Below are 72,089 nucleotides of genomic sequence, written 5' to 3'. Positions count from 1 at the left end.
ATTTTGATTCTAAAATTTTTATGGTTCATAGAGTCATAGAAGCTAACGATTATGGGTGGGTGACTTTCGTTTGTGATTCTGTGGGCTTGGAGAAGCCTTATGTATGCTAAGGAACTTATCTCACCAATTTAAGGTATGACATCGAGTTTTTTTCCAGATCTGTTCGTCAGACGACTTACTTGGGAAGTCGTCTGGCTGTAGACGACTAACCTTTCAGTCGTCTGGCTGTAGACGACTTACCTGGAAGTCGTCTGGTCAACGCAGAGGTTATTTTTGCAATTGACTTTGAAATCTGTAACCTGAGACGACTGAAAGTTAAGTCGTCTACTATTGTTTGGTTTCAAAAAAAATTCCAAAGAACCTAGACGACTTACATTTCAGTCGTCATAGGTTAGTTTTGCATTTGACTGGATAATTTCAGAAGTTTGACTTCCCCAGACGACTTACATTTCAGTCGTCTGGCAAAAATTAAAATAATAATATTTTTTAAAAGTAGACGACTTAAAGTTAAGTCGTCATAGGTTAGTTTTGCAATTGAAAAAAAAAACTTCAAGATTTAATTATACACAGACGACTTATAATTCAGTCGTCCACCAGACGACTTAATTGTAAGTCGTCCAGGACTTTTTTCCGAGATTCTGGTCAAACCTCGTAAATCCTGGACGACTTACATTTCAGTCGTCTCGTGGACGACTGAATTATAAGTCGTCTGTATATAATTAAATCTTGAAGTTTTTTTTTTCAATTGCAAAACTAACCTATGACGACTTAACTTTAAGTCGTCTACTTTTAAAAAAATATTATTATTTTAATTTTCACTAGACGACTGAAATGTAAGTCGTCCAAAAAGTCAAACTTCTGAAATAATCCAGTCAAATGCAAAACTAACCTCTGACGACTGAAATGTAAGTCGTCTAGCTTTTTTGGAGTTTTTTTTTAACCAAACAATAGTAGACGACTTAACTTTCAGTCGTCCGAAATAACAGATTTCAAAGTCAATTGCAAAAATAACCTCTGCGTTGACCAGACGACATATAGTTTAGTCGTCTAGACAACTTAGATTGAAGTCGTCCGCGTCTTCTCCACTAGTTTTTAAGTCTTCTACATTAGTTTTTGAATAACTTGTATTTTTAAGAGTGATAAGTAACTTCAAGATATGTAAAACTCATATTTACAAAATATGTTCTCTTCCTTAGTTTTACTAAATTTGACTAAGTTTTTCAATGCAAACTTATAAAAAATATGATATGCTTTGACTAGTTACTATTGTTTGTTTCCATCTCTTACCAACATTCTTGTTTATTATGATGAGAAAAAGGCCATTGGAGTTTATTATTGCATATGAGAGATCCAAAGATAAGAAAAAGGCTACTGAAGTCTATTATTTCATTGATTTGTAAATGTGTAAACACATTGTTAGCACATTTAATACATCTTGGAAAACATTATTACTGATTTTACAAAAAATTCACAACTAAAAGAGTATACATGCAATTCACAAAACAGACCACAAACAAAACTATTATAGATCATTCATCTACAAAGACAAGCTTGGATTCCACTTGAGTAGACAAGACCAGACAACTTTTAAGAAGTCCAGACGACTTCTAAGAAGTCCAGACGACTTCCAGGAAGTTCAGACGACTTTGCCAGAAGACTTTTAGGAAGTTCAGACGACTTCCAGACGACTTTACAGGAAGTCCAGACGACTTTTAGAAAGTCCAGACGACTTCCAGACGACTTCCAGACGACTAACAAGTAAGTCGTCCCAGAAGTCTTCCAGATCTGAAAAACCTGCATTTTAAATCCAGATCTGAAAAACCTGCATATTCAAAAACGTTCAAATGGCTTAAGAACAGAAAAAATGAATGGAAGATTAGATAAATCTACCTTTACAGAACACACAAAAATACATATCAAAAAATAATTGATCTACCTTTAAATTAGTGGAAGATGAGTACCATCTAATTAAAAACCTGCAAAAAAAAAAATAGATTAGTAACAAAGACATGAGACAAAATTGAAAAATTCATATAAAGTTTGGTGTTTTCAAGTCAAAGAGATTAGAGTGGGTTTGGAGAGTTTTAGTTTGGGAAAAAAGTAAGAACTTTATACAACAAGAAGTTACCAAATGAAGAAAAATCAGACATAAGAACTTACCAAAACGCTCAGAAAAATCCAGACAACTTCCTAGAAGTCCAGACGACTTCCTGGAAGTCCAGACGACTTCCTGGAAGTCCAGACGACTTCCTGGAAGTCCAGACGACTTCCTGGAAGTCCAGACGACTTCGTGGAAGTCCAGACGACTTTGTCAGAAGACTTCCAAGAAGTCCAGACGACTTCCAGACGACTTCCAGACGACTAACAGGTAAGTCGTCCCAGAAGTCTTCCAGATCTGAAAAACCTGCACATCAAATCCAGATCTGAAAAACCTGCATATCCAAAAACGTTCAAATGACTTAAAAATAGAGAAAATGAGTGGAAGATTAGATAAATCTACATTTATAGAACACACAAAAATACATATCTAAAATTAATAGATCTACCTCTAAATTAGTGGAAGATGAGTACCACTTGATTAAAAACCTGCAAAAGAGATAGATTAGTAAGAAATACATGAGACAAAACTGAAAAATTTATATAAAGTTTGGTGTTTTCAAGTCAAAGAGATTAGAGAGAGGTTGGAGAGTTTTAGAATGATGAACATTACATTTTTGTTGCAGCCATTTGAGAGGAGGAGAGAGAATGTGTAAATTTTTCTTTATATAGGGAGACAAAAAATCCAATTAGATTAAATATTTTTGACTCAGACGACTTCCTGGACGACTTACATTTCAGTCGTCTGGTGAAGAAATTAAAACAGACGACTTACATGTAAGTCGTCCAGAAGAGTTTAATATTTTTAGCGGGAAATTAAATATTTTTAGCGGGAAACTAAAATAGAAGACTTTCTAGACGACTTACAAGTAAGTCGTCTGGACGACTGAAATATACGTCCTCCGGGTAAATTATTCAACAGACGACTGAAACTTTCCAGACGACTTACAAGTAAGTCGTCTGGACGACTGAAATATACGTCGTCCGGGTAAATTATTCAACAGACGACTGAAATATAAGTCGTCCACACCCTAAACATAACCCCTAAACTTAATTATCTAATTAAACACTTCATAAAACCAAATCAAACTTGAAAAGTGTTTACTATACACAGAAATAAACACATATAAGTGAAAACTAATTTTTGAAAAAAACATTTTAGTTTTCCAAAATCTAACCCTAACAATACATACAATACTACAACATATGTTTGCCAAACTCCTAAACCAAAGTATTTCATGATTCACTACTTCCACTCATCTATCTTCAAAACAAATCAATTTTATCATATCTTAATTTATATCAGTTAAAACTGTTTATAATTACTTGATTTTTATTTTTTAAGCATCAAAATATTTTTTTACAAGATTTATAAATTATTTTTAAAGTAAACTGGTACCGGACGACTTACACTTCAGTCGTCCAGACGACTTCCAACATCTCAGACGACTCAGACGATTTACTGGGGTTATATTCGTAAAAATGGCTTCTGTTTTTTTGTTTGGTCACAAGGGGCTGAGCTGTAATTTCACTAGGCTTTTAGGTTAGTTTTGCATTTGATTCAAGTTTGAGTATAGGTTTGGGATTAAAATCAAGTTGTGGGTTAGTTTTGGCAAAAACCCCTAATTATAATGGCGATATGATTTCCGGTGAGTATTATGTGCCATTAAAATTGTCTTTAATGCCTTGATTTTTTTTTTACGTTATGGTTTGATTATACTACCTTGGTCTGGATAATATTTTTACCTTCGATTTTTGTGGGCCTATTGTCTCTTTATCGGAATTTAGCGATAATAGACTATGTTCTTGGACCAGGTTTGAAATATCAATATCTTACTTTCAAACCAATTTTGGCGAATACTTGCGTCTGGAGTAGTTTCTGTAATAAGAGTTCTCGCTTAGGGAATGGAAACTTGTCATCAGCAATAAAATATACATTTTAACATATATGGATATATTTAAATACATTGTCAAGATATGGAATATAACCGTGACACAAATAGAAAATAGTTTCATGACACTGACAATAACACGGGACAAGGTGGTCGATTGATACAAGGGAGATATGTAGGATCCCCTTATATATTAAAAGAAAAGTCACTTTAGTGAGGTATGATGACGTATCGTTCATAGGTATGGTGACGTATTGTTATAGGTGGAAGCACCGTAGCCTAGTGGTTATGGTTTAAAGGTTTCTACACCCAGGTCTGGGGTTCAAATCTCAGACTATGCAATTTCTTACAGATTGCACAGGAAATCCAGGTTTCAATTCCCGGAGCAAGCGATTTATTCAACAATTATACGATTACGGAAGAAAGGCTTACAAGAGTTTCTCAACATGGTGCAAGTAAATCCGGTCAGGCGTGATCTTCATAGGACGGCTCAAATGAGGCAGTTAGGCGTAGATCCTCATAAGGCAGGTAGTATTGTCGGTAATCGAATCGTCTTTGTAATCTTTCTCATAATTGTAATATCTAAATAAATCCTCGACAAAAAAAAAGATTGTTTTTAATTTTTATTTATTTAAATTAGATCTAAAAATTTAAGTTAAGTCTAATAAATTTTAACATCACTTACCATATAATCTAAAGAATATTACAAATAATAATTTATGGCAACTAATTCTCGAAATTATAGAAAGATTAATCATGTTTTATTTCTTACTTTTAATATTTATAAACTATAAAATATAATGAACGAATTTTTATATAAGATAATTATAATAGTTTTATATTCTACTTGATGAATTGTATTCGAATATAATTATATAATAACTATTTTAAATATTACAAAATCCAAACATGTTTATTAATATGATTTTAAATTATTTATCGTTGTTTACAGAATAAATTTATCAGAATTTTAAAATTATTTATATAATGTTATAAATTATTTATATAATGTTATAAATTATTTATATAATGTTATAAATTAATTATAAAAATATAAATTGTATTATATATTGATTGAGAAGTCACATAAGTGATTTTTTATTACATGTTGATCATAAATGAACTCTTCAAATTGTTATAATTTGATTGACCGATGATTTTTAATTTTATTTATTATAATTATATCTAAAAGGAAAGGATAATTCAATTAGCACCTTCCAAATAATATACATAATATTATAAATAATTATTTATGGTAACTAATTGTTGAAACTATGAAAGAGTAATAATGCCATCAATTTTTTTTTATATATTTATAATTACATAAAAAAATAAACAAAAATGTTTATTTGAATTGATATAATGATTTTATATTCGTATAGAAAGAATTATATTTGTATATAAAGTATCATAATAACTATTAATGTCTAATAATTCAATGCATGCTTTATAAAACATTCATAAAATTATAAATACATTTATAAAATTGTAAATACATTTATAAAATTATTTATATTGGCTTATCAGATGTTTTAAATTATTATAAGAGGTTCTAAGTCATTTATAGAAGCTTATACATTAATTTATAAAATGTATTTTGAAAATTTATCCTCCTATTACAGTATTTTGATTTTTTTTTTCATTTTTAATGGTAAAATTCCTCAACTATGTTTACTTAGTGTAGAAACTAGGCCTGGGCATTCGGGGTCCCAATCGGGTTTCGGTTTTGTCCAATCGGATCTCGGTTTTTTGGGTTTATCAAAATCAGCCCCATTCGGATTATATAGAAATTTGGTTCGGGACCGGTTCGGGTTTTATCGGGTTCGGATCGGGGTTAGTAAATCTTCAAAGAACCGGTACAATCCGGTGTACTTTCGGGTTTTGGGTTCCAACAGGTTCTTTGGTTTTAAAGTACTTGATTTATACCTATTTTGTAACCAAAACATAAGTAAAATCGGTTCTTCGGGTTTAAAGTATTTGATTTGTACCTATTTTGTAACCAAAAATAAGTAAAATCGATTCAGAAATAAGAAAAAAACATCAAACATGATCATTCAAAGTCAAACGAAAGGTATACATTATTATTGATAGAAAGAAAACCAATAAATGAAATCATAAAACGAAAAAATTAAGTTCTCATGAAATAAAAAAATTATTCAATTAAAATAAAACTAAAATCTAAAAATTTCAAGCCTCAACCGCCACTTTCAACCATCAACCTTCATGTAGTAGATAGTTATTGTAAATGTTTAATAATATCTTAGTGTATTTTGGCTACATATCAGGAATTGAGATCATGTTTGGTACAAGTTCTTTTTTGGCATTTTGAATGTTTTGGGCTCTATCGGATATCCATCTAATTTCGGGTTCGGTTCGGATAATACCCATAACCCGAAATACCATAAAACAAGATCCATTCGGTATTTATGTAGGGTTCGGATCGGTTCGGATTCATTTTTATCGGATTGGATTCGGTTCGGATTTTCGGGTTCGGTTTATTTTCCCAGACCTAGTAGAAATCCCTAAACTAAAGATTTACTCGTAGTAATGGTAATTATGAACTGTTAGAGTTTAATTCATTAAATAAAGTTTGTTTATGGGGTTTTTTTCGTTAAATATCTAGTTTGAGGGTTTTTACTCAAAACAAACTTAGTTGAGGGGTTTTAACGTTAAAATTCATTATTCTTTCCTTATTATCTATTATTTAAATCCTTATAGTGGGATTTGTTTTATGAAAAACCACTTGCAATCAACTGACGAGATATCTTCTTTACTAATATCATGCATTTATTATTTAAATATATATATACAGCAAGATTTGAGTTACCAAAATTATGTATATATTATAACTAAAATATCTTAAAAAATTTATTAGAAGATATTCTATCTCATAGCTGAATTAAAATTTATTGAAGGATATTCTATCTCATAGCTTCTCTTGAAAACTAGGTCATTTAGAAAGTTAAACTAATTTGCTATATAAATATCACGCCACCATTATTAGTTTCACGCATCTCTCTTTTAAGTTTTCATATGTTTTTGATCGTTCTAATTTAAATTCTACTTTTGTGATCTTGCACAAGTGTATGATAATCAATAAGTAACTCATAAACGAGAACAACATTACTGGTAATTTTATGGAGGATTCTTCTTCTCCGTTTATTTTTGTTTTCTTCCTCTCCATGTTGTATCTCTATCTATATTTTTGCATCAGTAGTGATTCAACTAACAAAAAGAGACGACTCTGTTTATCGAGGAACTGATCATTCCTTTCGAAAAAGGTAATTCTTTTTTTATAAAGTAAAATCACTTATCAAGAATATAATATAAGATGTGTATGCTAATCAAGTACAATTTATTTATTATGTGTGATCTTTTTCGGTACGTCTGAGAGCCAAAGGTAATCTCAAAGCTTCTTAAAAACTTTAAAACTCATTGACGTTGTCCTATCAATTATATAATTTGTTATCTTTTGGGAATTGTTTACATCTTTAAATATTTTTGTTAGAATTACCTCTTTTGTGACTCGAAGCTTAGAGAAGGAAACCGTAAATCATCTCTGCTGTTACAATGAAACCAATGATAATAAATCTTAGGTAATTCAAATCTCTCTTTTATATTTCATTGCTGATTTTTTTATTGGGTTTATGCGTGAAATATTTATTTTTTTTCAATTATATTTTTCTGATGTTTTAAGATTAGTGTTAAATGTGATCGTTTGAAGCATAATGCATTCTCAGAACACACTTCCATGATAAACACTTCTATGTAAATTGTGTCAATTATGTTAGTGATTTTGCATCTCAGTATTGTGACTGATGTTGCAAGAGAGAAAGCGTATCGTCTCAAACCGAGATTGTTGGGAAAGGTAATTGGTTTATAGATGTAATTGGATAATTGACATCTAAAAGATACATTTTATTAGATAGTACCAAGCAGTTTTTTTAAACCTTTTGAACTCTAACTTTTTGAACAAACAGAATAATCATGCTTAACCTATAAGCAGTTCAAAGAGTTATGTACCAAACAGTCCTTTTAAACTCAAACAATGCCATGTTTTGAGTTGTACACATTGTATTGACCTTTTTTTTCCTTGGGATGTGTATTTATATAGCAGTAGTGAAGTGCATATATGAAGTAATATCAACCAAAATTAAGAGAAAAGTCTTTTAAAAGCAGAGATAATCACATGGGCCTCTCTTGAACATGGCAAACAACCAGCAGTTTTGCCAGACCCGAATTTCTTAAACAGGTTTTCTACTTTCGTTTTTATTTTTATTTAGTTTCACCTGATGAGAAGTTTGAATCACAGACTCTTGACATTTTAAAATTTATATTATTTGTTTGTGTAATGGTGCATAGGTTTCAATGAGACCGGCTTATCGTTCTTCCAAGAAAGTATTGGTGAATGACAAGCTTGAAGCTGAAGTGAAGAAGAATAGAAGGATGATAAGCTTGAAGGAGACGCTGCTTTGAACAAGTTCTTCCGTGAGATATATTTGAATTCTGATGAGGATATGAGGAGTACTAGAGCAAATCATTTGTTAGTATCTATCTATCTATATTCCTATTTAGTCTTTCTTTTCTCATGGAGATTACAATGTTTTGGCATTTTGATTGACTCTTTTGCAGTTTTGCACAATCAACAGGTAGAATCTAATGGGACAGTGCTTTCAATAGACTGGAAAGATGTTGGTGCTAAGAAAATCTAGAGCACTCTTCATGATGATCTTGCGCTCAAGACATGGGAAATATGATATTATATGATGTGTGGGTTTTACCTTAATCTAGACATAACTCGAAGCCTTAGTCTTAAGGTCTGGTTTTTCTACTTTATGGACTTAAGGTACTTTGTATTTTCCATAACTCATATTGTTTATACGAAACACTGAAATTTTTAATCTAAACGTTCTAATGTATTATTTGTTCATATGAACATAGTATAAATATCAATATGTAACATCGAATCTTTCATATTAACCACATACATGTAGCATAAGTATTATATAGTTGTAAATATGTAATTATCAATTTAATATTAATGTTAATGTCCGCACATATGTGCGGGTGGTCCATCTAGTTACAAGTAGAGCAGACGACATTTTGGCATCCTCATTTTATAAAGATTTGCTTTGGTTAGAGCAACCTAATTCATGAGATACTCTTTGAGGTTTTTATTAATATTTAAGTATAATGTAAGTAAAAAAATTAAAGTTTAATTTTGAAATAAAAATTGGATACATAAATAATTAACAAGTGTTGAATAGGATTCTTACAAAATTCTTATAAAATCTTATTTGCGAACCCATTTCTTGCTTTCTCTTAATTTTTTTTTTAAATACTTAAAGCTCTCAATGAGAATCATGGGTGAATCTAGAATAAATATCTTGTGGGTGAAAAAATTAATAATGTTCTAAGGGGAATCAAACTTGAGCCATAAGAGGGTACAAAACTCTAATAAACTAACTCTTCTAGCTGATTTCTTTTGTATATTTACATTCAAAAAGTTTAATATTTATAAAATTACGGGTGCATACATGCCGCCATAGCACTGGCTCCGTCCCTGATGAAAACCTTCCATTGGAAATGTTCTAAACGTTAGCAAAAATCTCGACCAGCTCTTACTCGACTGTTGATATAAAACTCCACGAATAGTAGAAGTGACTAAACCACATCAGTTCATGGACCATTTCGGTATAAAGTATAAACTATATCTAAGCTTATATGTTGGGTCAAGGGTGAATTGGTGGTGGTTGTTCAGACAATACTGAAACGTGATTAAAGCTCCTATTTAAAATCACGTAGGTTTTGTACATTACTAATCATTTGTTGCAAGGATAGTATTTCTTTTACTTTTTTCATATAAAAAGATCATATTCCACTCTCACCTTAAAATAATACACTTATATAGAAATCATTGCATAATATAATAGTCTTTGAGCAATATTGATGACTGGTTCAGCTTCGGGTTTTTGGTGAGGTAAAAAACAAGCTCTTTATTTATGGGAATAGAACCCAGAGCAAGCAAGTTTATGCCTTACCCTAACCTAATTCCAGGGCCGATCCTGGCAAACCCGGATGAAACATTCGCCTAGAATTTTCAATTTTTTGAAGAAAATTACATAGATATAAACTCCCAAAATTTTTTAAAAAAGACCTTTAAAATTGTAAAAAAAAAAATTCTTATTGAAATATTTATTAAGGGCTTAAAGATCCCAAAATACTAATTTCTACCACAAGGCTGCCACTGCCTGGTTTATTATCTTCAAGGTGAAACGTGTTTGAAAAAAGTATATAAACAAGCTATAGTAGAAACTAAGAAATAGCATCCGTAAAACAAAATGATTTGTAACGTGCAAAACTTGCATGATTTTAAAATTGAAGATGATGCTCCAGTAGGTATATTGGTTTAAATATTTTATATGTAAGGTATAAGAAAAAGAAAAGAAATATTATTCGTGAAAAGTTATCAATAATGTCCAAAACTACGTGAAAAATTATCAGTAATGTCCAAAACTACGTGATTTTAAAAATATGATGCTCTAATATACTGTTAAAGAAAGCGGTAGCGACTTAAAGCAGACAGCGACCCAACGCTTATCGCCTAGAACGATTAAGCGAATGCATTATTAGTTAGGTGACCAATAGATGTTCTTTAGGATTTAAGATTTACTCAAAAGTTTAGAGTTTACCCGAGAGTTTAGAATTTACCCTTAAATTTAGAGTTTAGAGTTTTACTCACTGTTAACAATGTTTTAAAAAAAATTTCTTTGGCAATTACTACTACTTTTTATTCATTTTTTTTTTTTGGAGTTGAACCTATAGGTTCACCAACCAATACTATATTGTTATTTCATATTCAATATTTTTTAAAAAATAATAATAAGAATTTGGAAAGTTTATTATGCTTTAAAAAAAGATAAAATAAAATAAAAATAGTAGTCATTGTCAAAAAAAAATTGAAATATTTTTAACGCCGTCAACAAAACACTAAACCCTAAACACCAAACACTTAACCCTTAACCTTAAACTCTAAACATTTGGATAAATAATAAATCCTAGTGTTTAGTGTATATGATTTAGGGTTATGATTTATCCAAAGGTTTAGGGTTTACCCAAGGGTTTAGGGTTTAGTGTTTAGGATTTAAGGTTAAGTGATTTAGGGTTTAGGATTTATCCAACGGCTTAAGATTTATCGAAGAATTTAGGGTTTAGTATTTAGGATTTAAGATTTAATGTTTAGTGTTTATGATTTAGGGTTTAGGATTTATCCAAAGATTTAGCGTTTACCTAAAAGTTTAGTGTTTTATTGACGGTGCTAACAATGTTAAAAAATAATTCTTTTTTTTGACAAGTACTATTATTTTTTATTTATTTTATCTTTTTATTTTAAAAATATAATATGACTTAGCAAATTATTATTATTTTGTTTTTTTCGAGATAATGAATATAAAATAACAAAATACTATTATTTGGTGAATCTACAAGTTCACCTTATGGAATAAATCCAGGTAAAATTCTTTTTTTTTTATTTGTTTTTACTTTAAAAAAAGATTGATAAATTTTCATTAGTTATTATGTCAACGATGAACCTAATGGATGAACCCAAGAATTATTCTTTTTAATATAAACAAGCTAGAGTATAAATACTAAATAGCATCCGCAAAACAAAATGATTTGTAATGTACAAAACTTACGTGATTTTAAAATTGAAGATGATGCTCAAGTAGGTATATTTAAGGTATAAGAAAAAGAGAAGAAATATTATCCGTAAAATGATTAGTAATGTCCAAACCTACGTGATTATACCAAAGGTGGAACGCAATCAAGTGGTGGTACTCATGTGGTAATATTTTGGGATTATTCACAACTGGTGAAGATGATTTCAGAACCAGAAGAATGATCAGCGTTTGCAAGTTATTTGGAAGATATAAACAATCTGAAAGAGAGTTTTTTCGAGCAGATATCTATGTACCAAGAACGCAGAACAAGAAGGCGGATAGCTTAGCCCGCAGTGCTAAGAAAGAAACGTCTTTTGTAGTTCACATGGATCAAGATCTCCCAGTGTGGTTCACAGAGTCAATATGAGTCTGTAAAGTTGATGACAAAAAAAAAGTGACTAATGAATGATGTAAAATAATGCATTCCTTAACGATCCTATAAAAAATTACCATTCACAAAGAATAATAATTCCCTCTCATTTCCATTTTGTTTTTTTTTATAGAGAATTAAAGGACAAAATTATTCCTTGTTAAATTTAAGAAGGAATAACTATTTTTTGTTTTCATTCTTGCTATTTTATTCCCGTATATTCTTTTTCTGTTCGTTCCTTTTGTTTCCCGAATGGTCACTAGTCAGATCCATAGATCCAGTTTTTTTTCTGGGAACTAAATTATCACTACTTGGCAAGTTGGGCTTGGGATTCGGTCCAAATGGTTTATCAAAAAAAAAATGTGGAACACATGGGTTTTAATATAAGAAAAAGAAAAGAAATATTATTCGTAAAACAAAATGATTAGTAATTTACAAAAATCTACCTGAATATATTAAGTATAAATGCGAGCCAATAATGAAGTAGGAACATCACTGCATAACTAATGACGATGAGCAACCACGGTGGAGATTGCTGCAAGAGCGGGCCAGGTTACGCCACGCCTCTCCTCGCGATGTCTGGTTTGCGCGAGAATATCATCTATGTCGCTGCAATATACACTGGTGACTAATTTGAACTCTAAAAATATAAAATCTTGAATCAAGAGTCTTATATCAAATACGGGTATTAAGTAGTAATCTCCGTAAATATTCAAACTTCTTTGTAACGTTTCTTGTCTAGGAACCGGCCAAGACAAGCCAGATTACTTAGCGACAGTAGATGTTGATCCTAGTTCGTCGACATACTCAAGTGTCATCCACAGATTATCAATGCCTTTTCTTGGAGATGAACTTCATCACTCAGGCTGGAACTCCTGCAGCTCTTGCCATAGTGATCCTTCTTGCGAAAGACGTTATCTCATCTTGCCCTCGCTTCTGTAAGAAACTAAACAACATCCTTTCCTCTGTTGTTTTTTTGGTTCTGAAACCTTATTTGTGGTCTCCTCTGAAACGTGTTGGAAAAGGTCTGGCCGCATCTACGTGGTCGATACAAAAACGAACCCAAAGGAACCATCTCTGCACAGAGTTGTAGAGCCTGCTGAGGTTCTGGAGAAGACGGGATTGGCTTACCCGCATCAGCCACACTGCTTAGCTTCCGGAGATTTGCTTGTATCTTGTCTTGGGGACAAAGATGGAAACGCAGGAGGCAGTGGGTTTCTCTTACTTGATTCTGAGTTTAACGTCAAAAGAAGGTAACTTCAAGAATAGGTTCATACCGTTTCTTGGTGGCAAGTCAAAAAGAGCAAAACCTAATTCTTAATTAGAACTTTTAGTAACAATTTTTTACTTTTTTTTTTTTTAAATAGGTGGGAGAAAGAAGGAAGTAGTCCTTTGTTTGGGTATGATTTCTGGTACCAACCTCGGCATGAGACGATGATCAGTACCTCTTGGGGAGCACCGGCCGCGTTTACCAAAGGGTTTGATCTGAAAGACGTCTCTGATGGCTTGTATGGAAAGCATCTACATGTCTATAGTTGGCCTGAAGGCGAATTGAAACAGATACTTGACCTTGGTGATAACGGGCTTTTACCCTTAGAGGTAAACCATAATCTCCCAATTATTAATCTCAGATTTTCCTTAAAAAAGTAACTAAACCCCTCACACTCCGAGAGCAGATAAGATTCTTGCACGACCCCACCAAGGCTACGGGATTTACAGGATGTGCTCTGTCAAGTACTATTGTGAGATTCTTCAAGAACGAGGATGAAACATGGAGCCACGAGGTAGGTTTACTTAATGATCGATGAATCTTGTTCTTTAATTTCTTTTGATTTATCTTAACAACAAGCTCCAAATTCAAGGTGGCGATTTCTGTGAAACCTTTGAAAGTTGAAAACTGGATTCTCCCGGAGATGCCAGGGCTTATTACTGACTTTCTAATATCTCTTGACGACCGGTTCCTCTATTTTTCCAATTGGCTTCACGGAGATATTCGTCAGTACAACATTGAGGACCCGAAAAATCCTGTTTTGACTGGACAGCTACATGTAGGCGGGCTAGTCCAAAAGGGAAGCCATGCCTTTGCCTTGGGAGAAGAAGACGAAACCTTACAGTTCGATGTCCCTATGATCAAGGTACGCAGCAAAAAAAGTCAATTCATGGTCCTTGTTCTACACGGTATTGCAATTATTAGTGGTTTTATTGTTTTTTTTTGTAGGATCAACGTCTGAGAGGAGGTCCGCAGATGTTTCAGCTGAGCTTAGACGGGAATCGACTGTACGTGACGAACTCGTTGTTTAGTGTTTGGGACAAACAGTTTTATCCAGAACTTGTGGAGAAAGGCTCACACATGTTGCAGATTGATGTTGATACGGACAAAGGTGGTCTCTCCATTAACCCTAATTTCTTTGTGGACTTTGGGTCCGAACCGGATGGTCCTTCTCTCGCTCATGAGATGAGGTATCCTGGCGGCGACTGCACCTCCGATATCTGGGTTTAAATTGGACACTAAACTTACGGTTTCTATGGAAGTTGTCTTTTACTTTTATTAATGGGTTTGTGTGAACACAATAAATGTTGATACTTCATATGCAAAGCACACTTGTGAGTAATGATGCCCAAAGCCGCAATGAAAATTAAGCGAACAAAACCTTGAAGAGTCCAAATGAAAAACTATAGAGCTCGCCTAATTGATTTCCACAATACTAGAAATAAAAAGGATAAAACTGAAACTAAATCTTTGAATATGTTGGTTTAGCAATAAACTATAAATGCTTTATTTTTGTTTAGTAAATGTTAATCTGTATTATCACTAACTTACTATATATACAATTCAAACTATGTTTATCCTTACTATAATTGATATGTTAGCTAATTGAGGCATATATAAATTAGACGGTTCTATCTAGAACTTCACTCTACCAAATATGAATTTATAAATTCTTTTCAAATTCCACAAACAAGATTGTGTACAACTTTGTATTAACAGGTGCTTGTCAGTCCATTCCTCTATATCTAAAATCGAATGGATTGACACACCCTGTGCTTGTCAGTCCATTCCTCTGCTTGTCAGTCCAAAACCAAATATGAACTTTATAAATTCTTGTCAGTCCATTCCTCTGTATCTAAATCGAATCATCTAAATGTTTCATCCAATAGTTGTTCTTTTTGGGGGGACAAACCAAAATTTACAGTTCCTCCACAACAACCAAATTGGGAGATGCCTATGTTTTTGTGAGAGTGGCTGTAAACTATGATGCATAGATAATCAAAAGTCATAACTAGCTAGCTATAACTATTCGCCTATTGCTACTTTAAAATCCTAAAATTCGTCTAAACATCATGCTCTTAATAAAATCATAAACCCTTCATATATAGAAAAATTATCAGTCTCACTCTAATTGCTTCTCTAGAAATCCAGTTAGAATTGATATCTTCAATTAATCTGTTTGTTTTTCTTCTGCTTCTAATACTTATGCTAGTCTAACTCACTTTCAGCTTATTTTTTGTTCTTTCTGAAGAATTTTGGATCCTTGGACTTTTAGTACTTGTTTGGCATAATGTGTGTTTGTATTGGATTCTCTTTTGGGGTGAAATTCTAAATGTTTTTAAATAGTGTGGGACATTTGTAAATAAAGGTGGGCTACATTTACTCTATTTATTTAAATTAATGCAAAGAAAACACTCATATAACAAAATTTACCAGTGTCTGGATTATATACTTATCAGTGGGCCAGTCGCCTTTGTCCGGTTCATATTTGACCCGATTGATCATTGATTTAGCTCAACCATGATTTGAGTTAAAGACTTGACTTTTGGGAACAGATAAGAGAAAAAATAAGTCAGTGAAGCATTGTGAATTGAGTCTACTAAGACTTGACTTCATTTTCTTTTGTTATTTGCATTTATCAACAAAGTAAAAACATAACTTTTTTTGTCACCAAGTTTCGTAGTTTTATCCCAATAAATGATATCATGATTTGATATTTTCCCTATTAAAATAAAATACACTAACTGTGGGCCTGCACCTTGTGAATGCTAATATATATAACCTTAATATTAATTTTTATATTTATTCTAATTTATTTAATTAAATATAAATATTAAATTCTTTTTGTGATTTTTTTTTCCGGTTTTGTTAACCAAATCACAATTACTTATTCTTTTTCTTATTCTTTATACATGACTTTTTATCTAAAATTTAATTTTTTTGCTTGATTGAATCTAAATTCAACAGTTTCTTTTAATTTTAAAGAGCGGTAATATTTGTCTATTTTAACATTTTGGCTCGATAGTGCATCAGTTTTTTAGAGTTTTATTTATTTATATGGAGTTCTGAATAAGAGATAGATGGTAGATCTTTTAAAAAAAAACTTAAAGTTTATTTTTGGTGGTTCATGTGCAAGCGCACTCATCTCACACTGTAAAAAATACGAAGGAAAGAATCTTTAATTTTTTGGTACATGTTCTTGGAGACGTATAACTATGTAGATAATTTGGATAAAATTCAATAATACATATCCCCGGTAATTTTAAGGATCGATTTATAGAAATCTCATTGCATATCTAGATTATAGTGTGCATGATAATGTGTGTCACTAAATATTAAAAATTAAAAATTAGTATCTTGTCATAAAAATAGAATGAAATAAAATAAAATTAAATGCTGAATAAAATCTACGTTGTGTTACGAATAGTTAATTTTAACTTAATTTTTTTTTGCAATGAAATCTTTTAAAGGTCCAACATTCACACATTCACCAGTAATATCTAAAACACACCAATAATGTTTCAAACACAAAATGTTAGAATAAAATATCATACGTTAAAACAAGGGAAAAAGACACCGTTTGAAAGTGTTTGTATTATTGAAGATGAAGTTTTGTATGTATTGCCCATCGAATATATGATGAGAATGTATATGTATTATCATAGAGTTGGAAACTTATTATAATATAATATAAGATGGATACTAAGATAAAGTGGATATCATACTTCTTTGTTTACCACTTACATACTAATATTTTATATAATAAAAGAATGTTTCCTTTATCCTGGTTAGGACACCTAGGATGTCATGTCACAAAGTCATGCATCCATAGGCGCGACAAGTGTTTCATTCAGCAAAACACACATTTTCATTTATTTGCAAATTGTTTGTGCGGGTTTATTATTGTTATGGACCTCATGTTTGGATGAAGAGACCATCTTGATAGCCCGATAGGCCAATAGGAGTCGACCCTAATCGTCTCTTTTTGTCGTCTCATCAGACTTTAGGGTTATTATATGACAAAGACTGCAATAAATATCACTTAGACATTATATATAATATTTTTAAATATAAACTATAACAAAAGATTAATTATGTTTCATATCCACTCCACTAACAAATATGAATTAAAAATATCCAGTAACAGAATAATAAGAATTGATCCTAACTCGTAAAAGTTACAAAATTAAGAAAAATAGTTATATGTCTAATTTAAAAGTTTGAAATAGTTATACTACAGAAATTAGTAAATTAACGATTCAGCTAAAACTAATTATAATCGATAATTTATCTAAAAACTAATAAAATGATAAATAAACAAAATAAACTAAAATTATGGAAAAGATGACAATCAATAATCTATACTATACTAAAAGGGGATATAAGCCCCTCTTAGAGTGTCCACGTAGGCACAAAAAATCGTCCAATCAGAGAATCCGAAGTTGCCATGTCATCTCATTTATTTTTTCGTAAAAAATGAAAAAAACAATGCAAAGGAAAAGATCGAACTCGGGTTAGTATGACATAAATATATGGCATATACCACTAAACTATTGAAACTTTCTTGGACACATATACAAGAATTACTAAATATGTAATCACAAACTCTTATGTACATTTACAATAATATGGATTCAACTTTCAAGACTCCGATACTTTGTTTTGTAAAATAAAAAAAAGTAAGTGACTAAGCTAATATATTATTTGAAAGTGTGAGAACATTGACAAATATGAAAAAACATAGATTTTTGTTTTCGTGACAAAGTTAAGAATTTTGTAAAAGTAAGTTTAACATATAAATTTCCGTGACAAATATGAAAAAGCATAGATTTTGTACAATTTTAACAAAAGAACTCAAAACATAGTTCTCTAATGTCTTAATAAAATATTATTTAAGGGTGCAATAATTAAATATATCAATTCACTAAATTTTGTAATTTATAGACAAAACAATAACACAACAAATTTTGAAACATTTGTTTAACCTATCGATTTATTTTCATGAGAATCCAACTAAACAAGATAAAAAAACAATTAGATTTATTTAATTACAATTTTATTCAATTTTGAATAATTCAAATTGTACTAATGTATCTTTTTGAAGTTACAAAAAAATAATGTTCTTTCTTTATTACACTAGCATTATATATAGATTCCATATACACAAATAAATATAATATAACAACATAAGCTTGCTTTCCCCGATTCATATGAAAACTTTTTAAGTTATCCACCAAACCAAATTAATTAAATCAATCAAATTGTTAGAATACAAAAAATTAATATATAATTTTATTTTAAATTAAATTAATAAAAAGTGTATTTTCATTAAAAAAAAATAATAAATAAGTAAAACTGATTTGATGGTAATTTTTATGACAAATATATATATATATATATATATATATATATATATATATATATATATATATATATATATTATGTGAAAGAAATATAAGCTTAACATGGAAAAAATCTTAAATACAAAAAACTCTAAAATTAACAAAAAAACTAATAAAAATTAAACTATGATATCAATTGAAAGCTTCTTAGACAATATTAATAAAATATTTAAGCGCTAATTAGACAAATTTGATTTTTTTGCCAGCCAAAAGTTTATTATAATTAGCATCAGTTATTTCAAGATATTTAAGAAAGGATAGACTTAAATGATATATGAACTATGAATGGTAGAGCTCACTTAGATAACACATTTGCACATCATTTCCAGTTTTTTTTTATGCATAGATTCAATTTATTCAGAGCAGTTATTCCACAAAGAGATCGTATGAGATATTATTTTGATATTCAGATTTGTTTCTTGACTGTTAAGAAGATTGATAACTGTAAAAATATCACCTTCGAATATTATATGTCTATAACCGAATCCCCAACATGAGACAACTTAGTTTAAAAAGTAAATAATTTCATTTTTCTTATCTATACTATACTAAAAGGGAGATATAAGCTCCCCTTAGAGTGTCCACGTAGGCACAAAAAATCGTCCAATCAGAAAGTTCGAAGTTGCCACGTCATCACATTTATTTTTTGTAAAAAATGAAAAAACAATGCAATGGTAAGGATCGAACCCAGGTTAGTATGACATAAATATATGGCAGATACCACTAAGCCATTGAAACTTTCTTGGACACATATACAAGAATCACTAAATATGTAATCACACTCTTATGTATATTTACAATAATATGGATTCAACTTTCAAGACTCCGATACTTTGTTTTGTAAAAAAAATTGTTAGAATACAACAAATTTATATATAATTTTATTTTAAATTAAATTATTTAAAAAGTATATTTTCATTAAAAACAAAATAATAAATAAGTAAAACAGATTTGATGATAATTTTTATGATATATATATATATATTATGTGAAAGAAATATAAGCTTAATATGGAAAAAAATCTTAAATACAAAAAAACTCTGAAATTAACAAAAAAACTAATAAAGATTAAACTATGATATCAATTGAAAGCTTCTTAGACAATATTAATAAAATATTTAAGCGATGATTAGACAAATTTGATTTTTTTTGTCAGCCAAAAGTTTATTGTTAATTAAGATCAGTTATTTCAAGATGTTTAAGAAATGATAGAATTAAATGATATATGAATTATGAATAGTAGTACTTTGTAAAGCTGACTTAGATAACACATCTGCATATCATTTTCAGTCCTTTTTGATGCCTAAATTCAATTTCTTCAGAGCAGTTATTCCACAAAGAGATCGTATGAGATATTGTTTTGATATTCAGATTTGTTTCTTGACTGTTAAGAAGATTGATAACTGTAAAAATGTCTCCTTCGAATATTATATGTCTATAACCGAGTTCCCAACATGAGACAACTTTGTTTAAAAAGTAAATAATTTCATTTTTTTTATATTATATAATAAATATATATTATTTACTGATAATAAAATATAGTTATTCATCTATCACAAATATCTATGCAAATATGTGAATCAAGTAGAACAATCAAACAACATAATGATTTCCACAAAGAAAATTTAAAAAATTTATTTATGTTATGTAGTCTTATTTTATATTCTTTAAATAATGTAATACAATATTATACATTATTTTTTAGAAATGAGAAATGCATATATATTAGTTAGACAAATTAAGCGATAATTAGACAAATTGATGTTTTTTGCCAGCTAAAAGTTTATTATTAATTAGCATCAGTTATTTCAAGATGTTTAAGAAATGGTGGACAAAAAAATAGGATGGAGATAAATGATATATGAACTATGAATAGTACTTTGTAAAGCTAACTTATTTAACACATCTGCACATCCATTTCCAGTCCTTTTTGATGCATAAATTCAATTTCTTCAGAGCAATTATTCCACAAAGAGATCGTATGAGATATTGTTTTGATATTCAGATTTGTTTCTTGACTGTTAAGAAGATTGATAACTAAAAAATGCCTCATTCGAATATGATATGTCTATAACTGTTAAGGGAGCTTATATCTCCCTTTTAGTATAGTATAGATAACTTTATTTTTCTTATATTATATAATAAATATATATTATTTACTGATAATAAAAATATAGTTATTCATCTATCACAAATAACTATGCAAATATGTGAATCAAGTAGAACAATCAAATAACATAATGATTTCCACAAAGAAAATTTAAAAATATATTTATGCTATGTAGTCTTATTTTATATTTTTTAAATAATGTAATACAATATTATACATTATTTTTTTCAAAATTGAGAAATACGTATAATATCTTATCCGCGCGTAGCGCGGTTAAAAAATCTAGTTTAGCTAAAATCTAATAAACATATGAAAATGAGAAAAATAAACTAATATTATGGAGAAGATGACAAACTATAATAAAAGATTGATTATGTTTCATATCCAATCCAGTAATAAATATGATTTAAAAATATCCAGTAACAAATAGTATGATTTTAAAACAGAATAATAAAAATTGGTCCTAAATCGTGAAAGTTACAAAATTTTGCAAAATAGTTATATGTCTAATTAAAATGTTTGAATAGTTATATTATTTAAATTAATGATTCAACTAAAACTAATTATAAATCAGTAATTTAGCTAAAACCTAATAAAATAATAAATAAACAAAATAAACTAAGATTATGGAAAATATGACAAAACATCAAATTTACTTCTCAAATAATAGTATAGATATAACAAACTGAAAACAATGATACTACATTCAACAATATTATGCATTTACGTTTCTTTGATCTTTTGTTTAAGGCATCTACAAACCTACTCTATTTTTTTCTCCAAAATGGAGTAAAAGAGAATATAGAATAAAAAATGTTCTAACCATACTCCATATCTCACTACATAATGATATTTACGTCATATATAGAGTAATCTATTTTTTTTTGTTCATTACTCCAAAAATGGAGTAGGGTTGGAGAAAAAAATAGAGTTTTACATTGGAGACGTTCTAAATCAATGAGGTGAAACCATTGATGCTTTGGTATGAAGTGAAACAGAGACCTGAGCCAAGTGCAAAAAAAGAAGAAGAAGATCTGAGCCAAGTGGATCAATGAAAACAGCTCAGCAAGATGTAGATGGGATGTTGAACTTATTTGGTGGCAATTAATTATCTCTTTACCCAAAGCCCCACACTAATCATAATGGGTTTTGATGATTCTCAAAATTATTTACTAATTAAAATTTTATACAAATTATAAACCAGTTGGACTCTTGGATTATTTAAGGGAAATTTACCAAAAACAACTTATATATTCATTTTAAACATAAAAGTGTACCATATATTCATTCAAATGTAAAACCAACCTAAATGGTGGTAAAATTACTATTTAAACCTTATGACCAAACAAAAAAACCAGAAAGTTATTTTACGATTTTGCTCGGAATTCTACACGTAATAGAAAGAAGTCTACACATATGTAAACCTACTAAGAAGTCTACTTTGTAGATTTACTCTGTAGTCTACATCGTAATTTAATCTAATAATTTAATTTTAAAAATGTATAAAAATAGTTTTTGTGAAACTTTTAATTAAGCATCAATATAAAAGTTAATATGAAGTATATAAATTAAAATTTTATATAACTGAACAATTTAAAAGAATATATATATTTGGTAACATGTGTTAGATAATGTTTATGGTTTAGCAACAAAATGTTCTAACATGTTATGTCTTTAAGGGTTAGAATCTTAGGGTTAGATTTTAGATAAAAAATTTCTTTTCTTTTATTGACTTAAATTTGCATATTAATGTTGAGTAGTTTATATTTTGTATATGTCAATATTTGATGCAATAATTGAAATTTTTTTATTATCAAGCAAACATTTTGGGTTCAAGATTTGTGGTTTAGGGTATAGTAGAAATACAATAAAGTCTACTTCATTGTAGACGTCTACAAAAAAAATCCTTATTTTAAATTTACTTCTTTATAAATAAAAATGTAAAATAATATATTATAACTATTAAAAAATAAAAAAAGAAATTTAGTAAATCATATATTAAAATTGAAACAATAAAGAAAGAAGAAAACAAGAAAAATCATTGCAGACTTCTAACGAGGTCTACCCTACTCACTGGTAGCAATTTAACCCAACTGGAATTAACCAATTTAATTTTAACCTAACCGAACTTAAACCTATTCTTTTTAACATAATGTGAAATCATATATTAAAATTATTAGAAGACTACGGAACGAAATTAAATTTGTATATTAATTTTTCTAAAACAATAAAGAGCAAAAAAAGTTCTAGTAGACTAAGTTGTAAGTATACCAAATCGGAAACCATTTGAATTTACAAAAATCAAAATAATTTTGATTAATTTTAGTTTCTGTATGAATAAATTAAAATTATAGTCTTCAAATTAATACTCAAAAATTGTAAGATCATATATTAAAATTATTAAAACAATAAAGAATACCCAACAATAATAAAAGTATCATAGTAACCTTCCAAAAAAGTCTTCTACGTAGACTTACAATAAAGTATATTCTAAGATTTCGTAAAATGGCTGCAGAAGTTTTTAAAAATCTTTCACTTCTCGCTAAAACTCTCTCTGTTATCTCTAAAACTCTCTCATTTCTCTGTAAATTCTTTGAATGTGAAGAAAAGTTTTGTTTAAATTGTTAATCTCTTATCATGTCTTTCTCACAATATTATCTTGTTTTTGTTGGTACTATTATTCATGCTTTTCATTTTCTCCTCTAATTTTATATCTATTGATTTTAAATGTTTATTTTTATATTTATATTCAAATAAAGTTATAGATTCAAATTCTATGCATTTACTTTGTTACTATTTTATCTTATAAGTTCTATTTTTGAAGTTTTTTCAGATTTAAAATTATTTTTCACATTTCAAAATGTAAGATCTTATCAGATCTGAAATAAATTGATAGAGTAGACTTATAATAAAGTCTGCTTATAAGTTAAAGTTAGTAGACTTTAAATCTAATAAACCACATTTTTTAAGAAGACTTCATAGCAAGTCTATAAAATATTCTTAATTTTTTTTTAGATCTAAAGTTACTCATCTTATTAAGGGAAATTGCACCCAGTGACTAAGAAAAAAAACAAAATTAACTAAACAACCAAAAACACACTCTCTCTCCTCTTTTATCTTCCTATCTCTCTCTACTCTCTCTCCAGAAAACTAATTTTGTTTATTTTCTTGGTTATTTCACAAATAACCCCTCTTATTAATGTATATACTTTCACATCCAAAAATTAAAATAGAAACACCACTCACGCCGCCGACCAGAGATATCAGATAGCGAAGGGGTAAATATCAAAACTTCTTCTTTAGTTAACAACTAGAGATTAACCCACACATCCACACGGGTATTGTTTCTTACATTCTTATACATTGATATTTGTTTTTCATAATTTGTGTTATATATTTTATATGAGTCGTAATATAAGTAATTGTATTTAAAAGACCTTGACCGAATCAGATAATATAAGTATATTTGATACAAATATCCGAACTCATTTTAGATAAATTTGTTATTTATCTATACATCAGAACCGAACTCATCCAGACCCCGAAGAACCCGAATCAAAACCCACACATAAATTTATAATATTCAAACTGGACATAATTTCAAAACAAAAAAAAACGATACCCTAAAAGAATAACCCGTACTTAAATGGATAGCCAATGTTCATGCCTAACTGATTTTATAAACTAATAAAAAAGATTCTTTCTATGTGTTTGGCTAAATTAAATGAAAAATAATGTGTTTTTTATTTAGTAAAATAATTATATGGACTGAAAAACTAAGTGACAATAAATGTAATACATTTTTATTATTTTGATTTAAGTTATTATTTTATTCATAAAAACATGTATTTGAATTATGTTTTTAGCCACGTAATTTTCTACCGATTGAAACTAAAATTAAAAAAAATTAGTAAAACAAAAAAAAAACAAATGTTTATCCATATGCAAAACCCAACTATTTTATTATATTTGGCACAAAGTTAATGTTGATTAACTAATAAATAAATATATGCACTATTATTATTATTGTAATATAGTTAATAATGTTATGTATTGTTAAGATAATATAGTTAATGAAATTGTTAAAGTAAGTGAAATATGAAAGGAAAATTAATGTAATTATATTATTAAAATTACTAAAAATAACTATACTTCCTTTTTTATATAGCTAACCATGCTTCCAAACAATTCTCATTTATACTGCTATTCATATTTCCAAACAGTAACAAAATGTACTTCAGTTTAATAATATAGATAAAGGGTTGATAGAAACAAACTAACTCATTGTAGTTTTTGTTGCTGATCAAGTTTAGGTAGTATGATGAAGAAGGATTCTTAGGTAGCATGGTATACTATATTTTTTCTGGCACCAGGTGCATAAATATAAATTTTAAATTTTTAAATTATATTTTGTTATTTGCTTACAATATTTAATTTTAAATTTAATAATATGTAATATTTAAGATATATATATTATTTAAATTTAAATATAATAATATATATATAATTATAATCCTGGAAAGATTTTTAATCTATTTCTTTGGGTTAAAATATATTCAATCAAATTTTATAAAAATAAGAAATTTTTTTGTTAGGTATATAACTATCAAAACGTAAAACAAATAATATTTTAAAATTTGTAGATATTAAAAAGAAACTAATGGTATTGAAATTAAGAAAACATGTTTTAAAAAAAGTGCATAAAATTTGGAAGAATTGTTTTAGTAATAAAAATTATATAATTATAAAATATAATTAAATAATATTTCAAAAAATTTAAAATATTATTATATTTCTATGTCTATTATTATATTATTTGTTGTTCTATTAATGATGATCTATGATTGATTACTATATTCTAGAAAACTTACCAAAAATATAAATCAACACTAAATGTAAAATGTCTATGTCACAATTAGCTTGAAACCATGTCACCATTGTTAGTGTGTCTTGTCATCACAAAATCATTATGGTGATGATACATGACAAATTAAGGATATTCATATAGTATATGATCTTTGTATAAAAAGCATTTTTCTTATCTTGAAGTATATATTTAACATTAACATAAATTAAACATAAACTATTTTTTCTTATAAACTGAAATTTTTTTCTCTTAACATGATTTATTTTACCAATTGTAGTTTTTATAAGTAATTTTATCTTATTTGGATGAGTTTAAATTAACACCAATTTTATTTATTTAAATCAGTTCGGAGACTTGGGTTAAATGAATCTTTTTAGATAATTTTATTAATATTGGCAAAAAATATCTTGAACTTTTAAGTTCTCATATATATATACTATATGGTAAAATGTATTACAAAATTTGTTGACCAACCAATTTTCGAAAAAATGGCACAATTGTATCTAAACTCATAAGTGAGTAGTACAACCAATTATCTATTTTGTGTTAGTAGTTTTGTTTTGTAATATTTTTTTTATTTTGTCATTCAATAGTTTTCTTTAATTTCTGGGACTAATATAACCTGCAGAAACAAAAATTAGAAATAATTATATTATCAATATTTTTGTTCGATTTAACATGAAATTAAAACTATAGAAATGCTCACAAACTTTCTATATAAACTTTTTATAAAAAATTTATTTCTTCCTTCCGCGAACTTCCACAGATACCATTTCATATAAAGTTCTGTCTGGGCAAATAAAAAATATAAAATTTATTGGTAAATTTATTGTGTAAACACTAATAATACATATAACATTAGAATATAGACAAAAAGAAGTAGAAACATTAGTACTTAGATGGAGGAGGGGGTCCTCCTGGACCATGAGGAGGATTTGGGCCACCACATTTAATTTTACAACGTTCATAACAGTTACCGTCGTTAGGCTTACAAGGTTTAGAACATTTGCGAAAACATTTAATCCAAGCATTTTGCTTATTTGCTTCTACTGTGACCGTAGCAGCAATCACCACCATCATTATCAACACTAAGGCACTCCATTTTGCCATTCAAGATCTTAACAAGCTTTGTTCTACCCTTTTCTCTCTTTTTTTATCTTATAATTATGATTGTTATATAAATTCCAATAAATCAAACTCTATTTATAATACTTTTGTTTGCATCTTTTTAAATTTGAGTAGATTTTCTTACTAAAGCTTGTTTTTAATTTTAATTTTTTTTTTCATTTCTTTCTATAATTAAAATTGATATGTTTTTATAGCATTAAAATTTATTGATATAAGTAAATATATGTGTTTACATATATATATATATATCAATAAATATGATCTATTTAATTCTGATTTAAAATAACTTTTAATGTAATTATATATATAAGTAGTTGTGTGTGATATAATTTTTTATTTGCATATAATTGAATTCAATTTCGTTTTCAACATTTTTCAAACTGACTTTTTGTAATTTGAGATTTCGTCTTCAATAATAAATAACAATCAATTTTAGATGGAAATATTTATGTTAATAAAATAAATAATAATACATTTTAGATATAATTTAATTCAATTTATTTTTCAAAATTTTTAAAATTGAAATTTTTTAATTTTAATTTTATCTTTGATAATAAATAAATCAATTTTAGATGAAAATATCTCTGTTAATTAAGTAAAGGTTTTTAATTATAAAATTTTCTCTTTAATTTTTTGTTCCGAAAAAGATATCTACTAGCCTTAACTTTTAAGTAGACTTCATTTTAACTCTACTCAAATATGATTTTAGTTTTTATCTTGTACTTTTTTATAATTTTATCTTATTTTGCAAGTATTCTCTTCCAAAGTTTCAAATCATCTTTCCAAAAATGTAAGATTTACATCTATTCATTTTAAATCTGTATTTTTGTGTTTATATTGAACTAAATTAATATATTTAAACTCAATGCTTTTGATTTGCTATTATTTTAGGTTAAAAATATTTTATTTTTTCAAAACAAACTATTTTCAAATTTTGTAAATGAAAATTTTTAGGGGGGCCTATTGGAAATAGAATTTGTGTGGAGTTTGAAAATTTTAAGAGTTAATAAATTTTTAAAAGTTAAGTAGATTTGATGAATTCTTACCCAATGTATTGTATAAATTGTCATTGATTATTATATATTTTTATATATACTTTTCTTTCCAAACTTATCTTTCTATTATTTTTTAAAAAGAAAAAATTCTTTCATAAAATAGAACTACTTGAAAATTAAATAAAATTTTTGGTTTTTTAATATTTTGACATTTTGATTTGTCTTGTTTGATTTTTGTTTTTGAAAGTTTTTAAGATCAACCTATGAATTTTCTCATGATTTTATTTTAATATCAAATAGTTATATTTCATGAAAGATTTTTTTTTTAAATTGTTACTTTTAATAATTTCTTTTATCTTTAGTTTTCTTTTTACAATTATCTTTAACTTGACGGTAAAAATGTAAAAAAATCTTGTTGTGTTTGTGTATTTGTGCTTTTGTGTTTTTGGTACATAGATTTTGAGAATCCTATGACTATATGTGATATTTGTAAAGTTGAGTGTTATGAGTAAAACTAGAGAGAATTTATGTCTCAATAACAAAAGAGTTTAATAGAATTACAAAGTCAATAAAAACTAAACGTTTTGAATAAGATAGGATTTCCATAGAATTTAAAAGTCCACAAACCAATAACAAAGGATTCTAATAATATTTTAAGAATTCATTAACCAATAACAATGAAATCTCTAAATTTTAAAATTCCTTCAAAATTTAACTCCCAATAATAAGCCCCCTTTAGATCTTAAAATTTTTATTAAGTGTACACTTCTGATAAAGTCTACTTATAAATTAAGGCTAGTAGACTTCAACTAAAGTCTACTAAACCATAAACTTTAAGTAGACTTCAACTAAAGTCTAATAAACCATAAATTTAAGTATACTTCATAAGACGTATACTTAAAATATGATTTAAAACTTTTATCTTATGTTTTCTCATAATGTTTTGTAGGTACTGTTTTCCAAAATTTCATTTAAGGCATCAAAATTATGAATAGTCACACACACTCTAGAAATTTTAAATAAAATGCTTAGTAATAATTATTTGACGCATAATCTATGAACATTGTATTCACTTGTATGATATTATTAGTTTTTGTTAGCTATCCATTTTTCTCAAGATACTCTAATCAACCAAACAATTAAAACCACCATGAGGTAAAACAATAACTAACACACATGTGAGAAGAAGAAAATCTATACAAAATTTTCATTAAGTTTCAAGAGTAAAACTAATCACAAAAACTTTGCAATATGTCTTAAATATATACTTCAAACAATAAAAATGTCGAAGCGTACGTCTATGTAAGTCTACACTTCTTAGTCAACAAGATACTCTAATCATACAAGAAATTTCTTAGTTCCATTGTTATAACACATTAACTTTTGAAAGTCATCCAAGACCATTAAGATTTATTAACACACTTTAAAATCATGGAAAATATGATGAATAATACATAAATGAGCTTTTAATAGAACTTTTGACATAGACTTTAACTGCAGTCTACATTTGTAAACTTATAAATACGTCTACACTTATTATCTAACAACATATATAGTCAAACCAAAAATTTGATAGTTTCATAATTATAACATATTATCTTTTGAAAATCATTCAAGACCATTAGGATTAATTAACACACACTATCATACAATAAAATCTTGAAAAAACTTAATGATATAATACATAAATTAACATTTTATAATTTTTTTTCTGCGTAGACTCCATATTCAGTCTACAGAATAGTAGACTTTCTTTTTAGTTTACATATGTACAGTGTCATATATGTCTACTATTTGGGTTAGTTTTTGCAATTGCAAAATTCACCGGTTATTTTCTGTATTTAAAAAAATGTGATTTTATATGTGTAGTCTTCTTTTACAGTCTACAGTTTAAAAATATTAGTTTTTGCAATTGACCCGACTTCATCAAGGATTTGACTTTCAAAAGCAGACTTCATATGTAGTCTACGTTTCTAAATTATTGTTAAAGATGTTAATTTTGCAATTGACCAAATTTGAATCTTTACGAGTATATTGAAATGATGTCTGCGAATGTGTAGACTTCATTTGAAGTCTTCTCTAAAATCTGACGTGTTAGTTTTGTGTTTGAGCAAAATAAAATAATAGACTTCATATGCAGTTTGCATTTTTTTCTAAGATTAGTAGACTGCATATCAAGTGTACACTTTAATTTATTTTTGAGTAAATTTTTGACATTTTAGTCAAACACAAAACTAACATATTCAACAAAGTCAAAGTTTTGGTCAAATCTAAAACTGATATTTTGTAGACTTCCCGCGAAATCTACATTATGTAAACCGATGAAATCTACTATGAAAAATCAAAATTTTGGTCAAATGTCAAACTAACCTCTTTTACGTAGACGTCTTCGTAAGTTTACTAATTTTTTTTTTCAAATGCAAAAACGTTGACTTCTAAGGAAGTCTGTGTTGCAAAAAATAAAAATTTGGTCAATTGCAAAACTAATATGTGTGTTGACAAGTTGACCGCATCGTAAGTCTCACATATGCATAGACATATAAAACAATTTACTATTGAGACACATATCTGAAAAATTACAAAAACCATGTAAATAGTTATCTTTCTGATGTAAAATTGTTTTAAACCTTTTCCACCGTCCATAATCCAAATATGAGCAAAAATAAACATTTTTTGACGATGTTTACAGAAGAAACTTGAAAATATGGAGTTTGAGTTTATGAAAATGAAAGTTATGAGAATTTTTAGATAAAAATGAAAAGGAATGAAATGAAATGAAGATTTGTTGGTGTAGAATGAGGGAAAAGTAGATATAAATCAAAATTTTGAGCTTTTGAGCTCAAAAATGGGTAGTTCATGGTGATTGAAAAATTTGATGATAACAACATTGTTGTAAATAAGAAGAAATGTATTTTGTTTTTTGATATTTCGAAATAAATAAGAAATTAAATGATAATAACAATTTTGTAAATATTTCAAAAATTTAAGGAGGGTATGGGAAATTCACGGGTGAATAGTATTGACAAAAAGGTTGTTTTAGATTTTGAAAAACTCTCTTATTTTAATCGTCTCACAAAACATGTTGATTTTAAAACTATATTCTATTTTTAAAACAATTTTTTGTCAACAATAGAAAGGAAAACTAATGTGATTTACATAGCCAAATCAATGGTACATTATTTACGAAAACAAGATAAATCGTTTGCATCTGAATATTTTGTTATTTTATATTTATATATTATCATCCTCAGTTAAATAAAAGAAAGTTTAGGATATTAAAAAATGTTCATCCTATTTGGCAAGAAAGAACAAGAAGAATTATGAATTATCAAAAGGAACCAAGTGTTTGTCAGTGGACCACAATAAATAAGAGAAGTGGAGTAGGAGTCCCACTGACAAAAAATATAGATATGATGTAATTTTTTTGTTTGTTTGTTCAAATAGATAAGATGTAATTAAATACTTGACGTTACAGTTCAGAGTTAAATTCTATCAATCTCTAAACCAACTGGTTTAACAGCAAGAACTAGCAACTTGGGAGTTGTAAAGCAGAGATCACCAGTCACCACATCTACAAAAAATCTCCCACACCGACATGTCGAGATCCTTAGCTTTCGTTTACTTATCCATACTTTTCCTTAAGACCCATCTCTCGATCTCCGTCGAGGTTCCCGTTTCGTCGGTGAACGGAGAAATAGACGCAATGCTTGACCGGAAAGGCGTAGTCGGGGAAGAAGGAGAAGAGATGATGCCGTCGGATATAAGCCGGAGAGTGATGATGATGCGGAAACAGTACATAAGCTACGCAACGCTAAGGAGAGACATGGTTCCTTGTCAGAGGCCAGGCGCTTCCTACTACGCTTGTCGCTCAGGACAGGCCAATTCTTACAGCAGAGGATGCAACATCATTACTAGGTGTGCTCGAGACACTAGCGACATCAAGACCTGAAACATTTTTATCCGGTTTTCTTTTAAATGCGGATCTTGATAATGCGATTAAAATGCTCTCTCTCCAAGGATGAGGCAAGTAAAATCTTTAATTCATTTTGTAATGTTGTTGTTTACATTAGAATAAGGCTTATGTAGTTTATATGTAATCAATATTGATATAATTGATATCTGTAATGTTGGAAGTGTTGAGTGGATTGATATATGGAAGATTGTGGACTTTTGTAGGAAAGAGTTGAAGTACTTAAGCTTGTTTAGGGGGTACTTTTGTACTAAATTAGAAGTTTCTGGCAGATTTTGTGAATAATTGAAATGTTTTTTATGGGAAAATTTAGATTTCTAGATTGCATTTAGACTTCTGTTGACTGGGGAAGAACTAGCAATAAGCTTGAAAATAACTTTTTGTTTCTCAAGTTAGAAAGCTTGGCCTTGTTGTTCTTGTAAGTTCAAGAACCTGACTATTGGGTTCTCCGTTGAAATCAATGAGTTTCGGCTGAGGCATGGCTTTAGCTTGTGTGGCTCAGAGAAGGAATTGGTTCATTAATGAGCTTTTTCTTGACGAAAAGCAACAATATGCAGAGTCCATTTTTTAAGCCATGCGTCTTCTGGATCAAGTACTCTGCCTTAATCCTCTGATTTGTTGCGGGAAATGACTTGTCGTAGTAGACAAAGACATCCTAATTCAGAAAAAGATGAGTCGCTGTAGGTTTCGTGTAAAGTTAGTGGAAGAAGGAAAAGCTCAAAAAGTTGAATGTTTGGATTGACCATCTCAGTATACAAATTCAAAGCAGACAAAAGATCTCTAATAACATGAAGCCGAAGATAGCTTTACGTACGTTGTTTCCTCACTTGTTCGAAAAGTAAAACCAGTAAAAAAAAGAACATCAATTAGATAAAGCCTAACAAGAGTGTAAAAACATAAACTAATTCATCTTGAGATGATATAAAATAGAAAATGAAAAACAAAACAAAGAAACAGCCTCTCAAAGCCAATAACAACAACCCCTTATTCATACCAATATTTGGTCAACCTCATAAGAAGACCAATATCTCATGTTTTTCCCAACCAAAGCTTGGTCCTTTTTTCTTCTCAGTACCTGTAGTGAACAGGCTTGTAGGGACCTTCAACGGGTATGCTGACGTAGTCAGACTGGTCCTTGGTGAGCTTGGTGAGTCTAGCACCGAGCTTGCCCAAGTGAAGTGCAGCTACCTTCTCATCTAAATGCTTAGGCAGAACATACACCTTCTTCTCATACTTCCCACTCGACTTCTCGTTCCAGAGCTCAAGCTGTGCAATCACCTGGTTGGTGAACGAGCACGACATCACGAAACTTGGGTGTCCAGTAGCACACCCCAAGTTCATCAGACGACCCTCTGCTAGCACAATGATGCCTGTCTTGGTGTCGGGAAACACCCACCTATCAGTCTGCGGCTTGATGGTGATACGTTTCACACCAGGGAAAGTCTCGAGCCCGAGCATGTCGATTTCGTTGTCAAAGTGACCAATGTTGCAGACAATGGCGTTGTTCTTCATCTTCCTCATGTGGTCGACCATGATGATGTCTTTGTTTCCAGTGGTGGTGCAAAAGATGTCAGCTTCAGAGACAACGTCCTCGAGGGTTAGAACTTGAAGGCCTTCCATGAGAGCCTGAAGGGCACAGATTGGATCAATCTCAGTCACGATCACACGGGCACCAGCGGTTTTCATGGCTGCAGCACAACCCTTTCCGACGTCACCATAACCGCAGATAACAGCGACCTTTCCGGCGATCATGACATCAGTGGCTCTCATGAGACCGTCGGGGAGAGAGTGGCGACATCCATACAAGTTGTCAAACTGCAAGCAAGTAGATCATCAGTTATATATAACACATGGAGAAATACAGTAAATGCAACCCAAATGGATCAAAACATATGAAACACATTGAGAAAATCAACCGCATTTTTGGTAAATGAAACGTGTCATTTACAGGAAAACTTATCTAGCCAAGCGAATGAATGTGGGTAAGCTCTAAACTAGACATGAACATTCAGTTTTTTTTTAGTTTAGTTTCTTGATTAATATCCTTTTATGATATTTTTGTTTTTCATTTTTTTGGGTATTAAAATACAGAGATTATTTCAGTATTTATAAAACCTTATTAATATTGATGCACTTTGAAGCGTGTTTCATGCAATTTGAATTCAGTTTAGTTCTGATTCAGTTCAGGTTCTTCTGCTAATATTGGATAATTCAAATAAAAATATCAAACAATTCTGGTGGTTCGGGAAAAAGAAATAATTCTGTTTTTGGATTAAATTATCCGAGAACTAATTTCATATAATTCAAATAACAAATTCTAGATAATTGAATTTCTTATTATATTAGATATTTAGGAACATAACTTTTTGGTTTATAAATTATACTTAAGTACATAATTATTCCATTATCGGTTTAGTTCTAGTTCTGTTTTAACTTTTAGGATATAGAAAAACATAAACGTTTCAGTTATTTGTAAGTTCTAGTCATGTTCTGATTTTTAAGTTCAGTTCTTCGGATATTTGGACATGCCTAATATAAATGGTAAAGGATTTGAATTTGACATTTGATAAGGAGAGAAAGAAAGCGACACCTTGCTCTTGGTGACAGAGTCATTAACGTTAATGGCAGGGAACAAAAGAGCTCCAGTCTCCTGCATCTGGTAAAGCCTCTTAACACCAGTGGTCGTTTCCTCAGAAACACCAACCAATCTCTCCTTCATCTTATGGTACTTCTTGGGATCAACTTGAAGACCATCTTTAATAATCGACAACACAATCTGAAACTCAGGATTATCAGTAGACGTCGGATCGGGGACCTGACCTGTCTTCGCGAAGATCTCTTCAGCCTTAACACCTTCGTGGATCAAAAGCGTAGCGTCACCACCGTCGTCGACGATCAGATCAGGACCACCTCCCGGACCCCAATCAAGAGCTCTCTCCGTGCACCACCAGTACTCCTGGAGAGTCTCTCCTTTCCACGCGAACACAGCGGCGGAGTCACGGGCGATGGCTGCGGCGGCGTGGTCCTGGGTGGAGAAGATGTTGCAGGAGCACCATCTGACCTCCGCGCCGAGAGCGGTTAGCGTTTCGATGAGAACGGCGGTTTGGATCGTCATGTGGAGAGAACCGGTGATCCTAGCGCCTTTGAAGGGCTGAGAAGGTCCGAACTCGGTGCGGCAAGAGACGAGTCCAGGCATCTCGACCTCGGCGAGCTCGATCTCGAGACGGCCGAAGTCGGCCTGAGACATGTCCTTGACTTTGTACTCACGGCCACTCGACGTCTTCTCTACAAGCAACGCCATTTTTGCGAAATCTTCTCGGATGTGTGAGATATGTGAGAAGGGAGAGCAGAGTGTGCGAGGAGAAACGAAAGGTGGCGAGTGATGTTAAATAGATGGAAGCGGGAGATGAGATGGACGGTTTAGATTTGTTGTGGAGAGAGTTTGGTGGATCTGGTGAAAGAATTTGACTTTGCATCTTTTTTTAGATTTTCCGAAAAGGGTGGTTATTCTGTTTTCGATTTCACTTGAGAAAACAAATGTTTTTTTGTCACAACGAATATTATTAAGTAGCAGAAACACTATGTTAGAAATCCTATATGCTCTAGTTAATGTACATATATTATAATTTATTAATATATATAAATAATTATATACTATAATATATAATAAATAATATATTTACTCTTACATACTATATTTAAATTATATATATAATTTTCTAAAATTATCATTTAAATTTTATATTCTACTAAATCATATTTAATTTAATATATAATAAATAATAGATTTACTCTTACATACTATATTTATATTATATATATATAATTTTCTAAAATTTAAATTTTATATTTTACTAAATTATATTTAATTTAAAATATAATTTTAAAATAATAATAATAATAATGCTTACTAAAATCTCAATTAATAAAGACATAAATTTTTGTATTATTTCTATTTCAAAATAATTGATTAACAGTTAATTAAGATACTTGTTTTATAATAATTTGTGTTTAAACCTTAATAAAAAAATTACCATAGAATATCTAATTTAACCTTAAAAAATATAATTTCATTTAAAATATATATATCTAATTTAATCTCAACGTTAAGGAAATTTTTGTTAAATTTTATTTGATTTTATCATTTTATATAAAAATTATTAAACGACATTTGTTATGAAGCAAAAAGAGTATTAGAGAAACTTTATTGGTAAATGTATGTCAACTTAAGATCTAAATTTAATAATAATAATAATAATAATAATAATAATAATAATAATAATAATAATAATAATAATAATAGCAACATTTCAATAAAATTTACTTATTTGATCAAAATTTAATATTTTTTAAATATTTAAACCACTTTTGTATGAACACATGTAAAGAGGAATTCAATGAATATTTTAAAATATGAGACTTAGTTTGTGTGGGAGTTGCAAATACTCTTGATTTTACCCTACTTCTTTCTTAATTTTTTTTATATGTTAGTTGGAGATAACGAATGGATATATAGTACAATGGAACTGCTCTTGAAGGAAAAAAAAAGTTAAATATCCAAAGATCACATCACCAACAAACACAAATGGGCCATCAAACAATAAAGGGGAAAAAAAATCAAAATCTACTTGCCATGTATTTTCGTTGTACGGATTTTTAAAATGATTCTTAACTTATTTTAGTAATTTTTTTTAAATAGTTACTTCTATTTTATTTTAATCTTATTATCATAAAAGTTTAAACAAAGTTCAAAGTTCAAACAATATGGAATGACACGATATCGACACAACTGACCACGGCGTCTATTTTCGTAGCAGTATACATTCTTATTCTATTTTTTTCTCTAAAATAGAGTAAACGTGAATATGAAATAAGTTAAGCTTCAACTAAACTCCATATCTCATTTCATAATGAAATTTATTCCATAAATTAAATAATCTATTTTTTATTTATTCATCACTCTATTATGGATATTATGGAGTAGAAAATGAAATAAAGTTAGAGTAATTTTACTTTGTTTTCACTTTTAATTTATTTAAAAAAAAATAAAGTTTTACATTAGAGATATTTTAAGAGCGGACAGCCACGCATTATTAACCCCCTCCATAATTGGCATTCCCAGAATAACTTGGGCATTTCGTGGTTTGGTGAGAACAGTCCCAATCTCAGCTACCACATTCACAAAACTTTCTTTTAAACGTGATTATGCTCTACACTAACTACATATTTAAATACTTTTTGTAGTTAATATTCTTCGCCTTTTTCTTGTTGAATCTCAAATTGTTTGCTGTTCAGTGCAGCACTTTTCTATATATGTTTTAATATTTTCAAACTAAGATATCATATATTTTGAAATGTATTGCATTTTATAAAAAGGTGATAAAAATAATACAACAATGTATGCTCTCATGGCGACTGATCAAGACCAAATAAACACAAGATCAATCAGTTGTAGCAGCCTTCCATGATGTTGCAGAGGTGATCTTACTATTTTTTTTTTTTTTTCCGCCAATAAGATTTTTTATAATAATACTGAAAACGGGCCAAGCCCAGAGAAATTACAATAAAAGCCCATAGCGAAACCCAAACTCGATCCCCAAATGGGCCCAAAACCCACCGGCCCAACTTGAGTAACCCTAATTCCAAACCGGCGAGAGAGCAGCCGCCTCAAGTTTCAACTGTTTCGATGCAAGGACACGTGACGCCATCCTCGACGACGAGGGGGCACGTGTCGCACGGACGTCTCATCTCCACCACCTAACAACTTCGCCGGAGATCCAACCTTCGGATCTCTCGACCAAACCGGAGCACCGCAGCTCCACCATACCTCTCCGCAAGCGTCTTTGGGCCTCTAAAACCGGAAGGGATCGATCGCCATGGCGAGATCACCTCCACCACCAATCACGACAACCACCCAAAGAAAATATCGCATGCAACCTAACCGTTTCACCGGAGATCTCCTCTCTCCTACGACGCGAGTACAAAACCAAACCCTAAGACAAAGCGATGAGAAAAACTTAAACTAAAAAGACCAAACCCTAAAAGACTAGGGGACGAGATCCGGCGACGCGAAGCTGTGATAGCCTTCACCCCCCGGAGACTAGAGGTGATCTTACTATTAACTGTGAGAAGTTTTATAATTACATATTTCAAAATTACACATATAGTTTTACTGATTCAAACATTGATTTTTACCATTTATAAATAACCATTACCTTCCACTGCATAAATGGATCATGTCCTGTTACTTGGCATTATCAAAGTGAAACTGGTCTTTAAAAATGATCTAATGTCACATACTTGGTATCATCATAAAAATTGAAAACAAGACTTCGAGGCTGATACATAAAAACACTTCTAAGCTCAAATGAGTTATATCCCTACATGGAAATTTTTATTGATTCGTTTCTGTTTTTTTTGTCCAACAAATCCTCTCAAGCTGACCAATTCATTCTCAAGAACTTAAACTTACTTTGCTCTAGGGTGCTTGGTCACTTTTCTTGTAAACGCAAACTCTCCAAACTTATGCCCAACTTTCCCCTCAGTGATCTTACAACGCACATGAGTTTTGCCATTGTAGATTCTCACCGACGAATCAACATACTCTGGCAGAATCGTCGATCTCCTTGACCATATTTTCCTGTTCAGAGCTGCGTTCTTCTTCTTCATCAAGAAGGCGTCAACGAAAGGATCTTTCCATACAGATCGGCTCACCATCTTATTGCCTTTCTTCTCATCTTCTGTACCCTCATCCAAAGATAACGGCAAGCTTGGCCATTCTTTTGCAGCATCCACGCGGATGTTACACCCATTCAACTCCTAATTAATCACCCAAGAACCAACAAAAAGAGCAAATTAACAATACAGCATAATAATTTAACATCATGATACATGTATATAGGTAGATGGATGATACATTCATAATCTAACCTGTCCATCCATAGCTGAAATAGCAGATTTGGCAGACTCCTCACTTGTGAAATTGACAAATCCATAACCCCTTGACCTTCCTGTCACTTTGTTTGTCATGACTCTTGCTGCAGAAGCAAAACAGCACAATTTTTTTTTTTGTTAAATACGCAAAAACTGAAAAACAATAATAAATATTAACTAGTCATTAAAAAGCACAACAAAGCAAAACAGTGAAGACACAACAAAGCAAAACAGTGAAGACACAAATCCTATATTATATTGCAATCAATCATTCATGGTATAATGATGACTAATACAGCTTAAACATCCTTGAAATGGTTTAAACATGAGCTAGCACAAACAAAACCAGATTCTATTACAGGAGAGTGAAAAGAAAGATCCAGGGCTTACCTTCAGTCACTCCGTTGAAGGTAGAGAAAGCATCCTTCAAGGAGTTATCGTCAGTTCCGGGTGAGAGGCCTGGGACCAAAATATTAACAGTGACACAAAAGCATTCAAATATAACAAAAAAAAGATAAAAAGCTAATACACAGTAACAAAGATTCACAACTATGATAGCATAAAATAAGAAAAAAACTATCTGAATATGAAGTTATGCATTCTTACCACCGATGAAAAGTTTTGTGGACATGTAGCGTAGCATTGATGTCACTGCAACATTTCTGTTCTGTAAAACCCTGAATCTGGTGCAGACAGCCATTTTTGAGATGTCTGGAAACAGATAAACCCCCATTAAAATCAAAACAGCTTCAAGATATCTTACACTCCAATATACAACAATTTCAACTAAGACCCCGAAGAATTTAGAAACTATATTCAATCGAAACTCGTTGAGATCAACCAAAAAATCCAAATGATTTGGTAAGTGAAAGGTGTGCTCGAATCAACAAAAAATATCACATTTTTGGATTTAATTGTACGAAACCCTAAATCGAAAGAAGAAACCAAAAGAAAACCTGGAATCAATAGCTGAGAACCGAGATCACGTTCGTCGTCGATTTTTGGGGGCAGATGGTAAACAACAAGTTTTACACTCGTTAGGGCTTGTCGCGATTTGAACCAAGCCCGGTTCAATCAACAGATCTCATCTGTGTCCCCGTTTTCAATTGGTTTACCGGGTCTTGTCTTTCTGGTTAACGTATATAAACCCAGCTATACTATGCCATCTGAGAAACGGCGTCGTCTCCGATCGTATCTACTCTACTCGGGCTCTTATCTAATTCTGAAGCCCAACTAATATAATAAAGCCCAGATTGTATACAGTTTTAGGTTTTTTATCGCTTTTCCAAATGCCTATTAGTAAATCTTCTTTCACCTATCAGTGAACTTTACGGGGAGTTCACACAGTTTTCGAAAAAAACAAATATTAAAATAAACAAAAGAAGTGAACTTGTCTCTTGGGAGTTCACTGCACTGAACCCGGATCATCACTGTAGCACGGGCCCCACGGCACGTAGCGGCCGTAGCGGCTTGCGATTGGTCCAATTAATTAATTTTTTTTTAAAAAAAAACAAAAATCAAACAGAAAAAAAAAATAATAAAAAAATACTTTGATGGAGATACTCTAATACTCTTAGTAGATGATAATCCGCGTGCATGCGTAGAATTAGTTCTTATAATAATGATTGTTTAAAAAATGATTTTAACATTTTGCAACGCCACAATCTTTATCGATTATAAAATGATCAATACAAATGTTGGTCTCTTAGATATATCATCGTTGTTGAATAGTTAATGTATTATATCTCATTTTAATTATTTTAAAGATTTCATATGCACAAAAGAAAATTAAGTTTTACGGCTGACACAAATCACCAAAACCAAATAGGCAACATCAATTGTATAATGACAAAAGGGGATTAGATTTTCTGCTCTCGATTTGTTTACTATTGACTCTCCATAAGTGATTTCATTTTCTTCCTCTATAGAATTGTGTTTTCGTTCTCGTCTTTGTTTGATTGATATGAGTTTTTTTTTGTAACACTCATTAATATGAGTTAAGTTTCTTTTTTTTAACTTCTTTTATGAATTTAGTGAATTACATAAATGTCAACTAAAAATATAGACATCTGTAAAAAATTAGTATTTAAGTTGTTAACATGTTAGTGTTCAAATCTGTTAGTGTTCACTCCATATACATATCTAAGAATCAATATTTTGAAAAAAAATCACCGACAAACTATATTAACATGTTAGTGTTCAAATCAAATATATCAAGCTGTTATAGAATATAAGTGCATACTGGAAATATAAATGTTTGTCTAGTATATATTCACCAACTCGGTCTAAAAATCATATATTTAGAACAACAAAACAAATTACTTATTTCACCAGTTCGGGCAATATCTAAATCCGAAGGAGTAATATCTGAACTCGAATGGATATCCGAAGATAACCAAACATAAATATTCTTAACTCTATATTTCTAGTTTATTTCTCTCATTTTATTCAAAATATTTATATTAATGATTCTTATTGCTAAAAATTAGATAATATATATATATATATATATATATAATTATGGATAAAATCATTTGCTACTCACTTAAAATACATATCAAATTCTTTTTTCTTGCATTAACCAAAATTTGCATCTAAAATTTCAAAACAATAACTAAATTAGTATCTTTCTATTCTTAAAGTTTTATCCAAACCTATTAATAGTTTAATCTTTTAATTTAAAAAAAAAACAGTTAAGTTAAAATATATTTTAAATACAGAAAAACTTAAACAATGAATAATTTATTAATTTTTTCTTCAAAATTTAAATATCCGAACCCGACCCAAAATATCCGAACCAGAACATAAAATATCCGAACCAGAACATAAAATACCCGAACCCAACTCAAAGTGTTCAAATACCCAAACGGGTTCTATACCTTTTTACTGAAATATCTGATACAAACCCGAACGTGTATCTGAACGCCCACCCCTATGATATATGATCATTTCTATCTTGCTTGAATAAATAAAAAACTTAAACCATTGATCACAAAAATTTTAATGTGGGAGTTTTACCATTTTTAATAATTTATAATCATTTTTATTAATTCAAAATATAACATATACGAAAAAATATAATTGTTTTTATTATATGGTTAATGTGATTGTTTAATTTCTTTTAATAATATAAAATTAAACAAATCAGAGAGAGGTTAGAATTTTTTATATCAAATATGTATTATCCATAATCATTAATTATCATATATATGTTAACCATATTAGGTAATTCCGTACTTTTTATTTAAGGAAAAAAAAATATTTTATACACTATTAATTAATTTGATAGTTAGTTTAATAAAAAGCATAGTATATGTTTATATGGACCAACTTATTTTTTTAACAATTCTAATAATCATTCTCGTGACGACACGTGTCTACGAAAACATGTTGTAATGTTCTAGGATTAATATATAGGGGATTACTTTTGACATGAGAACGTCATGGGTGGATACATAAACATTTTTTTTGTTGGGGGGCACAATATGAAAAAATGACAAAAACCATGCTGAACTGGGGACACATTTTTTTTTCATTCACTAAATTTAAGAACATTTAATCAAATTATATTAAACTACATAAAAAAAAATCATAGGGGGCACGTGCCCCCGTACCGCAAAGCCTATATTGTGTTACCTAGAAATAAGGTTTTAGATGATTGAAAAGTGATGTGTGAGCTGGTGTGGCATGCCCTAATATATGCTCAATATAGCTAGTCTTAGGTAATGAATGTTATGCACGGGAGAAGGCGGAAGTAGGAAGTTATTTATTTGGAGTACAAACATTATGTTAATTGTGTTCAAAAAAAAAAAATTATGTTAATTTTTTAGTTGGGGACATTTCACTAATTGTATACTATACTGAAGAAAATTTTAAAATCATGTACCCATGTATGTATGGACTGTACATCCGCCCCTAAGGCGGGACCTACAACATGACGGGTGGAAATTGCCATTCAGACATAAAAAATGGAAAGAATTACACTGTAATTTACAGTTTTGATTTTTTTTATAATACAATAAGACACTTTCTTCTACATACATTCTTTTCCTAACTTCATCACATTTTGTTTAGTTTTTCAAGTTAAAACATGACTATATATTAAACAGTAAGACCCACTATCTTCTTTCTCTTATTTTCTTCATATTGAACTTTCTCTTTTTAATTTTTTTATTGATGATTTTTATAGAATTTATTCAAGAGATCGCTTTGAGATTTTCATCGATTTTCTTTTTCAATTCTTTTTCTACAGATCGCCGTGACGTCCCATCGTTGGACGTCGTGATACGCAGGAGTCGGACGGCATCATCAAGAATGTGGCACTCAGCCGTGGCGAGTTGGAACAAAATGTTCAACAAATTAGAAACAAAAAAACAAGTGAAGAATGTAAAACAATGAATTAGGATTGAAATCTATCAGATCTGGACAAAATACATAAAAAACAAGTGAAGAATGTAAAGAATCGTGAAAAATAAGTGAAAGAGGCGGAAATTAGGGTATCTGGTCGACAATGACCAAGAAAGAAGACGAGGGTATTTTCGTAAATTTTCATCATTAATTAAAAAAATCAAAAAAAAAATTTTGTGTGTACATTACTTTCAAACTGTACATGTGTACACCTAATTTTGTATTATACATCAAAGTGATTGTGTACATATTTTGGATTTTGGTAGGATTTTCTATCTAAATAACTAAGCATATGCGACTTCATGAACTCACGATAATGTTAACACAATGTACATGTGATTTTTTCTTTCTTTCTTTCCATGTACACGCAGGGTTGGGGCATCTTTGAAATCTGACTGAACCCAAATTCATTTAAATGTATCTTTTTAGCAAATGTTCTCAAAATCATTGAAATTATTAAATACCATAATTTTAACAATGTACAAATGAATCTGTGTACATGTGATTTTCGTATAATATTGTATATGTGGACAATAAAATATATTTGTACACGTTGACAATATTTGACACACTGAGTACCATACAAGTACCATTCTCAGAACTAAATTAATATTAATGTCGTGTGTACATTACATTTAAGCTATACATGTGTACACCTAATTAAACCATCGTTGAGGGACATTGAAACTCGCTCGTATTGTACACATGTACACGCATGTTTGTATGCAAGTTGTGTTGCTGTTTGTTTATATCTAAAGAACATATGAAGTGTACACATGTACAGTTTGAAGTTGATGTAGATATGTACACTATGATATAAATGCATGTGTACATTATGAGCACTTAGATGGTACTAATGCATCTTAATTAATTAATTTACATTATTTAAATAGAATTTAATTGTTAATCGAAAATTGTATTTGCATACATAATTGCATAACTATGGTCTTGAATGCATACATGTGTAAATTTGTAGATGTTTATATGTGTACACGTGTACATGTTTATATGTGTTTATGTGCACATCTTCACTTGTGTACATTGTACATCATTAAAGCAATGTACCGTACAATCATGTTTTTCCACTAAAACCGCAAATCACATTGTTTGCTTAAAAACCCAAAACCCAAAATCACATTTTGAATGATATTTGAAAGATACTTTGTGTGTCAAATATCGTCAACGTATACACATATATTATACTCTCCACATGTACAATATTATACGAAATGATACATGTACACCGATTCATTTTTACATTTCTCAAATTATGATATTTAATAATTTTGTGTACATATTTGTTATATTACATTTTAAATTCATATTTACATATTGTAGGGATTTGATTGAACAATTAAAAGTTTTTGGACAATTAAAAGAGATGTATCTGAAAATTTGATAGTTTGGGAAAAATTGATAATAACCTAACAAATAAAAGACCATATGTGAAAATGTGAGAAAAACTCCATTGCTGCCCGAGCTGCACCGTCCGTCACAGATTCTGACCATCACAACCACGGCGACATATTGTCACAGCGCGAGGTAGATGAGTTGCGGAGCACAACGTGGAGGAAGCTTGGTCGTGTGATTTATGACGAATGAGAAGACGAACCGCAATTGAACTGGGCTGAGGTTCATCACGGACGAGGACCAGGAAGCACAACGAAGAGGAACTATGAAAGAAAAGTGGATGAGATTGTCTTTTTATTTTATGAAATCAATTAACTGAAAAAAATAAAGAACTGATAAAGAAGATCTAAGAAAGAAGATGAGAAATTACTGGATCCTACAGATTATGCTCTACTTATATTTTAGTTAGTAATGAAAGAAAAATTTAAGAGATGTTAAGAAAAAGTGTCATAAAAGTAGAAACTGTCTTATTGTGTTATAAATAACTTAAAACAGCCTTTGAGTGTAAATAACTCTAAAAATGTAACATTTTTTAATATTACAAATTTTAAATTGAATCCGATGCGGTTCAGAATTGATAAGATTCATTAAATAGCATCTTGTAATCATATACGCATGGCCGACCCTGGACTAAAGCCCATAAAGCAAAAGCTTTGAGCGCTAAAATCTATTAAAATTTTAGCGACGTTAGCAAGTACAGTGAAATCTCTTTGGTTCAGTGGCGTGTATGTCTTCCCATATGTTGGGAATTTCAAGTTTGAATCTCATGCCCTCAGCACTACTTTTTTCCCCTTATTTTTGGTAATCACAATAAGTAATTATAATCACAACCCTAGAAATTGACGTTCTCTCCTCATTTTTCAATTTTCAGCATATTTTCTTCTTTCTCTCGTAAAAACTACATCTTCCATTGTTACTTATTTTATTAGAATAGGTGTATCTTTTAATCTTCCAATCTTCATGTAAGTTTCTTGTCTTTTCTTTACTTTTCCTCTCGTAAGGTTTTATACTGCGGCTCGTCTGCCACTACTTGATCTAGTTTACATGGGCAGCCGACAAAAAAAACGTTTTTATATTGTTTTTTTTTTGGTAAATCCTGAATACCAAACAAATAAAAAACTATTTTTTACATATGAGATTCTAAGATAAACTCAATAAAAATCTGCAAACTGGTTGATGTTATTGAAATTTGATTAAATAATAATTTTGTATACTTCTTACAATCTTTTATCATATGTATTGTATTGTTGTGTTTCTAATATATAATTTAAAAATGTTTATCTACACATGAACCATTATATAGATTGTTTATGATATCAATAAAGTACGAATTAGTAAAAATACTTATTATTCAAAGTTGATATGCGTACACATAAGAAAAATAAAATGAGTATCTTTTATGAATAATGTACTAATGTTTTTTTCTTTGAGAAATAACTAAATTTAAATAATATTTGTATCATTATATTACATATTTAATATATAACAAAATTATTTATGGTTTGGGGCAACTTTTTTTATTGCGCTTTAGGCACCATATATATCTGGACCGACACTGCATATGCGTCATATATGGTGTGGTTCAACAACAAATATATTTTATATTATTATTATCTTTTATTATAAATATTAAAATATATTTTTAATTATACTAATTTGCATAAGTTTGATTAAATATTTCTTTAATTATGGTTTAATCAATGACATATATAAAATTGATAAAAATACATATTAACAAACTAACAGTTTTAATGCATAACTCATTAATTTTTTTTTAATTATAATAATTTACATAAGTTTATTAAAAAATCATTTAATTATGGTTTAACCACACCCAACAAGGTATGGTTCATATATTTCTCCAAATTCATATATTTTCCGAAGTCACATATTTTCTCAAATTTATGTATCATAATATTTTCCAATTTTGTGTATTGAATGAGGGAACAAATGAATATTTGTAGAAAATTTCAGACATATATTTTTATAAATTAATCAAATACTTTAAATTTTATTAGTATCATTGATTTTAAATTTGTAAAATAATGTATTATATATCCATAGTATTTGTGATACATATCACTATTCGAACATTTGTTCTGCAATTTCTATTATATATACTAGGTAATTACCCGCGCTACGCTGCGGGGTTATTTTATTTTTTTATTTTATTGTTTATAAAATATTTTCATTTTATAAATGAATAATTATATTAATATAAGTTTTGTATCTAAATATTTATAATCTAGACATATATTGTATTTTTTATATTTTGGTTATTGTATAATAATTATTTATTTGATATTAATCTTTAACATATTAGCTTTGAAGTTAATTTTTTCGCACCTTTGCTCTCGAGTTAGTGGTGTAAAATCTCATTGCTTTTTTTTTTTTTGGGTTTTAAGTTCCAGTTTGTGCTCTAAAAGACTCTAATACTATCCTCATTCCATTCCATAAAAGTATTTCGTATTTTAAATTTTGTTTCAATATAAATATCAGTTTTACATTTTTATATATTAAAAAATCAGTTTAATCCTTATTTTTACCTTTTGTATCGATCTTTTTTTTGTCATCACCTTTTGTATCGATCAGATAAAAAATAATGTGGAGTTCTAATTAAAAATAATATAGAGAACTTAAGCATTTTATTAATTTTTTTTTGACAGCGGCCTTATAACCAGACTTTTTTTTATCCTTATTTTGATTTCGTATTCTATCATTCTTACTAAATGATATAGGCTAAATTTTTGTTTACATCACTTTTATATTTATACTTTATTATTTATTTATTTTTAATTGAGTTTAAAGTCAAGGGATAGAAGTCCAATTCATTTCTTTTCCAACATTTTTCTTGTTCACCAAATTAAAAATTCAACATCGTAGTAAATGTCCTTCACTTCACTTCAAATTTAAAATTCAATATTGTAGTAAGTAATTAGCTATTGTTAAAATAATATATTTTTAAAAATGATTTCAGTAAATATTCTCCATCACCAATATTAGTATTGGCTTTTGAAAAATATTTTACATAGAATATATTATGTGATATTTTTGATAAAATTTGTCACATAAATGTTTGTGCATCATTTATTTGTTGATGTAGTTGCTCTTTCATTTTGATGAACTTGGCCACCAACTTTGAGGATGAGACCGACCATCTGCATCAGAATTAGACCATAGCTAGTATGATCGACTCTTCTTGAGTTTCAAAAAGAATTATTCTTGAGAAAATCCCAGCTTAGTTTGAGCTTAACAACTCATCAAATAATCTCATCATCGGTTTGATTGTTTGCGGCTTCTTCACCCGATGGAATTATGGATTGTGAATTTGTGGTCTTCTTCATGTTTGAATGTTGCTAGATCCCTAATAGTGTCATGTTATATGGTCTTCGATTTCACCAATTTAGTAATAAATTGTAATAATCTGGTTTACTATAATCTGTTTGGTTTGTCTAATTATATTTATTTTTATCAAACCAAAACTCAAAATTTTAATTCACTTTAACCTAACCTGTATATTTCTATAAGCATATATATATATATATATCCTTCTACTAAAGCCAAGTTATCATCTTCTTTGTATAGTAAACACTGATGCTTCTCACCAGCACCTCCTTTTTCTTATCTTCTCTTCTTCCCCTCCTTCAGACTTCGTATGGTTCTTGGTTCGTCCCTCAAATCCTCCTCTCCATTCATGTATGCAAAAAAGACGTTGTGTTTGTCTCCGATCGTCACCACCACTGTTATCCATAGAGTGATAGAGTCATCTCATCTTTACTCTTGTTGGTATTATGTAGCGGAACCGAGACGTGGAGGAGAGCGACGTCGGAGCTGCCACTCTTCACCATCACTGGACGCTGGAATCTTCACAATCCACCGGAGATCTGCACCGTTACCATAAACCCTAGAACTCCCACCCAAAACCCTCTACACTTGCTCACGGATCTCTTCGCTCTCCGAGAAAGAAAATGGAGGAGGATCGTGTTCTCTCATCTGTGATATAACATGCTTTTAATGGTATTTTGGATATCATTTAGCACATTCTAATCATTCTAGGTTGCATTTAAGTCCTTATATTGCATTATCATACATAATTGCATTTGATAGCGTTTGGAATGCACATTTGGAAGTCTATGGGGACAATCATGGATTAAATTGCACATTATGGAAGTTTTGGGCCCAATGTGATGTTAACAAGAGTCCAAGGACCAACGCTGCAAATTCACAATTCTCGGTTGGGTTAAATTGCACATCGAAAGTACAGAGGTTGATTTGAGAGAGTGTGTCTGCAATATCAAGAGTTTTGGGGTCAAATCGTGAATAGTAAAAAACGTTAAGGACCATATGTGGAAAACAGCTAAAGATCACCATTGTCGTTCTTCTTCACTTCGATCCCGACGATTCCGGCGGTGACCACAGCTGATTCCGACGATGGAGATGGCTGAGAGTATGATGGAGTAGGCGACTTGGACGAGAGACCCATTGGAGGAGCTGTCCAGCTTCTCGATCGGAAGCTCAGCCACGACAGAGATGATAATCGGAGTTGCAGAGGACGAGTCCGGTGCTGCTGGCTGGAACACGAACTGAACAACCACCACGAGCCAAGCCTGAGACGAAGAAGAAGAAGATGGAGCTCGCAATTCAGGCCCGAGACGGACACGACAAACTGCGACGGAGAAGAGGAAGCTCGAGACAGAGGTTAATCATGAGGAGATGAAGCTGACCACAAGGCTGGAAGAGATGAGTCGAGCTATGGACTCCGGTGACAGAGACGGTGAACTGCGGTGAAGATGAATTGTGGCGGAACAGACCCATGAATCTGTTCACTCCACCGTCTTCAAGGAATCCTGATCGTTAGAAGGAAAGTGCAAAACAATCGAAAGATACAATTTTAACGGAGAAGAAGAATTGATGTGTACAAACAAAATAAGTTGATTGGTTCTTCAAGTTTTTTCAGTTTATGACATGTAAATCTCTGTCATTTTAAAAGCTGAGGTGTCATGTTTTGGAGAGAACATTGCTCCATTATTGTTTTAATTACTATTCACATATTGTTTTGAACCCCTTATTTTAGATAAATCGTAGTTATCCCAGAATATACCCTATGTTGCATAGAAACGGAAGCGGATACGCGAAAGCAGAATCGCAAGGAAATGTAGAAGCGGGATTTTTAAAAAAAATTGAGAAGCAGATACGTGTTGGAAGCGTATATATAAATAAATATATATATATATATATATATATATATATATAAATACATAACATAAAAATGAATTTATAAAATTATGACTAAAAATATATGATTCAGAATAAAAATCACTTTATTCATATTTAATAATTTTATTCAATTCAGTTGACTTCATATTTTAATTATAAAATAATAGTAGGTTAAGCTTATAAAAAATATTATCAAATTATTATTTTTAATAGTTCACAAATATCTGTCACAATATTTTGAATATATGTAAGATCTCTTATAGAAAAAAATATTATGCGCAAAGATATTTTATAGTATTAGTTTTGATATTTGCTTATTTTGTATTCTCTCTATTTTAATACCATTAATTTTGGATGTTATATAAATAAAAACATAAAGTACTTATTTATACACTTAGTTTTTAAAAAAGAAATGTGATTCATAAACAGAGTCGCAAGCTTGCAAAATGTTTTAAGAGGTAATTTTGGAAACGTATTGAAAGCGAGATTTTGGGAGCTTCCACAAACTTCTGATTTCGGTTTCAAAGCGGGACGCATACGTCTAATGAAGCTTCCATGCTACCTAGAATTCATACCGCAAAATCTAATCCGCTCATCTCGTCCCACACTGACACCATTCAAAGCCTTAATGTCAAAGTAACAATGTTGTGATTTGTGAAGCCTCGCGATCTTGTTCACTTGATAAGCCACATATCAAGAGAATTCTTTACCTAACTTGTGACAGGAATATTATAAAGTTAAATTACATTCTTCTTCACAAGTGGATCTATATGTTTTTTTTTTTTGGGAACGCTTAGACAGTAAAGGTAAATATTATAAGAGTTTAGGTTACTTTAGAAAAAATTCAATTAGCATCAGCTGTAACAAACTAGGCTTTGTTATGGTCTTTAGAAACAAAGCCCTTGTATTGGTTGGGGTTTACGCCTTCACCCCTCACCTAGAGTCCATGTAAGAGTTACAAGAACACAAAATGGGTTTTCAATATCCCTGATCGGACATCTTTGTGTAAGTAAATAAAAATATAAAAAAATTAGGGAAATAAACATTATCGTTTTGAGTAGAAACGTCAAATTTATTTGTTAGGATTTTGACCTTTTGAATTGAGAATCAATTTTATTCATTCCCTTTTCTTTTTTCTTTTCTAGAGAAAGGGTGATTTTCTGTAAAGTAAAGTGGAATTTTAGTTGGAAGAATGTGATGCTCTAATGATTCTTCATAGACTTTATAAACATTAGATTGATAAATATTGTAATTTTTATAACTAATGAAGAGTCATTGTCTTTGCCTTGACACATGGACAGAGCCACAGTCCCACATAATATAATTTTCAGTATTTCTCATTTAAAAACACATATATATATATATATATATTTTTTTTTTCCATAAATATAATTTCATAAACATGTATATATTCAGGTTCGGTTCTGGTCTATTCAAATTTTAAATTATCAGATTAAAATTTTAAACTTCATTCATGTATTTATAAATTTCATTTTGGGTTTTATTCGGATCTTTGTGTGTTAATCAATTCAAGTTCAAATGTCCATTTGAATTATGTAAAAAAATTCAAAATCCTAAAGTACTTTTTTAAATTTTAAAATCCAAAAAATAAAACAATAGACAACATATATATTTTAATATTCTATGCTAAAGATTTAAAATTAAGAAAATAAGTTCAGTTTGGATATTTGGATAGAGAACTGATAGGTATTTAGTATATTTTTGGTGTTTTGAACATTTTTAGATTTTTAGATATTTTTTTTAGCTGATTAAGTATAACTTGGAGTATTATTTTTTTTTTTGGCAAAAGCATTTTGATATTTCTTTAGATATTAGATCTAAAAATAATTACTATATTAAAATATCTAATTGTGATTACCAAAATATTTAAGTTCAGGCTTGGTTTGGATCTGATTCCTCATATACCAAAATATTTAAGTTTCAGTTTGGATTCAGTACAAATTTTTAAGTTTTATATGGTTGGGGTTTTAAGACTATGATTAACGCAGTCTCTTAAGAGGGTTGTTAGTGTAATTATGCCTCAAATAATAGTTTTTAACTAAGGAACATATTCTAAATAAAAAAAATATTCCCTCTGTTTTGATATGTAAGTAGTTTTAACAAAAAATGTTTGTTTCACAATGTAAGATGTTTACATAATCCAAATCAACTTTTACATTTATTACATGTTGTATGACCAATCAAATAATTCATACATTTTTATTATTGGTTGAATTTATGTATTAAATGCTAATTTTTCAAAAGTACAAGTTTTCTTAATATTCACACTTTTAACTAAAACTACTTACAAATAAAAACATAATGAATAGTTTATAAGACACATGTCTTGTCATGCTCTAAGATTATAATTATGATCTCTCCCATTAATCATGCTCTAAGATTTAGATAGTTTGTCAATCCCTAAACACGATTAAGGGTATTTCCAATCCTATTCTATATTTTACTCTAAAATTGAAAAAAATATAGTGAAATATTGAGTGATGAACAAACAATAAAAACATTACTCCATTTATAGAGTAATGCTTTTAGTTTTTGTTCATCATTCAATTTCTCACTCTATTTTTTCAATTTTAGAGTAAAATATGGAATAGAGTTAGAAATGCTCTGACATATCAAGTTTGTCCATCTCATTTATCATTTTTTTCAGAAACAAATCCTAAAAAAATTTGGATGCCGCTGAGAGAATACATTTAATTATACAATATAATATGACATATATATGAACTGGATCACGATATCAGTACATCTAGATTTTTTTTTTGTCGACCAGTACGTCTAGATTATTCTGTGAATTGATTATTGGTAAAAAAGTATATATATATATATATTTGTTACGAAAAGCATGTATATTTATATCATACATCCAGAAGTGCCCGAAGAAGCATATGTTGGTCCATATACGCAGCACTCTATCCATTTTTATCTATCGTCCATTAACTTGTAAGGTTCTTCAAAATCAAAAATTACTCATAAATTCGCGATGAATGTACATTTTGTTATATATTTCTTTCTTATCATAAAATTTTGAGTACTGATCATCTGACAAATAAACGAAGTATTGAATAGTCTACATGTCATTTTCTCATCATAATATTCATGTTGCCGACATATAACAAAAATCTATGAACCGTGTGAAGCATGGATATAAACAATTTAAGATATAAAACTAATCAAGACCCCCCAAATTCTAAGAAAAGGAAGATAATGTTTGCTTCTCTGAGAGATCATGTGACAACGATCGCATTTTACAAATCAAAAGAAAAAAAAAATTGCTCTGTAAAGACTTCGATTGATCCAGCATCGTATCTAGATGTAATTCATATAGATAATATGTGTTAGTTACTTCATGCTCAGAATTAATGTTGTTTAGAGTACTCTCCAACCTTTCTATTTTTATACAAAATATAAGAGTTTTTTACACTTATAGACACTTTCTCACATTCCAATTACACTATAAGAAACTTAGTATAATTTACTTTCTCACTTTCCAATTATACTACATAGACTGACCGTCAACACATTTCATGTCCATGCAATATCTCTTGAATTATTTGAAATCAATATTCTATTAATCATATATCATATTATTTTTAGTATCTGAGATAAGTAACTGAAAATGTAAAAGAGATCGAAATATGAAGTTGGATTATCTTGATGAAAATGTAAAAGAGATCAAAATATAACTACATATATAAGTTCAGCCGTCAACACATTATGGAACGATCAAGTGGGATTTGATCTTCCATATCGAGCAACCGGATAAACCCAATAAACATATGACACACTATTCACATCTATGATTTGCATGAAGATAGTTACAAAAAATTTTATGCAACAATAATTGAGGAGATGATGGGAAAAAACCTAAAAGAGGATATAAGTGTTTTCTCAACAAAGGAGAAAGAAAAACCTCTGCGGAAAAAATAGATAAAGATGAGAGATGAGAGATTTGTGAAGTGAAGAAGGAAATGGTGTGGTGAGTTGTCTACTGTCCCTTTCAGAGCTACTGAATTGGGAACCGGACTTTTGGGTAAGGTAAATAAATCTCAGTCTTTTTGGTAATATTCTAGTTTTTTTAACGCTGGATAATTATGTTATTACAACTATATGAGAAATATTACATACAATTCTACAGCCGAAAATTATATATGCCGTATGAGGATTCACGCCTGACTACATCACCTGAGCCGCCCTATAGGATCCATGCTTGACGGGTACTCTTTGCGTCATGCTGCAGATCTCTTGTAAGTTTTTTTCTCATTTAATTCGCATAATTCCGCCTTCTCCGGTAATTGAAATCCAAACCTTTTGATATAGAAGCATTAATGAACATTTGGTCAAACCACTGGACCAAGGGGCTTCCACGGCAATATTCTGGTTATTTCTTTTAATATTTTATGATTGTTATTCTACAGCAAATTAATTTGACATAGAATAAGAATCAAACTCACGAACTTGTTCATATTCTGTTTGACGAACTTGTTGATGTAGATACAAAAATATGGGTTTGTAGATTTTAGAATATTAGAAGATGAAATCAGAAAATAAAATAGATACAAACAATTGTTTATTAATAATTCACTTATATTGGCTACGTCTCTGCAATCCTTTATAATCTTTGAACAAGATTAAAACCTCTCTCGGAATCTTACAATTGGCATGCTGTAGAAAGGGAACATATGGGCTCTTCATATATACAGAGAGTCTATTATATTAATCTAGATGGATCAGGGTTTCTCACCAATTTTCATAAACCTATTAGTAATATTTTCAAATATTATCAAATTGCATAAACAATGAAATAATATTTTGTTTTCTTAAGATGACTTGTTGTATTATTAAGCTAATCGATCTTGTTTGATTTTCATCAACCAATCCAGACAATTTTTTTGACGAATCCCAAGAGTTTATCATTTTCATCAACCAATCCAGACAAACCGCTACAAATCACTTTAAACCGCACCGAACTTCTTAAAATCAAAAGCTGGTTCCAGCTAGCGTTTGCGGTTGCAGGCAGTTGCGGGTGGAAAAATAAATAAATAATTATTTTCAAAAATATTTGAAAATTTTAAAATTAAAATTTTAAAATGGAAATATTATAAATAAAAAATATATATTTTATATATTAATTAAAATTCACAAGCAGAATCATAATTTGCTTTATAATAACTTTAAACTAACTATTTATTAGAATTTTTAAACATTTCTATACACACATATATAAAGATATACACATATATAAAACGAAATAAAATATTTTTAATTTTTTTTAATATAAATATTCAAAAAAAATTTATTAAAATAATAACTTTCAACTAATTTGAAGTTTTTATAAAAAACCTAATATATTTATTAATCATATTATATTGATAATTATTATATTTTATTACAATAGTATGTTATAACGCTTGAAAACCGCAACCACCTGCATCCGCAAACTCCGACACCCACAACCGCAATTGCTGTGTTTAAACCAGTCAGGTCCTAAGTTTAGAATGAAACACCCATAGTCATTTGGAAACGCAATTTGAGAAGATCATAGTTTTGAAAAAACCAATTGACACATCCAAGTTCGATTTAGAAACCAGGTTATTATGATATAGTGAGACATAAACTGAAGTACTCCTAAAAGAGCAACAACGATCACTAGTGCATTTTGAGGAAATGAATTTGAATTTTTTTTTTTGTGTAAAATTTTTAAATTCGTAATTTTAATCTTTAGATTAATGTTTACAGCTCTTTACCGCTATCAGGAAAAAAAAATATCAAGCCAAATCTGCTTGAAAAAATAATAATTCAGTAGGTTAATAAAGTAGAAGTGGAAAATTATAAGGGTAGTTGTCAATAATAGCATATTTTTGAGTTTTTGTCTCAAAAATGGCATTAGAAGGAAAAGTCACAAAAATGACATTCATTAAAGGGTAAAATATCCATAATCCTCTTGATTTAAAATTAAATAAACAAACAAAAATAAATAAAAACAAATAAAATAAAAATAAAATAAAAAGAAAAGAAAAAAATAAATTTTTTTATAGTTTCAGATTATAGGTTTTCAGATTCAAAATTTTTTATAATTTCTTTTTGAAATTTGTTTGTTTTCAAATTTTTTTTATTTTTTTTCAAATTTTCTTTTTATAATTTAAGAATACTTTTTGAAACTGTTTTTAACATTTTTATTTTTAGTTTTTTGGTATTTAATTTTTATTTTATAAAATTTTAAATCCTAATTCCAAAACTCCACGTCTTAACTCTAAATTCTAAGGTTTGGATTTTTTTTTTCTTCAAACGGCTATTCTATTACTCAAGCTTGAGGTGGTCTGGGAAACCAGACTGGAACAGAAATTTTCTAAGGTTTGGATTAATTAACCCAAATGGTATAAATGTATATTTACCTCTTTAATGAAATATATTTTTGTGATTTTGAGTCTTGAGTGCTAGTTTGGGAACAAAAATTTGGTTTAGTTCTATCCTGGTCTTTTTCTCAAATTATAATCATAAAATTAGTCTCATAAATCAAAGGTATTGCAACTGAAGATCAGCAACAAACGTCCAGAATATTATATTTATCTTCGTGCTAATGAAAAATATGATCATCTAATACTGGCTGAACGCACATTCTTTGAATTTGATTAATGTAACCACAGGTTAAGCAAAGTTATAAATTGGTTTATGTAAAAAGGGAAATAAAAGATTGCTCAATTTTTATTTTGGTTTTTGGTTTTTTATTAATTTTCTTATAAAAAAATTTAGTGACATTGCATACTTTGTCTTATCTATTATATATTAATTTAGAAATATATTTAAATTGTAACATGTGCTACAATGCTTAGATATCAACACCATATGTTTTTCATACCCAAGATTTTATATCCTAGCCGGACATGCGGTCGAACCGGTAAATCCGACGAACTATATATAATCTCGTCTGGATTTAATGAAAATTTACTAATTCAAAACTTAAAAATCCACCATTAACATGTGATTCGACACCAGTAGACCCCGTAAAAGTCCCCAAATCTGATAATATTTTTAAATATTCTTATTAAACTTTTTTTATAATTTTGTATTACAAAAAACTGAATAAACTATTTGATTTAAAAAATTTACTATGTTGTTCAAATAAAATGATAATAGATAAAACTAAAATTTACTGATATGACAATCTTAGTTATAATATAAATTTTTAATTGATAATCTACCATAAATTTGTATTTTATGTTTATTTTAAATTTAAGATTTAATTTTATAATAATTTTTGATCAGTTATTTCTTATCTTAACTTTCCAAATTTTTAATTTAGCATTCAAAATAAGGAGAATAATATTTTATTAAAATTGAATTTTTGATATTATTTTTATATTTTTCTGCAGTTAGTAATATTATATTTATATATACCTATATATATTACAATTTATACCAAAGTAAGAACATCATTACCAATACACCTAACCGTGTTTAATCCAGTAGAAAAATAGACTTGAGAATATTGTCAATAAATTCTTCATTGAAATTTTAAAATGAGACTTATTTTGAAACGAAAATTACCCTTCACAAAGACAACTAAACTGAAACGGAGGGAGTATAATATAATGTATCACTCATTTATAAAAATGTTCACAAAAAAATCTTTCTCAATTTCTACTTAAATCAACATTACTTAATAATTTATTGTCATTTACAATAAATGTAAAAATTAATGATGTTGAATAAAAAATTGTATGTAATATGTCATTTTTTATTTTATATTATTAAAATAAATGAAACAATCATATTAAGTTATTAACCATATAAGAACTTACATTTTTGTATAGTTATATTTTGGATTTTTGAAAATGCTTATAAATTAATAAAACTGTTAGAGTCCCACACTATTTTTTTTTGTGATGAGTGTCTAGATTTTTATTATAAATGATTATAAAACCATATGAATATGAATCATCATTTAATAGATATTAGATACTAAAATAAGAATAGATTTATTTTATTATCATCTAAATTTGATTTTACACTATTATATGAAAACTTATAAAAAATGATTTTAAATTTTTTACATATGCATTACACTTGAATTGATGAATATTTAAATTAAAAAAAATTAACTTGATCAAATCATAAAATTATATTTTATATATATCTTCTTATTATCTAATAAATAGTCTATAAAACCGAAGATAGATAAATTAATAAATTTTAATATATAAATATATAGGTTTAAACCCTAATCTTTAAACTTAAAATCCCAAACCTTCAACCCTAAGATTTTAAGATTTTGTAAGCAAGGGAAAAAGAAAATACAAGTAACGAGAGTGAAGAATCTATTGCCACATTTAATGCTCAATGTGTATAGCCTTAAGTACAACGTTGTGGGGCTTAGCCGCCAAAACCACAGCTCCACCGAATTAGCCACTGTAAACCTGTGCCCCCGCACCTTACTGCGTGAGAAAGGCATCAACGCAGCTGCTGGCTAGAACAGCGACCATCCAGTTCAAATATCAACCAAAGAAAACATAACCAAAGAGTGACGATAATTATCGAACAAAACTTGCGCTGACCCATGTGGTGAATTGTCAAATGCACATCACTTCTTATCATCAATCAAAGTGTCATGTATGATTAATTAAAAATAAAATTAAAATGAAAAAGTAAAATAGGTAGAAAAAAACAAGAACAACATCAATGTTAACGATGTTAATGGAGATACTAATGGATGTTAATGCGGATGTTAACACAGTTAGTAAAATCATAAACATTAAATCATAAACCTAAAACTCTAAACCCCAAACCTAAAACTTTAAATCTTATAAACTATAAACCCTAATGTCGGTGTTAGGCGTCGTTAATTATCTTTTTTTTTCAGCTATTTTTTTAAAAAAAATTAATATCATTTTTATTAATTCGAAGATGTGTGATGTGAATTTGACTCGGGTGAACGCAAGTACCATTTTTATAATTATCCAGTTTTTATTAAGTAATAACTACTTATTACCCTTACTTAGCTTCTTTTTTTCACTCTCTATACTCGTCCAGACTGATGATAATTTGTTTCTCATATCTACGCGCGGCTCATGTGGACCTGGAAGAATCCACCTTTGCTACGATGGTATTACTAAATTTTAAATAATCGATGAGCATAAAGGTCATATGAGCATTACACACAATTGGATAATTAACTTTTTCGCTATTGCCCGCAGCTGGTAAAAAGGAGGAATACGTTATCTTCTTTATGAAACTATGATTGGACGCTGAGTTTCCAAAACCTTGCAGCTTTTCTTCCTGACAAAGCATTATCATTTACTGCTTTGTATTTGCATAATTACATTTTCAGAATGATATTTTTATGGCTTTCCCAAATCGCTTTCAAATTATTGGTAATTAATTTCAATTTTAATTCTTGAAATGTGGCTGAGTCCACCGACACTTTTTTTATAACCATTTTTTTTTTTTTTTGACAAAGGGCTTGACCGTTTTCGAAACAAAAGCTTCGAATGGTAATTGCAGTTTGAACGGTGCAGGACAATCGGTTCAACTGTGGTACGGTTTTAACAGTTATAAAAACGTATAGATATATGGTATATCTAGAAATTTTTGTTACTGTTAACTGCGGTGCAAGGCGGGGCGGGGCCGTTGTAAACATTAGAAGCCAAAAGTTATTTCCATTTTTATTTTTGACATAAAATTAGTAACAAATCTTCATAAAATTCTAGAAAAATAACCGAAGTATATCTTTTTTTTTTGACAACAAAAGCTCCATATTTTATTAAGAAGAAGCCAACCAAGTGGTGTCTAGCACCAGCCAAGTTGGGACCTCAGAGTGTATATGGGAAAAGCAAAAGCCGCGAGCTCTGGCACCTTTCGCAAGATGGTCAGCTCGGACATTCTTAGTACGAGAAACAAACGATATGGAGCAAGAATTAAACTTAGAACGAAGATCAACAAACTCATCAATTTCAGCCATTAGACTTGGCCATTCTTCTTCTTCCTCAATGAGCTTAACCAGTTGCAGGCAATCTGATTCAAACGTCATCGAGTCGTGACCGAGAAGTAATGAGGATTTCATGGCCCATAGCAGAGTATTAAACTCAGCATGTAGGGGGGACAATACTCGGTTACTAGCAAATGAACCAAACATTGGTATCCCATCCTCCTTCTCCATCACGAAGCCACCACCATACCTAGCATCATCATCTTTCCAAGATGCATCGAACCTGCAAAACGGGCGCATTGATGGTGAATCTTGTGTTGCGGGCAGAGGCGTTCCATCCTCCTCCTCCCGCCTCTCCGGAGTTACGTGCGCCATGCTCCAGCTATCCGCTTCCGAGGTCGCAGACTGGAGAATTTCCAATGGCGTCAAGTCCTTACCTTCGAAGACCTTGCCGTTTCTAGATTTCCACATGAACCAAATGATCCATGGGATTCTAGCCAAAACATCGTCCGGCATGTCCTGTTTTTTTATTCTGTTCAGAAGGTAATCGAAGTTACTATAGATAGAGGGGCTCGGGAACTCCCCTTGGAGTGAGAGATGTAGCGCGAGAGCCCAAGTTTGAGTGGCCGGCGGGCACTCAAAAAGCATGTGATTTACTGTCTCATCAACGTGTCCACATCTTTGGCAAGAACGATCTGAGTGGCAATGCCGATCAGTCAGTCGACTGCAAACCGGGACACAGTTCGATAAGGCTTGCCACATGAAATGCTTGATCTTACGCGCCGTATTTGTCGCCCACACTTGGTTGATGAGGCTTGTGACGCTAGGCTCTATGCAAAGCTCCGTGTTCTGCTCATTTTCTGAGCGACATATCTCGTCATATCCTGTTTTAACGGAGTAAGCTCCTGATTTCGTATGGATCCAGCAAAAACTATCAACCTTGAAGGACCTGCTGATACGGAGGCTGCTTATCAGCGGTATATCTTCTGGGGCTATCACCGCTTTTAGCGCTTCCACATTCCAACTCTTGGTTTCGCGATCAATGAGTTCATAGACCAACAGATTTGGCTTCTGAATCGGCGCAACACCAGTAGGTGGCCTAGGTGGGGTTGAAGGGATCCAAGGCTCGTCCCATACCCTGGTATTATATCCAGATCCAATGGATTTACGCAGACCGGATTTTAGAAGTGGCTTGGCCGCCATAATGCTGCGCCACACATATGAGGGTTGGCTAGCTTTCTCGACATCAATCGGATTTGAGTTGCGAAAGTATCTTTCCTTTAGTACTTTGGCCAGTAGTGATGTTGGGTATTGCACCAACCGCCACAGTTGCTTTGCCAACAAGGCAAGGTTGAAATTTTTCAGGTCACGAAAACCCAAGCCACCTTTTTCAGTAGGGAGGCAAATTTTATTCCATGCTACCCAGTGCAGGCCCCGATTATTTTGCTTGGTACTCCACCAGAATCTCGCTATTGCGCTTGTCAACTTTTTAATAATGTCTTGCGGCAGTAGGAAACAAGACATTACATAAGATGGCATAGCTTGCGCCACCGACTTAATGAGGACCTCCTTACCTCCTTTAGATAATAGTTTTGCTGACCAAGAATTTAGCCGGCTCATTAGTCGTTCCTGGATGAAAGCAAACGCCTGTCTCTTTGATCCACAGATTTTCTCCGGGAGGCCCAAATAAACTCCCATACCTCCCTCTCGAGTTATTCCCAAAGCTTCTTTAAGTTCAGTCTTGAGTTCAGGAGGGACCTTACTGCCGAAGAAAATTGAAGATTTTGCAACATTCAACTGTTGCCCCGACGCCCTACCATATTCCTCAATAATCTTCATGAGCTCACGACACTGTTGAGTGTCGGCTTTGCAGAAAAAAAGACTATCATCTGCAAAGAGGAGGTGGGAGATCGGTGGACTATCTCTCGCAATCTTTAAACCTGTAATTCTTCCTTCTCTTTCTGCTCCCTGGATTTGGGAGATTAGTGCCTCCGTTAAGATTATGAAAAGAAACGGTGAGAGCGGATCTCCTTGTCTGATTCCTCTGGATGGTGTGATATTGCCTTTTGGTTCTCCATTGATGAGTACATTATATGATACAGAGGAAATGCATAAGTGTATCCAAGCAATCCAGCGGTCCGTGAAACCCATCTTCCTCATCAGTGCCTCAAGGAAGGACCATTCCACTCTATCATAAGCTTTACTCATATCGGTCTTTATCGCCACAAACTTCGATTTACAGCTCGGATTTGTCCTCAAGGCATGGAAGACTTCTTGCGCAACTAGGATGTTATCAGTAATAAGTCTCTTAGCCACAAAGGCTGATTGGGTCTCCGAAATCAAACCCGGGAGATGGCGTTTAAGGCGATTACTAAGAATTTTCGAGACAACTTTATAGCTTACATTACATAAGCTTATTGGTCGAAACTCCGTCATCTCACATGGCCGCTCAGTCTTAGGGATAAGACAGATGTTTGTCTGATTGAGTCTTGGATCAAGGGTTTCAGACATAAAGAATTCCCGCACCATGCGGAAGATTTCGCCAGCAGTGATACCCCCAAAATTTCTGATAAAACAAACTCGTCATCCCATCTGGTCCAGGTGCCTTGTCCGGGTTAATAGCAAAGAGAGCCTTTTTGATCTCCTCGTCCGTTGGGGCGCGAATGAGTGACTCATTTATATTTGTGGTAACTTTCTCGGTAACATACCGGAGGGCTTCATCGAAATTCCCGGGATTGGAGGTGGTAAACAAAACTTGAAAGTATTCTTCTGCAACCTTTTCAATGTCTTCTTCTTTCTCTGCCCATCCCCCCCGGGGATTTTTCAATTTTGTGAGCCTGTTTCGGGCGCGCCTTTGTTTCGTCGTGGCATGAAAGAACTTCGTGTTCCTATCGCCCTCCTTAAGCCAGTTAGCCCTACTCTTCTGCTTCCAATACAGTTCTTCGTCTCTGAAGGCCGAGCATAGGTCCCATTTTAGCTGCAGTATCTCGTCATTCGAGATTGTATCATCTAACTGTGCTTTTTCAAGCTTCTCTTTCAGTTCCTCTATACGAGCGACGAAGTTTAAGGGATTCGCTCGTTTCCATTGGGCGATAGCTTTGCGGCACATCGCGATACGCTCGTGGAGGTCAGGCGGGTGCAGATTCCCCGGATCACTCCATCCTTTCAGGATCGTTTCTCTAAACCCATCTCTATCTATCCATCTCTTATCAAACTTGAAGCCCCTTCTGCCTTTGCCTCTTTTGGATAGAAAACGGGTGAGAATAGGACGATGGTCAGAGCCCCAGAGGCGCAAGTACTCCACATTCGTGTGGGAATAAATATGATGCCAGTCTTCGTTTCCGACGGCCCTATCCAGCTTACATTGAACCTTTCCAGAGCTTCTGTTGCCCACCCAAGAGAAAGGGTTTCCTTTAGATGGAAAATCAATCATTCCGCAATTTGCCAGCATGGTTTTGAAGGGCATGAACGAGCTATCAGGTCTTCTCCTCCCACCTTTTTTTTCATGGTTGCCTGTGATATCATTAAAATCTCCCAGCATCAGCCAGGCACCATTTCTCGTAAGGCTCATTCTGGTAAGTCTTTCCCATACATTTTCTCGGCATTCTACAACCGGATCACCATAGACGAAAGTAATGAAAACTCTTTGTCCTTCTAGTGTAGCCACAATATCAATCATGCGATTATTGGAAAAAAGAATCTCAACATCAAAAGAATCCAAATAAAAAAGTGCTAGTCCACCGCTTCTGCCTTCCGGCTCCACAGTGAACAATTTATTATAACCAAACTCAAATTGAAAGTCTTGCAAAAAAGAAAAATTATTTTTTGTTTCTGAAAGGAAAAGAAAAGAAGGAATAAAACAACGATGCAGCTCGCGGAGGTGCTGCTTTGTCAGGTAAGCACCAGCCCCCTGACAATTCCACGCGATGGCACTCATGATCTCTTACTGGGTGGTTTCTGGGACACCACCGACCCTGAAAGAGACAAAGGTTTCTTGCTTAGAGCAGAAGGGTACACCTCAATACGAGGGAGTTTGTGAGAGGGATGAGCTGCGGACTTACCGGAGGTATTCCCTTTCTTAACTTTTGGAGAGGTGCGTCCACGAGCGGCATTCAGTTTCCTAGAAGCTCTTACCGCCTTTGCATCAGGGCTCTTTGGAACATTCTTTTTCAACACCCCTGCAGGCTTACGAGTTTGAGTGGCCTGAGGCTTTGCAGCAGTCCCATCGTGAGACATTACAGTATCTATATTTGCTCCTTTAGGCGAGCTTGCATAATCTGCACGCCTCCTCTCTGGTGATGAGCTCACTGGGATATCGTGTAGTGTGTCTTGGATCTCAGTATGTACTGGAGATAGTTGAGTTAAAGCATCAATCTGCACTGCATCAAAACCAGGAACATCTCCAAGCAAATCATCATTAGCAATCATTTCATCATCCATTTCTAGGTTCTCAAATTCCTTGACAGATTTTTCAATATTTTCAAGATCGGTCTCAGTCAACACCATTGAGTCCAGATTAGGACCATGTATCATATCCACATCCATTTCAGTATTATCATTACATGTAACCACTCTGGTGGATGTGATCAGCGGTCCAGGAGCCACGTACCTTGTAACTGCCGATGGACGGTGCTCAGTAGGTTCGCGAATAGACAGAGGAGTCAGTCGACCTACATTTAACCTGGCATGGAAATCTTTTTCCTTTGAAGTCGGTGTCTCAGCGGCAATGCCCTTTCCTTTAAGGCGTCTGCGTTCCATCTCCGCCTCCGCGTTTTGTATTTCCCCTGGTTCTAGACCCCTGACGTTCTCTGAGATCGTACGCTGGGAGTCCACCCTCGAATTTGAGACCTCACTGTCGATCCTTACATTTGCTGCTGAACTACGAGCCTCTCTCGAATAGGTATTCGCTTGGTTAGGGCGAGGTCTCCAGCTAAGATTAGGTTTAGCTCCATAGTTCCTTGAACTCCTACCATCTCTGTTCCGATGGTATAGGTCACTACTTTGACGTGACAAAATGCCAGAGTCCCGGGCTTTTTGAGGTCTTTCAATTCTGTTCCAGACGTCATTGTGCTTATGTGGGTTTCTTCCCAAAGACTGGGGATATTTCTCCTCCACCAGATGCTTAGGTTCAGATCGGTAAGAGTTCAAAGAATCCTTGTGGCCATGTTGTGAGTTCCTTTGTCTCTTCTCCTCGCGCCTCTCATCCCTCCAAGCAGGTGGGGAATAGTGTAGACGTGGACTACGTTCCTTTGGGGGCGATCTCGGTCTTTTGAGAGTCCTATCTTTTGTGTCTCTTCCTATCTGGCTGCGAGGGAGATCTAGCTCGTTGTTGATGTTATACTCTAGCCGTTGTTTTCTCCTATCCTCACGCTCCTGTTCTGTCAGTAGAGGACAAGAATTCTCATCATGAGAGATGTGCTTGCAGTTGAAACAAAAGCGATGTAGCCCATCATAAGCTAGGGTAACGCGTCCAATATCTCCATTAGGAAAACCCACCCTCCTCTCAAACTGAATAGGATTGTCCACATTAATGGAAACTTGTATCTTTGCTCTTTTAGAGTCTAGAGCCATCTTTGTCCCCAGCGCTTTTGCGATCTCTGAGAACGTACCATCATTCCAGAAGTGTACTGGAACTCCCGTGATCCCTATCCAGAAGGGGATGGAATTTGGAAAGTCTTCCTTCGTAAAGGGTTCCCACCTTTCCAAGGCAAAACTCCATTGGTTGAAGTGGCATGGTCTCTTGTTCAACACTGCTTGAAGATCTTCCTCCTTGTCAAAATCGAATTGGAACAGTCCATTTCCAAGGTTCGTACCGCGAACCCTACCTTCGACATTCCAAATTCTTGGCTTAGGAAGTAAGTTGATCAGTGCATCGATGCTCCTGCACTTTACCTGAAACACTCTGCCAATAAGAGTCAGTTTGAAACGCTCTGCTGCTTCCTTAAGATCACATTCCGGTAGTTTGATGATGTCATCTTCCTCAATGGCAAGGCATCTCATTGCCTGAGACGAGCTGGCTCCATATCTGCGGTGATCCTGGGGAGGACCTGAGTCTTTACGGTTGGCCATTAACACAGTTGTACTTAGCAAAAAATACTAGATAGACCGAGGATCCGAGTATCGAGGCAGATCCACCGAAGAATACAGAAGACTTAGCAAAAGTTAGAGAGTATAGGAAGGGAAACCAAAATTATGGTAAGGAAGACGTGACTGGTATGTAAGGTTACGATCCTCGCTGTGATCTCCGGGGCACACCACAACACGCAAGGGCAAAAAACACCTTGTGCGTCAGTATAGGTCCAGAGAAACCAGTGAGAGTCACCGTTGGTCGCCGTTGATCGTCGAGATGCTAGATCTGGAAATCGCCCTTGCAGTCGCCTAAAACCCTAGCCGCATGACCAATCTTTACATAATTTCAATAATAAGTAGGATCTTATGCTATTGGAACATTTCTTTAGTTGATATTTCTTTGATGTGCAGATATGGTATGAACATAATAACCGAAGTATATCTAAGATTTTCAATATAGTTTTTTTTTCTGGTTTCCTTTTTCTCACAATTTATAAATACTCAGAAATATTTTCTTTCAGTCACGTGGACTTCGGAATTTGGAAGTTGGAACTCAATGTTCGTCTACAAATCTTGTTAATGCGTAGTAAAGTCGTCCGGCCTTAGTCTGGTACTTGGAATAATTCTCCCATCTCAACTTGACATCCATGCCTATATTGAAGATCGGTGTCCGTTATAAGTATAGTCTGGTAAGTGGAGTAGTAACTAAGCGAAATTTAGATTTCATTTTCAAGAGAGTTAGATTTCATGTTCTGTGAGACATCCTAAAAAAACATAGCTTAAAAGGAATTAGATTTAGGGAAGGTGATCTCGGAGAATATATAATTCTGGAAGGTTTTGTCGGTGACATGCCCTTAAATCCACTAATTATTAAATAGTAAAATACATACCGATCTTTAACGTAAACAAAATTGTTTGACAAAAATATTTTATTGTTATGAGTCCAGCCTCGCACGAGCTTCAGCAATAACTGAAGAACATGGTGTGAATCTTCTACGAAGGCAACGAACGAGGTTTTGGGCTCATTTTTAGAGACCAATGCAAATCGAAGTCACACTTTAAATTAAAATATACTTACTTAACAATAACTTTAGAATCTATGTTAAAGGAAAAAACAATAACTTTAGAATCTCGAGAAATAATACATATTTCCTCGGATTTTTTTAAATTTGACGGTTTACAATTATGTTATTTACATAGACTTGCTATTTAATTTATTCAAGCACAGTAAAAACTAAAAACTATATAAATTAACAATGTTGAGATTGTGATATTTTATTAATTAATCAAATTATTATTATTATACAATTTTTTTAAAGATTATATATTTAGAAATATATTTTAGGTAAATAGTTACAATAATTGATTTTACAGTATATACTTAATTAAAATTTATAGATACAAATTCTGCGTTGTTCTATTCATTATCTGGTGCATAATAAATGTAGATATATTTTAGATGTAAAATGAAAAAATAGCATCAACACATTTTGAAGTGTTTAGAAAAATTAAAGATAGAATTCACAGCGAATAAAATACAAAGAATATGATATTTTGTTTCTATTAGTATAAATTTAATATACATTAGTTATTCATTTATGTTTATATATATTTACATAAAGGTTTGCAAAAGTTTATTATCTTACTATCTTATCAAATCATATCATAATTTACATTTTTAAAAAAATTAGAACTAGTAATTTTTTTTTAATTTATCATGTTTATTAGTTTATCGAATATAAGTTTATAAAATTTCAACAGTAGTATAATTTGTCGTAACTAAGAGAATATTAACATTCTACCCAATAATATTAATGAGGGACCTATACAATATTTCGAATTCAACAGAAAGAAGCTTCGAATTAGATATTCTAAATCAATAATATGATTACAATTCGTGTTCTAAAACTCGCTTTAGATGTCCACATTCTCGCCGGAAAAGCGCTACATGATATGCTTAAATTCATATTCATATTAGGTAGTTTATCTTCATTTTTTTTTTCCAAATTCATATTAGGTAGTTTATCTATATTGGTAGAAAATATTATATATATATATATATATATATATTTTTTTTTTTGAAAACATAATTTTAGCAGGGTAACTGAAAAAGAATTGATCGTTTGTAACTCTTTAGAGCATCTCCAACCCATAACACTATTATAGTGTCAAAACCACACTATTTTAGTGTAATTTCAGCACTAAAAAAAGTTTTTCTTCAACCATAACACTAAATTTCACACTAAAAACTATTTTATAATATTATATGTATTTATAGTTTTATTTGTCATTTATTTAATTGTCCATTTTATTAATAAATTAAGTGAATAGTGTTTTAGTGGGGTGAATAGTGTTTTAGTGTGGTGAATAGTGTCACACCAAATTTGGTGTTAAATTATAGTGTTGCACTAAAATAATGTGATTTTTAGTGTTGGGTTGGAGAAGGTTTTAGTGTAAAAATCACACTAAAATAGTGTTTTGGAGTTGGGTTGGAGATGGCCTTACACTAAAACGGTTTTTGTAGCTTATAAATCTAAATTGCAAGTCCGGAAAACAAACTGAAGAAATAATTATGCAAGTCTAGTTAGGTTGTTTGAAATCATTGATTCATTCATGTTACTAGGATCTGTTCAGATCTCTAACATTAATTTTCCAGCTTCTCTGTCTGCTATATTTTTTTAATTTGTTTCCGTAGAATGTAAGCATCTTTTGAAAACGCGTAGACTATCAATAAAACGACTATTTGACAATTTTCTTGTTTTTTCCTCAAGGGCTTCATTTATTTTTGACATGTACTTTTTTATATTAAGTTGAATCCGACCCGACTTCACAAATATGATTACAAACATTTCACAATTTAAAATTATAAAACATAATGTGGTGAGAAATAAAAAGTCAGCAAATAAAATTGGTCCAAATGTTCACACATAAGACCAAGTGGGGGGAGTCACATGGGGCACTCTTCTTTCACTTCCTCGCACCAGAAGACAAACCGAAGTGGGGCTGTCCTCTTGCTGAACCAATGTGCTAAAATTCCTTAGTTATTTGAGTCGTTTTGTTATATACTTTTTAACAATGAAAGTCCAAAATTTACTCATATTATTATTCTTCTTAACAAAAGAATCCATATTAAAGTATACATTACTGTTAAGTAATAGAACACGATCACTGCTATTTTATTACAAAATTCCAGTTAATTAGTTCATGCTTGATAGTCTACGCGTTTTCAGAAGAAATTTAAGTCTACTATATATTTTCAAATCAAATATTTATGGGTATTTTCACAAATAATGTAAAAGAGATTTATTTAAAGGAGATCTAGGGTTTGATGATAGATTTCTTTGCAGTTTTTGGGATTTCACGGTTAGAATCGGGGTATAATGATGGAGATACTCTTGGGGTGGATGGATCTGGAAGATTACGGGAAGGAAATATGGATATCGTAAGGTGGTGTCAATGGGAGTCGATCTCGAAGAAGAGTTTTAAGGGATCTGGTTGGATTTTGGAGATTATGGAAATAAAGATGTGGGCTGCTCGATTACGATTGTTCAGACTTGCCCAAACTAACTTTGTTAAGATTCGGAGTTATCAAGGTATGATCTTTTTGATTCTTCAGAGAATTGGGTCAAAGGGGGCGGATTGGTGGGTTTCAAGGATCAGATCTCTGATTCAATTATACCGAAATCATGTACTGTCAGGTTTCTTTGGTCTGATTTGGTGTATCACTTTGAGATTTTTAGATTATTTTCAGCATAATATGATTGATGGTACAATATTTGGTAATCAATGTGTTTACTTCAGATTTCAAGAAGAGGGGAAGATCTATAAAAGGGGAAGAGAGGCAACGTTTCACATCATCACATTTCAAAAAAACAATTCCTTATTTCCTATTTTCCAGTTGGTGGAGTTCGGTGCGATTTTCATTAATATGACTCAAGGACAGCTTCTTGCTACGGTTGGGAACAAAAATGGTGGTGAAGCAGCTCGCAAGCCATTGAGAATCACGGTGCCTCACTTTGATAACTCCGCGCTCATCCAGAACTATGACAAAACTCTGATCGGCAAGTGCTTCAACCCAGAGGAGCAAGACGTTACGGCTTTGCTCATTATGTTGCCAAAAATCTGGAAGGTGGAAGATAGAGTTGCTGGTGCTGATCTTGGTCTTGGAAGGTTTCAGTTCGATTTCCACAATGAAGAAGATATCGAGGAGGTCCTGAAGATGCAGCCGTACCACTTTGATTATTGGATGATCTCTCTTGTGAGGTGGAAGCCGGTGATGGAAAAGAGTTACCCAACGGAGATTACGTTTTGGATTCGTGTCTTGGGAGTGCCGCTCCAATATTGGGCAGAGCCGACCTTTGAGAGTATTGGAGGAGCTATAGGCAATGTTGTCGAAGTGGACCTTGACTACGGGAGAGTTAAAGTGGTCGTCGATGGAACAAAATGTCTCTGTTTTGAGACATCAGTTGATTTTCGCGGTGGAGAATTCTATGGAGGAGGGGAAGAGCTGATCGCTTTGAGATACGAGAAGCTCTTTGGCTATTGCTCTAAGTGCTTCAGCCTCTGTCATGACGTGAAGAGGTGTTCACTGAACAAGGAAAGTCCGCAGGAGAAGATGGAGGTGCGGGAGGCAAGAGCTGAACGGGGAGGAGAGCGAGCTGCAAGTTACAAGGGGGTAGTCATCAACGGTCATGATGGTCGCCAGGAACAAAACAAGGAGGATAGGGATCATCAAGGAAAGGGCAAGGGGAAAATGTATGAGGAAGATGAGGCAAAATGGGTCCGTGTGTCAGGAAGAGAGGATAAGAAAATGAGTGCAGATAGAAGTCGTTTCAGGAGAGAGGAGCTAGATTCACGCCATCGTCGCCCCAGACATGAGCCTACAAGGAATTCCTTTCAGGAGGGGCGTTACCGGTCTCAAGGGTATCGAGGTATGCGAAGAGAACGTAGTCCCAGAGATCACTTTCCAGAACAGGAGAGGAGTAAGGGGCGCACATATGAAGGTACCATGAGGTCTACTCAATTGTCAGGGGCGGGTGAAACACAACAGGAAGTGCATTCGCAGAGGGACGGTGACGTGATATTGGCACCTGTCAACGGGCTAGGGTCTGTTCAGGTACGTATGGGGAATGAGGAGGTAGAAAATGGACTTGATGTAGTCAACGAGGGCATGCTGGAACAGGAGAACTTGGTGAAAGCAGACAACATGGATACTGACGAGAATAATTCTTCACTGAAAGAGGGAAAGGTAACTAATGGTGGAGAGGATGAGTTCCAGGATGTTACGGATGAGGAGATTGTTGGGAATCAGGGTGTTACACAAGGTGATATTGGCGCTAACATTAAGATGAGTGAAGAGGGAGAGTTGGAAAAGGCTGAGAATGTGGGCGGGGGAGAAAAGAACAAGGGAGTTAAAAAGAAGCTCTTCAGAGGAGGGCCACTTGTAGTGGGAACTTCTAAGATGAGAATGGTGCATTCATTAATTTCACCGTGCAAACGTCTTGCGAGCAAGTCCAACCCCAAGCAAGGTGAGGGCACGAAGCAAGGTGATGGCACGAAGCAAGGTGATGGCATGAAGCAAGGCGATGACATGAAGAATGGAGCAGAGCAGGGTACTTCAAACCCCAAGCCTCCCATTAACAAGAATTGAAGATTTATATGGATTACGAAGATGAAGAAGCGCGGGTTTGTGTGATGGTTTTCAGTTTGTGTTTTTTTAATTCTGTTTTTCAAGTAAGCTCACTGAGCAATATCTGGTGTTTATGGTTAAGTAGTCGTTTGAGTTCTTTTTTCTGGTCTAGTGTTCTGCTCAAGTTTTTTTTAAGGAATAAAATTGGTGTTTTTGGTTCATGGATCTATGGTCAACGATGGTTTTGGTTGTACAAAGTTAAGGAGAATCATGTTGATGTGTCCTCTGGCTGTGTACAAGAGCAATGGAAAGATACAGATTTATTGGTGTTTGAATTTAAATTAGGTGTCGCAGAGGGCTTGACTCGAAACTGTTCGTTTCTATGGTTAGCACGGGATGACATCTCTGGCAGTTTGACCTCATTATGTCATGACATGTGGTATGTATTTTGTACTGTGGTGAGGATCGAGAGCGGAGAAGGAAGGGAATTGGTCTCTTCCACGTCTCTTTTAGGGCAGGTTTGTCTTTGGAGCATGGATGTTGGTGTGGATTTCTTGATGACTTGTACGGCACGTCAAGTAACTGTAAAGGTTTGTGGGCAAGCTCGATTGGGACTGTTTTCAAACAAGAATATATATGAATTTTATGGAGCTTGTCAA

At 31.6% G+C, this 72,089-nt stretch overlaps 7 protein-coding genes and 2 long non-coding RNA genes across 12 annotated transcripts; 5 read left to right on the top strand and 4 right to left on the bottom strand.

Moving 5' to 3' along the window:
* The first annotated feature begins 12,488 nt into the window (after positions 1-12,488).
* Positions 12,489-14,739, top strand: LOC103828707 (selenium-binding protein 3). Its single transcript, XM_009104334.3, has 7 exons — positions 12,489-12,704; positions 12,823-13,018; positions 13,106-13,333; positions 13,448-13,679; positions 13,757-13,864; positions 13,943-14,215; positions 14,299-14,739. Exons 1-7 carry the CDS (start codon positions 12,587-12,589, stop codon positions 14,578-14,580), a joined length of 1,437 nt encoding a protein of 478 aa, XP_009102582.1. The 5' UTR covers positions 12,489-12,586; the 3' UTR covers positions 14,581-14,739.
* A 6,392-nt stretch (positions 14,740-21,131) lies between these two features.
* Positions 21,132-26,465, top strand: LOC117126481. Its single transcript, XR_004449072.1, has 2 exons — positions 21,132-24,286; positions 24,324-26,465. It is a non-coding gene; the product is annotated as an uncharacterized LOC117126481 (long non-coding RNA).
* Positions 26,365-27,166, bottom strand: LOC103828706. Of its 2 annotated transcripts, none has more exons than XM_009104331.2 (2): positions 26,625-27,166; positions 26,365-26,515 (listed from the first exon to the last, which is right to left on the bottom strand). In XM_009104331.2, the coding sequence occupies exons 1-2, from the start codon at positions 26,837-26,839 to the stop codon at positions 26,467-26,469; spliced, it is 264 nt and encodes an 87-aa protein (XP_009102579.1). In that variant the 5' UTR covers positions 26,840-27,166; the 3' UTR covers positions 26,365-26,466. The 2 variants fall into 2 exon arrangements, with proteins under 2 accessions (XP_009102579.1, XP_009102580.1); XM_009104332.2 differs by having other exon boundaries at positions 26,365-26,519; positions 26,625-27,137.
* A 4,149-nt stretch (positions 27,167-31,315) lies between these two features.
* LOC103828705 (protein RALF-like 24) lies at positions 31,316-32,130 on the top strand. The gene has a single exon (XM_009104330.3). The coding sequence runs from the start codon at positions 31,448-31,450 to the stop codon at positions 31,799-31,801; it is 354 nt and encodes a 117-aa protein (XP_009102578.1). The 5' UTR covers positions 31,316-31,447; the 3' UTR covers positions 31,802-32,130.
* A 466-nt stretch (positions 32,131-32,596) lies between these two features.
* Positions 32,597-35,173, bottom strand: LOC103828704 (adenosylhomocysteinase 2). The gene is made up of 2 exons (XM_009104329.3): positions 34,413-35,173; positions 32,597-33,637 (listed from the first exon to the last, which is right to left on the bottom strand). The coding sequence occupies exons 1-2, from the start codon at positions 35,121-35,123 to the stop codon at positions 32,891-32,893; spliced, it is 1,458 nt and encodes a 485-aa protein (XP_009102577.2). The 5' UTR covers positions 35,124-35,173; the 3' UTR covers positions 32,597-32,890.
* A 10-nt stretch (positions 35,174-35,183) lies between these two features.
* Positions 35,184-38,168, top strand: LOC117126480. The gene is made up of 2 exons (XR_004449071.1): positions 35,184-37,300; positions 37,929-38,168. It is a non-coding gene; the product is annotated as an uncharacterized LOC117126480 (long non-coding RNA).
* Positions 38,080-39,958, bottom strand: LOC103828703 (40S ribosomal protein S19, mitochondrial). Of its 2 annotated transcripts, none has more exons than XM_009104328.3 (5): positions 39,712-39,958; positions 39,362-39,466; positions 39,146-39,214; positions 38,753-38,859; positions 38,080-38,641 (listed from the first exon to the last, which is right to left on the bottom strand). In XM_009104328.3, the coding sequence occupies exons 2-5, from the start codon at positions 39,453-39,455 to the stop codon at positions 38,291-38,293; spliced, it is 621 nt and encodes a 206-aa protein (XP_009102576.1). In that variant the 5' UTR covers positions 39,456-39,466; positions 39,712-39,958; the 3' UTR covers positions 38,080-38,290. The 2 variants fall into 2 exon arrangements, with proteins under 2 accessions (XP_009102576.1, XP_033130403.1); XM_033274512.1 differs by having other exon boundaries at positions 39,362-39,473; positions 39,718-39,868.
* Positions 39,959-45,824: 5,866 nt separating this feature from the next.
* Positions 45,825-62,323, bottom strand: LOC117126470. Its single transcript, XM_033274461.1, has 2 exons — positions 48,941-62,323; positions 45,825-48,858 (listed from the first exon to the last, which is right to left on the bottom strand). Exon 1 carries the CDS (start codon positions 62,259-62,261, stop codon positions 59,568-59,570), a length of 2,694 nt encoding a protein of 897 aa, XP_033130352.1. The 5' UTR covers positions 62,262-62,323; the 3' UTR covers positions 45,825-48,858; positions 48,941-59,567.
* A 6,769-nt stretch (positions 62,324-69,092) lies between these two features.
* Positions 69,093-71,649, top strand: LOC117126472. 2 transcript variants are annotated; one of them, XM_033274471.1, is made up of 2 exons: positions 69,093-69,394; positions 69,603-71,649. In XM_033274471.1, exon 2 carries the CDS (start codon positions 69,730-69,732, stop codon positions 71,449-71,451), a length of 1,722 nt encoding a protein of 573 aa, XP_033130362.1. In that variant the 5' UTR covers positions 69,093-69,394; positions 69,603-69,729; the 3' UTR covers positions 71,452-71,649. The 2 variants fall into 2 exon arrangements, with proteins under 2 accessions (XP_033130362.1, XP_033130361.1); XM_033274470.1 differs by having other exon boundaries at positions 69,093-69,499.
* The last annotated feature ends 440 nt before the right edge of the window (positions 71,650-72,089 follow it).

Source organism: Brassica rapa, chromosome A07, assembly GCF_000309985.2.
Source record: "Brassica rapa cultivar Chiifu-401-42 chromosome A07, CAAS_Brap_v3.01, whole genome shotgun sequence".
Taxonomy (NCBI): domain Eukaryota; kingdom Viridiplantae; phylum Streptophyta; class Magnoliopsida; order Brassicales; family Brassicaceae; genus Brassica; species Brassica rapa.
The sequence above is the reverse complement of the archived record's forward strand: the minus strand, read 5'-3'. Positions and strand labels throughout refer to the sequence as shown.

What these genes read in the sequence shown, in the direction of transcription:
- LOC103828707 (XM_009104334.3), top strand. Translation starts at nt 12,587, where the DNA reads ATGACGATGAGCAACCACGGTGGAGATTGCTGCAAGAGCGGGCCAGGT. An exon ending in TGTCGCTGCAATATACACTG is followed by an intron (nt 12,705 to 12,822) that starts GTGACTAATTTG and finishes TTTCTTGTCTAG; the next exon opens with GAACCGGCCAAGACAAGCCA. An exon ending in GAGTTTAACGTCAAAAGAAG is followed by an intron (nt 13,334 to 13,447) that starts GTAACTTCAAGA and finishes TTTTTTAAATAG; the next exon opens with GTGGGAGAAAGAAGGAAGTA.
- LOC103828706 (XM_009104331.2), bottom strand. Translation starts at nt 26,839, where the DNA reads ATGGCAAAATGGAGTGCCTTAGTGTTGATAATGATGGTGGTGATTGCT. An exon ending in GGACCCCCTCCTCCATCTAA is followed by an intron (nt 26,516 to 26,624) that starts GTACTAATGTTT and finishes TTGCCCAGACAG; the next exon opens with AACTTTATATGAAATGGTAT.
- LOC103828705 (XM_009104330.3), top strand. Translation starts at nt 31,448, where the DNA reads ATGTCGAGATCCTTAGCTTTCGTTTACTTATCCATACTTTTCCTTAAG.
- LOC103828704 (XM_009104329.3), bottom strand. Translation starts at nt 35,123, where the DNA reads ATGGCGTTGCTTGTAGAGAAGACGTCGAGTGGCCGTGAGTACAAAGTC. An exon ending in ACTCTGTCACCAAGAGCAAG is followed by an intron (nt 33,638 to 34,412) that starts GTGTCGCTTTCT and finishes ACTTGCTTGCAG; the next exon opens with TTTGACAACTTGTATGGATG.
- LOC103828703 (XM_009104328.3), bottom strand. Translation starts at nt 39,455, where the DNA reads ATGGCTGTCTGCACCAGATTCAGGGTTTTACAGAACAGAAATGTTGCA. An exon ending in CACAAAACTTTTCATCGGTG is followed by an intron (nt 39,215 to 39,361) that starts GTAAGAATGCAT and finishes TTTTGGTCCCAG; the next exon opens with GCCTCTCACCCGGAACTGAC. An exon ending in TTTCAGCTATGGATGGACAG is followed by an intron (nt 38,642 to 38,752) that starts GTTAGATTATGA and finishes GTGATTAATTAG; the next exon opens with GAGTTGAATGGGTGTAACAT.
- LOC117126470 (XM_033274461.1), bottom strand. Translation starts at nt 62,261, where the DNA reads ATGGTGCGGGAATTCTTTATGTCTGAAACCCTTGATCCAAGACTCAAT.
- LOC117126472 (XM_033274471.1), top strand. Translation starts at nt 69,730, where the DNA reads ATGACTCAAGGACAGCTTCTTGCTACGGTTGGGAACAAAAATGGTGGT.